The sequence below is a fragment of the Erythrolamprus reginae genome, chromosome 3 (genome assembly GCF_031021105.1).
Source record: "Erythrolamprus reginae isolate rEryReg1 chromosome 3, rEryReg1.hap1, whole genome shotgun sequence".
Lineage (NCBI taxonomy): Eukaryota > Metazoa > Chordata > Lepidosauria > Squamata > Dipsadidae > Erythrolamprus > Erythrolamprus reginae.
The window spans coordinates 87,432,860-87,504,948 of record NC_091952.1 but is presented as its reverse complement, the minus strand read 5'-3'; the positions used below and the strand labels follow the sequence as shown (position 1 = coordinate 87,504,948).

Below are 72,089 nucleotides of genomic sequence, written 5' to 3'. Positions count from 1 at the left end.
TGGTGCATATGCTCTCAACGTACAAAAAAGAAAAAAAGATACATTTGTCAAGAAATATGTGGTACAACACTTAATGATTGTCATAGGGGTCAAATAAGGAATGAAGAAACAATCAATATTAATAAAAATCTTAGGATACAAGCAACAAATTACAGTCATACAGTCCTAAGACAGTCATACAGACCTAAGAGTCATAAGTCATAAGTCCTACTACTATGCTACTTTGGTTTTCATTGATTCCTCTGATTCACCTACTGATGGGATCCAGAGAGATAATGTAGCCATGTTCTAAATAATGAATAAGTGTACTGTATATATAGTTTTTTGTTCTACTATGCACCAAAATCTATTTTCCATCAATTTATGACCACCCAAGAAGATAGATTTGCATTTTTTTTTAAAAAAACTCCATTACTGTTTTATTACTAAGTTGTGCCCAAGCAACATTTACTGTTTATATTTCATCACCACAAAAATTATCCCAGAGGTACATACATATGTTCCAGATAAGTCAATTAAGAGAATGTCATGCAAAGAATTAAGGCCATTTGAACTTTCTCTTGAAAAGCAAAGTAATGTGTTTCAGCTGCAGTGAAGGGCTACCAAAATTTTTACTACCACACTGTGGGTGTGGCTAATGCAGGACGCCCTGCATTTTCTTTCATCATCTTCAGTACAAATTGGATGCTCTGGGGTGCAGCTCCATTTTCACTACCCCACTGTGTTCCCTTCTGGGCAATATCTCAACCCTGTTCAGCTGAAATATGAACCATTATCATAGCAAAGGCTTTATCTGCAGTTGGGTTTCAGCTTTACAGCCAAAATGCATAATAAGCATATTACCATATTTTAGAAACATAGAAGACTGACGGCAGAAAAAGACCTCATGGTCCATCTAGTCTGCCCTTATACTATTTCCTGTATTTTATCTTACAATGGATATATGTTTATCCCAGGCATGTTTAAATTCAGTTACTGTGGATTTACCAACCACGTCTGCTGGAAGTTTGTTCCAAGGATCTACTACTCTTTCAGTAAAATAATATTTTCTCATGTTGCCTTTGATCATTTCCCCAACTAACTTCAGATTGTGTCCCCTTGTTCTTGTGTTCACTTTCCTATTAAAAACACTTCCCTCCTGAACCTTATTTAACCCTTTAACATATTTAAATGTTTCGATCATGTCCCCCCCTTTTCCTTCTGTCCTCCAGACTATACAGATTGAGTTCGTTAAGTCTTTCCTGATACGTTTTATGCTTAAGACCTTCCACCATTCTTGTAGCCTGTCTTTGGACCCGTTCAATTTTGTCAATATCTTTTTGTAGGTGAGGTCTCCAGAACTGAACACAGTATTCCAAATGTGGTCTCACCAGCACTCTATATAAGGGGATCACAATCTCCCTCTTCCTGCTTGTTATACCTCTAGCTATGCAGCCAAGCATCCTACTTGCTTTTCCTACCGCCCGACCACACTGCTCACCCATTTTGAGACTATTTTCGGAGTATAAAACACACTCCTTTCTTCCCTAAAAGAGACTGAACATTTGGATGTGTCTTATACTCTGCATGTATCTTTTTTGAAGGTTTTTTTTTCCTCCCACCTAACTGGGTGCTAACAATCTTTCCAGCTTCCTACTTTCAAATAAGGTTTCTTCTGGCCCTAAGTCTTTGCAGGCTTGTTTTCATTCCTACTCCCTCTGGAAAAGGATTTTTCAGCCCTAACTATAATTATAAAATAACGTGCTGAAGCTGGGTAGATAGATTTCCCCCCCTAGTTTCTTCCTCCAAAACTACTCTGAAAAATACAGTACATCTAGACTTTGTCCCTGGAATTAATGATTCTTTCTTCTCTTCCTATGGTTCAGGAGATCACTTTGGGTTTTTTTTTCAAAGCAAACAAAATTATATTTCAAACACTTCCCTCTTCCTTTATCCCTTCATATGCAACCACAGAGCTACTGTGAAATGAGATGAAAACCACAACAATTTGTGATTATCTGCCTTCTTTTTCAGACATGGAGAACCTTGTAAATTTCTTTCTAAAAGCCATAGATAATCATCACGTTTCTGGAATGATTTCCCTAGTCTAGACCCAGGTTCATTTGATGTTTCATTCAAACTAAAAAAAATCTAATTAACATCTGGAGGTCACAAACATCTGCTTTCCTTATAACTTTTCTAATGCATTTTGATTGTTAAGATAACATGTTTTCCAGTAAACAGAGTGGAGGAATTTAACTCACATAAATCAAACTTTTATATAAATGGAAGACAGTTTAAAGTAATCTAACTGTCTTAGATAATGAATTATCATGACATCTTTATTTCCAAAAATGTTAATGATACAGCAAAATAATATAACTGAAATAATTTGCTTAGATTTTTAGTAATCATAATTCTAAATTTGTATCATTTAGGTATTTTAATCTAAAATAGTATGTCTAAGCCAGTGATGGCAAACCTTTTTTTCTTTGGGTGCTGAAAGACTGTATGCCTGCACTATCGCGTGTGCGCGAGTGCCCACACCAACACTTTATGAATGAAAACAGCCTCCCCACCCCACCCCCAGAGGCCCTCTGGAGGCTGAAAACAGCCTGTTTCCCAATTTCTGGTAGGCCCAGTAGACTCGTATTTCACCCTCCCTAGGCTCCAAAGGCTTCTCTGAACCTGGAGGATATAAAATGCCCTCCCCCATCCCCTCTCCCAAGGCTCTCTGGAAGCCAAAAACACCCTCCCAGAGCCTCTATGTGAGTAAAAAATCAGCTGGCCGGCACACACATGCACGCTGGAGCTGAGCTAGGGCAACAGCTTGTGTGCCAGCAGATATGACTCCACGTGCCACCTGTGGCATCTGTGCCATAGGTTTGCCTTTACTGGTCTAGGCTGAATTCTATGTGCTATCATATGTACAGGCATAAGATCCAAAGTTAATGAACAATGAAAAAACCTAGAAATAAGTAGAAATCTGGCAGTCAAAAAACTCAAACATCTCTCAATTAAGAAGAAAAATATTTTTCTTGCAGTTTCTGTATAATAACTAGAATATTCCCATAACAATTGCTTCCTATAAAATGGTACTGTAATCAATCAATATGTAATTCAGCTTTGCATGGTATGATTTACACAAAATTCTTCTACATTCAGATGGGTTGTTACACAATCTGAAGTTAGTTGGGGGAAAGATCAAAAGCAACATGAGAAAATATTATTTTACTGAAAGAGTAGTAGATCCTTGGAACAAACTTCCAGCAGACGTGGTTGGTAAATCCACAGTAACTGAATTTAAACATGCCTGGGATAAACATAGATCCATCCTAAGATAAAATACAGAAAATAGTATAAGGGCAGACTAGATGGATTATGAGGTCTTTTTCTGTCGTCAGTCTTCTATGTTTCTATGTTTCTATTTCAGTAGAGGACATGTCTGAATATTTCTGTCCATTATTTATTTATTTAATTTATTTAATTGGATTTGTATGCCGCCTTTCTCCGAGGACTTGCCATCCAAATGTTCTACTAACCAAATGTTGATTAGAATATTCTAATCAGTATGGCCAACATACTGAGAGACAAGTGGGTGCTAAATTCTGCAATGAAGAGTTAATAAGAGACTTTCATGCAGTGATCTATGCAATTCCTTGGCAAAGCAACAAAAGTGATTTACTTATGTCTTCTTCCAGAATGTTTTTATTCCTGTCAACAACCTGGAATTCCCAGAACATTCAAGTTGAGAGCCAAGCCTGGTTAACTTCCAAGATTAGGCAGTTAGCTAGACAGGCATCAAGGAAGTAATAGCCATATCTACCTTTGGACACGATTTCCAACATTTCCTCACAATGAATAAAAAAACTTTAGAAATCCATGAAGGGTGCAGAATTGATTCTTTTTTTGGCTTTAATTCTGTATATATACAGAGAATACATGAAAATTACAAGGCTATAATTGGGTTTGTTTGTTTGTTTAGTGCCTTTAAACTAGAATTGGCAGCTGGCAGCTGCCTGGCAAGTTGCTGCAATTTTCTGGACAAAGTTTTGGGAGTGATTTGCCATTGCCAGGGATGAGAGATAGTGGTTGGCCCAATGTCAACCAGTTGGCTTTGTATCTAAGGTGGGACTAGAATTGATAATCTCCTTTATTTTTAGCCTTAACAGGTCCAAAGACGGGCTACAAGAATGGTGGAAGGTCTTAAGCACAAAACGTATCAGGAAAGACTTAATGAACTCAATCTGTATAATCTGGAGGACAGAAGGAAAAGGGGGGACATGATCGAAGCATTTAAATATGTTAAAGGGTTAATTAAGGTCCAGGGAGGAAGTGTTTTTAATAGTAAAGTGAACACAAGAACAAGGGGACACAATCTGAAGTTAGTTGGGGGAAAGATCAAAAGCAACATGAGAAAATATTATTTTACTGAAAGAGTACTGGATCCTTGGAACAAACTTCCGGCAGACGTGGTGGATAAATCCACAGTAACTGAATTTAAACATGCCTGGGATAAACATATATCCATCCTAAGATAGAATCAGAAAATAGTATAAGGGCAGACTAGATGGACCATGAGGTCTTTTTCTGCCGTCAGATTTCTATGTTTCTATGTTAATTACTACATTAAACTATAGACAAAATATTACATTACATGTAGTTAATTACTACATTAAACTATTAGACCATACTCTAATAACTAGACAACTATCATTTGCAAAGACCAAAAGGGCACAGAAATAAACTAAAAACTTATAGAAGAAAGATGAAGATTAGCATATATTTCAGACACAGTGGGACATTGTGTGCAGGCCAGAATGCTTATGTGATACAAGTTTGACTAAGGTCAAATAGGCAAATTAAAGATACAATTTGCTATCGAACTTGTAGCAAATATATTTTCTTTCAGCACTTTTTACCACATTTTATTATACATCTATGAATACTGACTCTGGTTCTTAGGTAGAGGTACCACTATATATTGGTCGGTTCCACTGAACAATGGAAATCTGAGCAAAAACATGTCATTGCCTTAGATGTAGGTTACTCCTATCATATCTTAATCCATTTTATCAATACCAAAGGATATCCAAAACAGTTTAGTTTAGCAAATTTGTATGGTTTGTGTATTTTGTTTCTGTATTTTTCAGCTTCCAATAAGATTACAAATCCATTTTTATTTTTCTTCAAGCTATTAGTTCTACAATTAATGTGATATTATTTGCTATTTGTCTCGTTTGCCCTGCTTGGTTATCTTTAATAAAAAAAACAATATTACTTGCTGTAATCTATTAAGGAACACATGTTAAAAATCTTTGCATTGATATAAATCAAGGAGTTTGGCTGATAATTAGAGGTCCTTTATTGTATGGAGAATGGATGATGTTTTAATGTCTACACAGAGAGTGTGAATTGATCTCAAATTATGGCATATAGATAAAAAAAATATTAAATTACAATTTATTGAACTCTGTCAAATATTTAAAGAAAAGGATTGTCAAAAATAGCATTTTATTGGAGATAAAATAAGGAAACCTCTTCTATTATTTTTGATATCCTATATTTACCAAGTTTTGGGACAAAGTAGTGATAAAGTAGGGATAAAGTAGGGATAAAGACACTACTAACCAGAGCATAAAAACATTTGCTAGACCAATTCTTGAATACAGCTCACCTGGCTGAAACTAGCACTGCATATCAGATATCAATACAATTGAGAGAATAAAAAAATATTTCACAAGAAGAGTCCTCCATTCCTCTGCTTGCAACAGAATACCTTATTCCACCATCATTCCAAATTTTGGGCTTAGATAGCCAAGAATTTCATCGCCTTCGATCTGCCCTAAATGTAGTTCATAAATCATCTACCACAATGTCCTACTTGCCAAGGATTTCTTTAGCGTCAACTGCAACAATATACAAGCACACATCGATTCAAACATAATGTAAACCGTTCCAAACTCGACTGCAGAAAATACGACTTCAGCAACAGAGTGATCATTGCCTGGAATGCACTATCTGACTCTGTGGTTTCCTCCCCAAACCCAAAAAAGTTAGCCTTAGACTATCTACAGTTGACATCACCCCATTCCTAAGAGATCTGTAAGGGGCATACAAAAGAACACACCATTGTGCCTACTGTCCCTGTTCTATTGTCCAATTGCCTAATTTACCTGTACCCATTTTGCTAATATTTATATTTATACCAATACCTACTATCTTGTACATGTCTGACAAATAAATAAAATAAATAAATAAATAAAATAAAAGAAATTAGATAAATGAGTGCAATGTCGCCTGGCAGGACCCAGGGAAGAGCCTTATCTGTGGCGGCCCCGGCCCTCTGGAACCAACTCCCCCCAGAGATTAGAACTGCCCCCACCCTCCTTGCCTTTCATAAACAACTTAAAACCCACCTCTGCCGCCAGGTGTGGGGGAATTGAGATCCTCTTTCCCCCTAGGCCTTTACAATTCTATGCATGGTATGTATGTATGTATGTTTGGTTTTTATATTAATGGATTTTTAATCATTTCTAATACCAAATTACTATTGTACACTGTTTTATTGTCGCTGTTAGCCGCCCCGAGTCTCCGGAGAGGGGCGGCATACAAATCCAATAAATAAATAAATAAATAAATAAATAAATATAATCGTGCAAAAAAGCAAAAAAAATTCAGAGAATGATTCATTTTAATTGATCATTGAAAACGTTTTCAATCATGTCCCTTTAAGTGAAAAAATACATATGAAGGCAACTTTGCATTTCCAGCATTCTCAAAAAGTTGGCTTGCCCCCCTCCCCCCCAAAAAAACCCAGAAAAAAATGGTTGGACAGATATAATCTGGTTAAAATATATCCATGTAGGCTATTCATGTGCCATTCACTTATTTGGAATGATTCCACATTCATTGTTTTACGAATTGCCCTGATAACTTCCTACAAAGGAAACATAGTGTCAAGATTGATTCGCACTTTCATTTACATTTCTTCTTCCCTTGACAATGACAGGGAGGGAGTGGTTGGAATGTAGGGGAGGAATATTGGTATTCAAGCATCTGTCATTGTTGGCATCCCAAGGACAAGGACATCGCTGGCATCCTAAGAACACACTGAACAGATGCCTTAGTGTTGTAGACTGTTTGCCCATAGGGAAAAGCAGAATTATCTATGTTTGGTTTTGCATGGGAAACCCCAGAGTTGGTTTTGCTTCTTCTCTGCCAATGTGCTTCATTCAGTATAGTTTATGCTCTTGGTAAAAATAATGTCTCAGGAGTTTCTTTTTCTAGATTTGCCAACTGGACAGTTGACATATAGAACTTCATTCACTAGCATTCTAATACATCGCTCTAATATGAATCTCTTTCATATAATCACAGGACCACCCACATTAGTATGTAAAGATTTTTTAAAAATTTGGCAGTGGGGAAAAGGAAAAACCGAGAAGATATATTTTCAGTCTAGGTAGAAATGACTTAACCTTGAATTGGTTTCACTTACAAGACATGCCAGCACCTCCTACTGTTTGAAATTCATTACAACATCATTTTCTCACAGGAACCGAACTGCATTTGATATCTCATTCACCAATCACTGGGTCAAATAAATTTTCCATTATGCAGATAAAGAGTGACGTTCTCAAATATCAAATCAGTCAGGTACACTTGTCCCAAAATTAATATTCTAACTTACTTTATTCTTAAATGTGGCTTGCTTTTTGCCTAGTTTATAGTCAGAAGGAAGGGTGTTCTTCTTACACTTTCCACCAAAAATGTAATTACAGTATTTGTACATCAGTCACAAGCCAGAAAGTTTATGATATTTTTCTAGATACTTCTGTATTCAACTAAATCCAAACTTATTTGATTTTTCAAAGATTTTTTAAAATTAATCCTATTTCTGCTGTTTATGTGTACTTTTGTGATTCTATACTTTATTGTTTGGAAAACTCGATGTTAAAGTTTTGAAGAGGGTTTAAATACATAAATTAAAGCAAAATGTTTCTTATTAAGAAACTAGCTAAGCCAAACCTGTGCGGTAAATCCAAGACACTCTCACTAATGCAAACTTCAGCTTTAATCATACTACAGGTAAGAGCTCAGTCCGTGCTGAACCAATTTATGTTACAGTCAGCAGGGAGAGCATCCACCTCTCAGCGCTATTTATGAAATTTCCCACCATCACCCCCACCAAACTACTATCTGGCACTGTAATCCCTTCCCTTCTTAGCTGTTCAAGCAGCTCCGCATGGCTTCAAGCGGTCTTTTTTCCTCCTTCATCTTTAATCCGCTTAGTTTTCACTGCCGCTCCAAGTTCTCGGAGGGGGTGGCATATAAATCAAATAGATAGATAGATAGATAGATAGATAGATAGATAGATAGATAGATAGATAGATAGATAGTGTTCTGTTGGGCTCTCTGGTAGACTTCTCCCAAAAATTCACAGGTACAAATTTCAGACACACACAAGTTTGAAAATTCAAAACAATGTTCTTTATAATGAAAATTCACTTAAACCAAGCCCTCTTTTGGTATAGCAAAGAGCACTTGTCTCCAAACAAACTGGTAATTTGTACAAGTCCCTTATCAGTTCTGTGATACTTAGCTTGCAGCTGTGAGGCAATTCACAGTTCTTCTTTTTTCACAAAGTGAAACACACTTTGCTCTGGTTTAGTTTCAAAGCGGGGAAAAATCAGCACACAAAAGGTCAAACGCAGCAAAGCAGGCACAAAACACCAGGATCAGATAATCCTCCACAATGGCCAAACCCACAGGCTGCTATTTATAGCAGCCTCACTAATTACCACAGCCCCACCCAACCACAGGTGGCCTCATTTTCTTTGATAATAATCTCTCAGTTGTTGTTGCCTATGCATCGCTCTCCGCATGCGTGGCTGTATCATTAACTCTTGTTCTGAATCCAAGGAGGAGCTAGATAATTGATCTCCTTCTGAGCTGTCTGCCACACTCTCCTCCTCCCTGTCACTCATGTCTTCTTGGTCAGAGTAGCCTTCATCAGCAAATTCCATCGGGGGGGGGGGGCAAAACAGGCCTGTAGCATGTGGATATCTCCCCCACATCCACAGTCCTTGGGGCAGGAGCTGGGCCAGAGCTAACCACAACAGATAGATAGATAGATAGATAGATAGATAGATAGATAGATAGATAGATAGATAGATAGATGATAGATAGATAGATAGATAGATAGATAGATAGATAGATAGATAGATAAGTGAGTGAATGAATAAACAAACAAACATACTTGATGTCGTTCACTGGTACCAGGCATCTGAACTGCTGAGAATACATGTCATTACCGCCCGCCTGTTCTCCACAGTCCATTGTGTTGTCCAACGTTGTGCCTCTTTCAGTGCCTCTCCCCCAAGGTGTATGAACCCTGGCACAATTGCTTCTAATAATTGTATTCAGAATTAGTTGGCTGATTATGCACCAGCAAGTTGATGTCAACTCTTAGTGACCACCAACATAGATGATCTCCTTGACAATCTGTCCCTAATCAGTTCCTTCAAATCTTCCAGCAGTGTACCCAATGGGTCCATCAAATATTGTAAGATTCCTTTGGGAGTTGGGAAGCATATAAGTATAAATAAATAAATAAGGAAGGTAAGTAAGTAAGTAAGTAAGTAAGTAAGTAAGTAAGTAAGTAAGTAGGTAAGTAAGTAAGTAAGTAAATAAATAAGTAAATATTTGAAACATTCAAAAGTTAGGGGTTACAGAGCGAAAAAAATACTGTTTTTGTAAAAGATCTTAAATCAGGGCTTGTAATGTAAGATTCATAGTCATTATAGATTAGAATTGTAATACAATAATTGTTAGAGTCCTTTTAAAAAAAATTCTTTTTCTAACCAAATTCATATCTATAGGAAAAGAGGTTTGCCCAAATTGTAGTTTGAAATACTTAGATATTTAGCTGTGGGTATAATTCTAAAATACCATGCAGTTACATTTGCTTCCCAACCTGGTATCTTCATATGTTATGGACTATCGTTTCAATCATTCTCTGACAACATGCACATTGGCTGGAGATTATGAGAGTCGTAGAGGGCTGTAATTTCAAGGAGGCTTTTCCTCTCCCATCTTCTGTTTTCTCAAACTTCTTTGGGCTTCACTCATCCCTGACTCCCACAGAGAGATGGGAATTGACTTGATCAACTCCTTGAGAGTGTATTCCGTGTCTTTCATTGTGTTTTCATGTCAACCATCCCTCTCCATAAAGATGACTTTTGGAGCTCATCAGCAATCCTTCTCCATCTACTTTTGGTGACATTTATTTTCTTTCTTTCTTTCTTTCTTTCTTTCTTTCTTTCTTTCTCTTCTTTCTTTCTTTCTTTCTTTCTTTCTCTTTCTTTCTTTCTTTCTTTCTAGCTTCAACCACAACAACAAAAGAGCACACAACAGATGTAAACTTAATATTAACCGCTCCAAGCTTGACTGTAAAAAATACGATTTCAGTAACCGAGTTGTCGAAGCGTGGAACTCATTACCGGACTCCATAGTGTCATCCCCAAACCCCCAACACTTTACCCTTAGATTATCTATGGTTGACCTATCCAGATTCCTAAGAGGTCAGTAAGGGGCAAGTACAAGTGCACTAGAGTGGTCTCCGTCCCCTGTCCTATTGCTCTCCTATATCTCCTATTCCTTTCTTCTATTCCTATATCTCTTCTTCTATTCTTTCATTGATATGTTCTATTACTATACCTTCTTTTCTATTATTTCTTAAATATATTTTACTATGAGTATCTCCTCTATAACCTTGATCATGTATTTTACTATGTGTATATAGATATATACCCACTAAAACCCTCATTGTGTATTGGACAAAATAAATAAACAAATAAATAAAAATAAATAAATAAATAGTATCATGTATACCAAATCTTGAAGGCTGCTAGAATAAACCAATTTCCTCTTCTGTACAGACAAAACAGCTGCATACAAAAGAATTCACTGAACCGCATATAAATGTAGTTTATGATGTGAACCAACTACTCAAATTTCGTCCTTTAATTATTCAAGTCAGACTTCTGGATGTTTTTGAAAACATCATGAACGTAGGTTAGTATAGTACCAGCAACTGCTTACTATCGAAGTGGGATAAAGATCAGAGTGCCCTCTTCAGTCCTGTTGGAGGCAGTGACAGGATCACTGCATCATATACTTCGAGAAACATCACTTTTTCCCTATATGCATTTTAGTGACCTATCATAAAATTCATGTGGAAACATAACAAAGCTTTACTTAGTATATCTCACCTCAAACGAATTAAGTTCGTAAGCAGAGGTGCCACTGTAGTGTAATTATCCCTTTAAGAGAAGTGAGTTATTTGGTAAGTGAGTAGAGGAAGTTTATCTGCAAAAAGTGCTTTCAGCCGAGATTATCTTTTTCTTGCGGGCTTTCATCTCCTCTCCTTCTCTCCCTAATGATTCTTTTATAGGCCTCCAAAACAGTTATTAAAATGTTGCAGAACAAATAAGGTAATGCTGGAGCTTATTAAAAATTGGTTCATTTGTTCCTCTCTGGCAGCTGACAAATTGCCTTGTGCTGCATCTTACCTGCATTATTGTGCGAGGTTAGCCCAGAAAATGGCTGCAAAGAAATTGTTATTGAATGCTGTTGAAAATTCACCCTAACGCTTTTCTCCCATTCAAGCCTTTCTTTGCCTGCCTCTCTCAGTGTGTTGTTTAACACGTGTCTCTTGCATTATGTTGGGCACACAAGGAAATATTAACAAGTAAAGAAAAGAACCTGGGCCCAGAGCCTAATTCTGGGCTGCAATACTATCTCTTGCCAAATGGCTGTTTACGAACAGTAAATGCAGCGTATAAGGTACTTTAACAGTAAATGCAGCATATAAGGTACTTTAACAGTAAATGCAGCATATAAGGTATGTTAACAGTAAATGCAGCATATAAGGTACTTTAACAGTAAATGCAGCATATAAAGTACACTTATATCTGCTGTGCTGTATGTTTTCCCACAATAGCTCTGCTGTATCATATTTCTGCCAGCATTTGAACCCACCAGATACTTCATTAGAAAGCAATATCAAGAAGGGTCTCCCATCCCTGCTGGAAATCCCATTTGACACTCTTACCAGATTCCCCCCTTCCACGTGACTTAAGCAGCTGGGTGTCTCATTTATTGCATCATTCCTATAAATGCACGGCTGACAATATGTGGTCTTTTGCCTACAAATTGCAGCAATCCTTACAATACTCTGGAGCTTTCCACCATTCCTTGTTGGTACCAGATGATTTTCTCCATGTCTTTTGTGCACAATTATGTGCATCCCGTTTGGAAGAGAAGGGAGAATTTATTATGCAGCTTATTTTGGATTTCACCCCTCTATCACACACCACATACATTTGGGTCAGTCATGATCAGTTCCTCCAGCTCTTTCATTAAGTCAGTGGTTCTCAACCTGGGGGTCGAATGACCATTTCACTGGGGGTCGCCTGAGACCCTGGGAAAAGACACATTTCTCCTGGTATTAGGAACTAAAGCTTCTATTCTGGCAACTTGGAACATATTTTTACAATCCGACCAATCAGGCATTTACAGTGGGGACATCTCTCTGACCTTCCTGCCAATCAGCTCAAAGTTCTGTTAGGAGAATTGGCGCTAGACCTATGGTTGGGGGTCACCACAACAGGAGGAACTGTATTAAGGGGTCGTGGCCTTAGAAAGGTTGAAAACCACTGCATTAAGTGATGCCATGTTTGTGACTTAACATGAGGAGACACTTCAACTAGCAGGAGACTATAATAACTAATCATAATTAATATTGTTAAGACATAGCTCTCCAAGAAATATGTCAAAATATCAAAATGAATAATAAAATACATAAGCATTTCTCATAAAAACAGATACCAATCGGGGTGGGTTCTTCCCAGTTCAGATCAGATCGCGAGAAACCGCTAGCAACCCAATGGTGACATCAGGAAGGTGTGCTGGACCCAATTCAGTTGGTGTCAGTCCGGGGGCGCCACCATCTTTTAAAAATAATTTTTGACTATTTTCTTTCCTGTTTGGATGTTGTTTTCTCTGTTGCTGCTTCAAAAAGGGCCCTCCTGCCTTCCCTCCTGGTTTGAAACTGACCTTTATTTCTTTGCCAGAAGTACAGCTGATCAGCTCCTCAGCTGTGTTTCAAGCCAATTCCAGATATCGAGCATTCTTAGAAGCCAAATTGGATAAGCCGCCCCGAGTCTTCGGAGAGGGGCGGCATACAAATCTAAGTAATAAATAAATAAATAAATAAATAAATAAGGGAACATGTGTGCGCATGCAAATGGAATGGGTGCGCATGTGCAAAACATCATAATGCAAACCAGCAGCAAGGTAAGTAGGAACCTATCAGGTACGGTGTGTTGCATGCACAGTTTCGGTTATGTTGCGTGAATGCGGGCATTATGCACATGCATCCCTAGCATGTTTTTGCTTCTGTGCATGTGCAGGAAACAAAATCATGCTGAAATCTGGGATGTGTGTGCGAGATTTCAGCAATTTTTTGCTTTAGCGCATGCGCGGAGGCAAAAACCCACCAAAATCTCACACAGCGTCTCCTTGAGAGATTTTGCTTCTGCAAAAAAATACAAAGCAAGATGGTACCACCCATAGGACTGCCACCTGAGCAATCGCACGCAAATTGCGCAATCTGGCGGCCACTACCAGTGTGCAGTCTGCTACCTGTTATTATGTACTGTTTTTACCCTGTTGTGAGCCGCCCCGAGTTTGCGGAGAGGGGCGGCATATAAATCCAATAAATCTAATCTAATCTACCTCACTGGTAGCAATCCACTACCGGAACCCCCCCCTGACATCAATGGTTGAGCTCTAGTTCATCCGTATAAACAGTCCCAGGATTACCTGATATTTTCAAATTTCATTTTGATTCACTTCTTACAGCTATAACACATTTGAACACATGATCATGATCCCTATCTTGACTTTTCTGATCTCCAGCAGATGGCCCCATTAACACAATTTGTTTTTCCTTCCATACTTGTAAGCCGTGAAAGCCTGTCTTTGGATTACTGGGAGGGAGAAGTATCAATTTCCTTGTCTTCTGTTGTAGCTAAAAATCCGAGGAAGCAAAACTGCTTCTTAAAGATGCATGTCTGGTGAATATGTAAGAAGGTTGGGAAATGTTGGAATCAGATATTTATTTATTTATTATTTATTTGTTGGATTTGTATACCGCCGCTCTTCGAGGGCTAGGGGCGACTCACAACATATCAGGACAACATACATCTAAAAATCCAATTAATATGGCTAAAAAGACTTAAAAATTATGTATTTTAATGATATCAGAATTTTTAAAAAATTATTCTACAATTGAAACCAGAGGTTTTCCTTTTAGGTTTGATGGATAAATAGCCCAAAAGAAACATGTGTCTTTTTTCTTTCTAAGACAACCTCAGCAAGCCTTTTGAATACATAGAGATGGAAGGACTTGCAAATTCCTACAAAGGAACAATGGATGGTGAAGCTACTGGAGTTAGCTGAGATGACTAAACTGACTACCCTTATTCTTTTAAAAAAATACTGTGTCTAATTTTATTTCTAATTGGAAACTACCAGTAGAACCTTTTGCTAAAAATGGAAAGAAAATTAGCATTTAATTTTGGGATTTGATGATTAGAATTGTTTGTGATTGTAGAAATAATGCGTATCATGTTAATTTTACAGTTACTTGGAAGTTATTCCTTTTTAACCTATTCTCATTTTTTCCTTTCTCTTTGCACTCCCGATTTTGCTTTTTCTTTAACCTCTTTTCCTAACCTCCCTTTTTGCATATCTTTTGCTGAAAATTAATTTTTTAAAAATTAAAAAATAAACTTAAAAAGGATTCTCCTCTGTCTGTCTCCAGGTCCAAGTTCTGATGAAGCTACTAAACAGGGGAATGAAGATTTAAACTACCTACCCTATTTTGCAAAATTTGAGCAAAAACTCCACTTCAAATAAGAGATATAAAGAGAGTATTTTTACGCGAATGAAGGCAGATATACATTCCCATATATTCCCAATATAAAATTATAGGATCTACAGTAGTCTGACTTCAAATGTTTTGGAGAGAAAAAAGTTTCCCAAGGATGAGAAGAAGGAATCTCTGGCCCTGGTAACTGGATCCTGCAGAGAATTTATAATCCTAGATTTCTTCAATTGTTTCCATTCAGGATGTGACCAAAATAGAATATGCTTGATTATGATGTTCGTCCATCATATTTGAAGAGGATCTTGTCATCTAGCAGGTTGTGGGCTTTTTATGATGTGTCTGCAGGTGGCTGGTAAGTCCTATACGGGCACAAAATATTTTGCCACATGTTGGGCAGACATATGTGGGCACCATTGTCACAGCATTTGCAGCTCTGGCTTTGTGGAGTGCTCGCTTTTCTTCTGGTATGATCATTCTTTTGTCTTCAGATATCTGGCAGCCTTGGTGCCAGATGCGCCAAGCATGCACAATGTACATTGATCTTGTACCAGGAGATGGTGTCGATATCGAGGAACTTGAAGGAAGCTTTCAATGTGTCTTTGTATTGCTTCTTTTGTTCCCCATGCGATTGCTTTCCTTTAGAGAGCTCACCATATGCTTACCCAGAAAATGGATCACATACAGGAAAAAAAGTTAAAAGAGCAAGAAGCTAAGTATGAAACAAGTGAACCATTGATTGAGACCCAAGTCCAAACAAGATATAAGGAACTGGTAGCCTGCCAAAAAGCTCTGGATTGAATTCAAGGTCAATCATGAGGAAGAAGACTGCCCTTTCTTTTCCTTATCTGGGACATAAACGATATTTGGCAGATGCCACCATTTTCATCCTCTCTTTCAAACAGATTAAACTGTTGCAATTGAAGTAGCTTACTGGATACCTTCCAGGAACAAACCATTCACACTCAGTGAATCCTCTTGTAGTTGAATTTGTTCAGATGTCCAATCATGGCCAAATGCTACAACCAGGAATGTAAAAGCTTTGCAATAGGAGGAGGTGTTAAACCAGGCTATATCCAGATTTGACCTCTAGGTTGGTATAGAAAAATAACAGGTTTTCAACACCACCGATAACACAGCTACTCTTCAAAAAGACCTTGACTTTGTGTCTGAATGCTCAAACATCTGGCAACTCCAAATCTCAAACAAGAAATATTCTGTCCTAGCAAAAAGAATCTGAACACCAAATACAAGCTGAATAAAAAAGACGTTGCAGACAATCTTCACTCCGTAAAATAATAATAATAGTAATAATAATTTATTAGATTTGTATGCCACCATTCTCCGAAGACTCGGGGTGGCTCACAATAATGATAAACAATGTACAAATCCAATATTTCTCTACAGAGAGGGGCGGCATACAAAAAAACAAATAAATAAATAAATATTTAAAAACACAATTTAAAAACCCTTGTAATAAAATAATCACACAACCCAATCAAACTATACATAAACCAAGATAGTTAGGGGAAATGTCTTCGGAGAGGGGCGGCATACAAATCCAAATAATAAATAAATAAATTTCCCCATGCCTGGCGACAAAGGTGAGTTTTCAACAACTTGTGAAAGGCAAGAAGGGTGGGGGCAGTTCTGATCTCCGGGGGGAGTTGGTTCCAGAGACCCGTGGCTGCCACAGAGAAGGCTCTTCCCCTGGGACCTGCCAGACAACATTGCTTAGTCGACAGGACCCAGAGAAGGCCGCTGGGATTCGTGCGGCAGAAGACGGTCCCAGAGGTATTCTGGTCCAATGCCAAGTAGGGCTTTATATGTCATAACCAACACCTGGAAGACCTTGGAATGCTCATATCAAATGGTCTAAGTGATAAATCCCAGTGCAGCAACATCGCCAAAAAGGCTTTGAGAGTTGTTAACCTAAACCTATGTAGCTTCTGCTCCGGTAATCTCACACTACTAACCAGAGCATACAAAACTTTACCAGACCAATCCTTGAATACAGCTCATCTCATGCAGCTTTAGTTTCACTTTCATTTTAGCATATGGGGTTGCCTGCAGCTTCAATCAATCAGCTGAGGGTCAGGAGGTTTATAATCAGGGCTTGTGCTAATTAGGCTCTCGGCTGCTTGCTGCCAGGAGCTAAATTGCTGGGAGGCAGAGGCCAAAGGGTGGGAGTGGCTGGGTGGAGCTACATTAGGTCTATAAGACGCATCCACCTTTTCACCCTCTTTCGGGGGGTACAAAGGTGTGTGTTATACTCTGAAAAATACGGTATATTCATTGGAAACTGGATTGATCAAGAGGAAATACAAAATTTGTCAAGTTGATTTTAATCAAAGCAACTCATTAGCTAATAAGTAGTTTCTGGAGATGGCTGTAACTTTGGTACTTAAAAAATGAAAAATATCAGATGGTATAGATACATTTTATGGCCTAACTAATTATGCCTTGTACTGAATTTTACACAATGGTTTGTGGGAAATAGAACAGAACAGAACAGAATAGAACTGAACTTCATTGGCCAAGTGTGATTGAACACCCAAGAAATTTGTCTTGGTTCATATGCCCTCAGTGTTCATTTAAAAAAAAGATAAATTTGTCAAGAATCATAAGGTACAACACTTAATAATAGTCCAGGTGTAAATAAGCAATCAAATCATATTAGGAACCAGTCAATATAAATTATAAGGATACGAGTAACAAAGTTACAGTCATATAGTCATTTGTGGGAGGAGATGGGTGATGGGAATGATGAGAAGATTAATTGTAGTGCATTCTTAGTAAATAGCTTGACAGTATGGAGATATTTGTTTGTTTAGCATAGTGATGGCGTTCAGGGAAAAAACTTTTCATGTGTCTAGTTGTTGTTGGCTTAGACTAGATAATTATTGCAGAATTTTTCAATTTAATTTGACAATTAATATTGGATCAGTATTAGATCAATGACAAAATAAGATTTCAAATGAAAAGGGTGTTCACTTTGTTTTTATTATAATCTACAGTATCTATCAACTAATACAGTATTTTGTTCAGAAACAAAAGATATGTTTTATGTATATTCATACCCTTCATTAAGCTTTGCATTGTTAAATTACAGATAACAAAGTCTGGATCTATAATTAGAAAAAAGTGATCTGCATAAAAATTTAGATCAGTTATTACAATCAGTGCTAATGTAATTTGCAGTATGATTAATAGGAAACAATTAAAAGATTTCAGAATTTAGGCTTGTAATATTATATGCACATTCCTTTAATTAGTATCAATATTATCTTTTTAACTGAAAAAGTGTATAGCATCAATTAAATTATTGACTTTTTAAAATAATTGAGCCATAAAATAGTGTTCATCACAAGGATTATAGTGAATGAATGTTTAATTTCAAGGGAATTTGACCTTTGTGACCCAGCAACAGCTAATATATCACATCACAATGGTGTCAGTACAAAAATTCCTAAACTCTAAAACTGTGGAAAATATGTTGCAATTCTCTATCATGAAAGAGCAATATATTTATGGCATTAACCAGACACACATTATATCATGAAAGTACTTTAGGAGATTTTAAACAAAAATTTACACCTAAATGAAAGTGCTAAAATTGCTAAAAGCCATTAAAATGCTCTTGCATTCAAATATTCTAACTTTAAATTACTTTTTCAACATAAAAAAGGCAAGAAAGAATACTTTCTAGAAATGTAACATAAAGACAATCAGGATATACATGAAACTAATTCTGAGTTTTTCTTTATATTTATGCTAATATAGTAAAACTATAGGATGAAAATGGTTGTTCGGGAGAGGCAAGGCAGAATTTTATTTTCTTGTGCTAATCAGACTGTTTTGAAACTGGCCACGCCCACATAGTCACATGAGAATCAAACCACTCACTAAATAAGCCTTGCCCACAGAATCGGTAGTAAATTTTTTTAGAACCCACCTGTGCTGGGCAACCTTTTTTTGAACTATTACCATCTATCAGACGGTACAGGATAATAAAAACAAGGACAAATAGACTGACTAACTATATTGAATTCTACTATATAGTACAATATTAATGCAATATCAGGGGTTTTCAATTCAATTGTATAGAATGTGAAGGATGTTTGTGTTTTATTTTTATAGTTATTGTGTATATTACTGAAGATGGCATTTAATTTTGTTGTACGAGGTGCAATGACAATATAGTAAACTAAACTAAACACTAAAGAAGTGATGGAAAACCTATTTTTGTTGTGAGCCGCTCCGAGTCCTCGGAGATGGGCGGCATACAAATCTAATAATAAATTATTATTATTATTGTTGTTGTTGTTGTTGTGGTTAGCTCTGGCCCAGCTCCTGCCCCAAGGATTGTGGATGTGGGGGAGACATCCACATGCTGCAGGCCTGTTTTGCCCCCCCCCATGGAATCTGCTGATGAAGGCTACTCTGACCAAGAAGACGTGAGTGACAGGGAGGAGGAGAGTGAGGCAGACAGCTCAGAAGGAGATCAATTATCTAGCTCCTCCTTGGATTCAGAACAAGAGTTAATGATACAGCCACGCATGCGGAGAGCGATGCATAGGCAACAACAACTGAGAGATTATTATGAAAGAAAATGAGGCCACCTGTGGTTGGGTGCGGCTGTGGTAATTAGTGAGGCTGCTATAAATAGCAGCCTGTGGGTTTGGCCATTGTGGAGGATTATCTGATTCTTGTGTTTCGTGACTGCTTTACTGACTTTAACCTTTTGTGTGCTGATTTTTCCCCGCTTTGAAAATAAACCAGGGCAAAGTATGTTTCACTTTGTGAAAGAAGAAGGACTGTGAATTGCCTCACAGCTGCAAGCTAAGTATCACAGAACTGATAAGGGACTTGTACAAATTACCAATTTTTTTGGAGCCAAGTGCTCTTTACTATACCAAAAGAGGGCTTGGTTTAAGTGAATTTTCATTATAAAGAACATTGTTTTGAATTTTCAAACATGTGTGTGTCTGAAATTTGTACCTGTGAATTTTGGGGAGGATTCTACCAGAGAGCCTGACAGAACATATTATTATTTTCCTTGGGTGCCAAAAGAGTGTGTGTGCACACTATTGCGCATGTATGAGTGCCCACACTCATAATTCAATGCTTGGGGAGGGCGAAAACAACTTTCCCCAACCCCAGGAGGTCCTCTGGAGGCCAGAAATGGCCTGTTTCCCAACTTCTGGTGAGCCCAGTAGGCACATTTTGCCCTCCACAGGCTCCAAAGGCTTCCCTGGAGCCGGGAGAGGGTAACAACGCCCCCATTCCCCCAGAGGCTCTTTGGAATCCAAAAACGCCCTCCCAGAGCCTCTGTGCAAGCCAAAAATCAGCTGGCCGGTACACAAATGCATGTTGGAGCTGAGCTAGGTTGACTACTTGTGTGCCAGCAGATATGGCTCCACGTGCCACCTGTGGCACCCATGCCATACGTTCGCCATCACTGCACTAAAGCATGGAAATTATTATGAACATGTCTTGGATTGGAATATTGTAGTGGTGCACCAGTATTTTAATATAATGCAACCTAGAGTGACTTTTGTATGCAGAGATTGTGAATAGAGTGCAAGAAAGAGGCCCACTGCACATTCTCTAGACAGAACATTTTGAAGCCCAGCAGATATAAATAGGATCATGTCTAGACTAGACCTCACCATCTGGATGTCCTTTGGTATATAAAAGCTGAAAGTCCTGGAAGTCCTAGCTAGCATGGCATTTGGTGATCAAGGGAAAAAAGAAACCTCTTAAGATCTTCTAGTATCAATGATTATGGCATTACACATAACTTTTTAAAATTTTGTTCTCTATGTGATAGAAACAAACAATTTCAGAAGTGAGGGGTGAGAACTTCAACTAAGTAAGAATGTGTCTTGCATAAACAGATCATAGTAAGCAACATTTGATCCAGCTAATAGCTCAGTGGAGGGGGGGGGGGTGGAGACAGTGATGAAAAATAACACATGAGAAGTTTAAATACCACTTGTAGAAGGTGTTGAAATGATCTCATAGCGTACTTTGATCTATTGAATGCCCTAACACTGTTGACAATAAACTTTAGGGATTACAGTTATATTTACTTTTGTTTTTAACTGGAATATTGGTGATGTAAGCCAGAGCAGTTTAGAAATGATTTTTAAAAATGATGACTAGGTAGTTCTAAACTTATACCAAAAATTCTGTTGCTAAGCAAGGCAGTTGTTAAGTCAGTTTTGCTCCATTTTATGACCTTTTTTGTCACAGTTGTTAAGTTGTTAAGTGAATCACCATAAAGTGAATCTGGCTTCCCCCATTAACTTTGCTTGTCGAAAACCAGCTGGGAAGGTTGCAGATGATGATCACATGACTCTATGACAGTGCATCTGCCAAGCACCCAAATTTTGATCCCATGACATGGGGATGTTTCAATAGTCGTAAGTGTGAAAACTGGTCAGAAGTCACTTTTTCAGTGATCATTGCAACTTCAAATGGTCACTGAATGAATCCTTGTAAGTCAAGGACTATATTTAGTCTCTAATAAAATATGCTAAACTATAACAGATATGACTCAATAGTATCTGATGTCATGAGTAAAAATGTACAGTAATACTACTAGCGAAGTAACATTTATAGTATAGTATAGTATAGTATAGTATAGTATAGTATAGTATAGTATAGTATAGTATAGTATAGTATAGTATATAGTATAATAACTCATGCCCTCATCATCTCGAGTTTCGATTACTGCAACGCTCTCTACATGGGGCTACCTTTGAAAAGTGTTCGGAAACTTCAGATCGTGCAGAACGCAGCCGCGAGAGCCATCGTGGGGCTTCCAAGATTCGCCCATGTTTCTTCAACACTCCATGGCTTGCATTGGCTGCCGATCAGTTTCCAGTCACAATTCAAAGTGTTGGTCATGACCTTTAAAGCCCTACATGGCATTGGACCAGATTACCTCCAGAACCGCCTGCTACCGCACGAATCCCAGTGACCGATAAGGTCCCACAGAGTTGGCCTTCTCCAGGTCCCATCGACTAAACAATGTCATTTGGCGGGGCCCCAGGGGAAGAGCCTTCTCTGTGGCGGCCCTGGCCATCTGGAACCAATTCCCCCCGGAGATTAGAACTGCCCCCACCCTCCCTGTCTTTCGTAAACTACTCAAGACTCACTTATGCCGCCAGGCATGGGGGAGATAAGATATTCCTTTCCCCCTAGGCCATTACAAGTTATGCATGTTATGTTTGTGTGTATGTTTGGTTTTATAATAAGGGTTTTTAGTTGTTTTATTAATTGGATTGTTACATGCTGTTTTTTATCATTGTTGTTAGCCACCCCGAGTCTACGGAGAGGGGCAGCATACAAATCCAATAAATAAATAAATAAATAAATAAATAAATAAATAAATAGATAAATAGATAAATAGATAAATAGATAAATAGATAAATAGATAAATAGATAAATAGATAAATAGATAAATAGATAAATAGATAAATAGATAAATAGATAAATAGATAAATAGATAAATAGATAAATAGATAAATAGATAAATAGATAAATAGATAAATAGATAAATAGATAAATAGATAAATAGATAAATAGATAAATAGATAATAAATAATAAATAATAAATAAATAATAAATAAATAATAAATAAACAAACAAACAAACAATAAAATAAAATAAAATAACAGTGTTGGAAGGAAACTTGGAGATCTTCTAGTCCAACCTGGAAACCCTAAACCCTTCAAATGGTTATTCAACATCTTCTTAAAAACTTCCAGTATTGGAGCATTCAGAACTTTTGGAGACAAGTTGTTCCATGATTAATTGTTCTCCTTAGAATTAAGGAGTTCTCCTTAGAACTAAGTTGCTTCCCTCTGTGATTAGTTTCCACCCATTGCTTTTTGTTCTACCTTCAGGTGCTTTGGAGAATAGTTTGACTCTCTCTTCTTTGTGGCAACCCCTGAGATATTGGAACACTGCTATCACGCCTCCCCTAGTCCTTCTTTTCATTAAACTAGACATACCTACTTTTATTCCTGCAACTGTTCTTCATATGGTTTAACCTCCAGTCCCTTAATCATCTTTGTTGCTCTTCTCTACATCCTTTCTAGAGTCTCATCATCCTTGGGTTGTAGCGACCAAAACTGAATGCAGTATTCCAAGTGTGGTCTTACCAAGGTATTATAAGGTGGTATTAACACTTCACGTGATCTTGATTCTAAACCTCTGTTTATGCAGCCTAGTACTGTATTGGCTTTTTTGACAGCTGCTGCACACTGCTGGCTCATATTTAAATGGTTGTCCACTAGAACCCCAAGACCCCTCTCACTTAATAAAGGAATGATGTTGAATGTATGTATCTAATACATACCCATTCCAAATTTGAAATGTACTTGGTGTCGTCATGAAAATACTGAAGTAGCAATTAAAGTGCTACCCATTGATACATAAATTTAAAAATAATATGCTAGGAAATCAGATTTATCTAATTAGTATTCACTAATTTATTTGGTAACATCGTTCTATGCTACTCAGCCATGCAATACCCCTTCAAATATGATATTAACCGAAAAGGAAATAAATTAAGGTGAATGAGCCAAGGGGAAAGCTTTTCTATGCTTCACTAAGCAATTCAATTGCGATTATAATTTCATTGTTCAAAACAACATGGTATGACAAATGGCTATAACTTGTAATAGCTATGACTAATGACTCATCTCACCCCATTCTGGATGATTCTGAATATTTTCGGAAGTCAATTCACATTAATGACATTGTCTTTCTTCACAATGAGAAGAGATTAAGGAAAACAAGTCTACAGAGAAATGGGTGGGAGATTTTAAAGCATCAAAGAATGAGTCAGTCCCAGATAGGGTTTTTTCCAGTCAAACGTTCATATTAATAAGCACCTTTTATTCTTTTGCAGAGACCTATGTGCCAATGTATCCTTCTGTCCTGGTAAATAGAAATTAAAAGATTGACACCATCAGATGCTCCCTTAGTCCATCTGCAGTTGCTTGGGATGTTTTTCAACCAACACTTGTGACCTTGGAGAGTGAAGGATCAACCCTTCTGCTCTGTTTCTCTCACTCTCTTCTCGTGAAAGATTGACAGGCAATGTATCAATTTCCTTCTCCTTATCAACCTGGGAGAACAGGCAAGGAGGGTCAAGGTCATCAGGGTCTCTGTGGAAATGTCATTCCCTAAAGGCAGGCAATGCAACAGACTGACTCAATAGGACAGCCGATCAATTAAAAACTTAAAGGGAGTGATGGTATTGTCAAGTGAAGATGTTGCAATGCGGAATAACATTGAGCTGTCATTGGTCCTAGAAAAACAGAGGTAAAACCCCCCCTAAAAACCCACCTCTGCCATCAGGCGTGGGGAAATTGATTCCCCTGGGCTGTTTCATTTTATGTATGGCTTGTTTGGGATGTGTGACTGTTTTTTACAATAAGGATTTTAAACTGTTCTTTTAACCATTAGATTTGTACTATATATTGTTGTTGTAAGCCACTCTGAGTCTCCGGAGAGGGGTGGCATACAAATTTAATAAATAAATATTTTTTTTTTAAAAGGAAAGGAGAATGAGATTCTGCAACTAGAAAATCCATAGGCCAGGTCTCTCTAATTATGTTTATGTGTTCATATAGAACATAAAATATATAGAATGTAAGATGATAATCTAGAAGGCAGCAAACTTCAAAAGAAATATGGACTAGACTACAATTTAAAAGAGCAATATAATTTCACAAATGTATCCGATGTTGCCATTATATTATAAGAGACTTAAAACGTGTTATATGTTGAATTTAGAAGCTGGAACAGTAAAGTGTACAATAAGCCAGAACATAAAGTTGTAGTTGATTACTTAGAGCACTGATGAACTTTTTTCCCCTTGGGTGCCGAAAGAGTGCACGCACATGCACCATCACGCATACATGAGTGCCCACATCCATAATTCAATGCCTGAGGAGAGCGAAAACAGCTTCCCCCGCCCCCTCTGGAGGCCAGAAATGGCCTTTTTCCCAGCTTCTGGTGGGCCCAGTAGGCTTGTGTTTCACCCTCCCCAGGCTCCAAAGGCTTCCCTGGAGCTGGGGCAGGGTAAAAAATGCCCCCATCCCCCCCAAAGGCTCTCTGAAAGCCAAAAATGCCCTCCCAGAGCATCTGTGGAAGCCAAAAACCACCTGGCTGGCACACACATGTATGTTGGAGCTGAGCTAGGGCAACGGCTCACGTGCCGGCAGATATGGCTCCGTGCGCCACCTGTAGTACCTGTGCCATAGGTTCGCCATCACTGACTTAAGAGTGCTGACTCATGCATGAAACAATCTACGCTATTATCCGTTATTGTAAATATAACGGGGGAATTTGCCTTTGTGTTCTGTATTGTATAGTGCTTAATTTACCTTGTTTGTTCCTGTCTTCCTGATTATCTTATGTTGTTTTCCTTTTGGGTGATGACAAATCCTGATATCAAAATTTAAAAACATACATACATACATACATACATACATACATACATACATACATACATACATACTGTCAAGCTGCCAGTCAGAATGTAAGATAAATAAAACTCAAGAGTCCTTTTTGTAAAAGTTCAAAAGTGAATTTATCAAAATCAGAACTACAAGCATCGAAGGGTGGCGCAGCAGGTAGAGTGCTGTACTGCAGGCCACTGAAGCTAACTGTAGATCTGTAGGTCAGCGGTTCAAATCTCATCACCGGCTCAAGGTTGATTCAGCCTTCCATCCTTCCGAGGTGGGTAAAATGAGGACCCGGATTGTGGGGGCAATAGGCTGGCTCTGTTAAAAAGTGCTATTGCTAACATGTTGTAAGCCGCCCTGAATCTAAGGAGAAGGGCGGCATAAAAATTGAATAAATAAATAAATAATAAATAAATAAATAAATAAAAGCAAACTCTGAAGAAAATGGCGCGATACAAGCATATATCAAATCCCCTTTTCCAACCCCCTTGGGTAAATGCCCAATCCCTATTGTCCATGACCATCAGGTGGATTCATCTTCACCCGCATGCCACTCTTCTGGAGTGTTCCTCTAACGGTCTCCTCCTGGCACCAAGGGAAACGAAACCTATCTCACTTCATGGCCTCCTGTGTGCTTCCCTCCCACAACCCTTATCACTAACCCACCCCGTAACTATTGACAACCAAGCGAAAGAGATGCAGCAGCATAAGCGAAGGTTGACACATACATACATATGAATACACACATATATATTTATACAATTTATATAACTCCCTATCTCATAAGAGTGATTCTGGCTATGAAGCAGAAACTTTAAATTAACAAGGGCAAAACAATTAAAATAAAAATCCTAAATGACTTCTAAAACAATTCTACTTAGAATCCAAAACTGTAACTAAACAGATCAACTAATGGGTCTCATTTAAACTCCCATCTCGAAACTCTGAAAGAATACCCAGGTCTTTAATACTTTGTAAAAGGCCACCCCTATTAGGGCTTTTTGGAGCTTTGGGGACATGCTGTTCCATAGGGCAGGCATTGCAACAGAAAAGGTATCTGCCCTATAGAACATTATTGCCCGATATCCCAGCCCTGCAACAGAGAAACTGAATACTGTAAAGATAGCTTTCATAAAGACCACCTAAATTGGAGAGATTCGGCTATATAGTGCTTTTGAAAACTAGTGGAAGATTTACAAAAAGGATTTTAAAAAAAATCTTGTCTCTTAATTTAAATATTTCAACTATATTAAAGCCAATGAAACTAGAGTTACATAACAGGCCATGAAAAGAAGAGGGGGCTGCTAGAATTATTTCATTCAGATTTGGGAAAGTTTAAATCTTTGGAAGAAATGTCCATTTCCGTTTTTTCAAAATATGTTTTCATTTACCTACACAAAAAGTAAACTTTTGACAAAAGCTTAATGTCTTCGTGCTCCTAAAACAGGGATGAAGGAACCTAGAAGTGATGCCAAACACAGAAAAAGGGCTACAAGCTATGAGAGAAAAAGTGGATTTTTTTAAACAAGAAGTCTTACAGAGTTACAAAAAGAGATAATGTCCATTGGATACAAGTGGGTCTTCACAATTAAGGGTATTGCAGAAGGGCATATTCAGCACTACAAAGGTAGATCGGCAACTAGCTTATATTCTCAAAAATGTGATGAAGACCACAATGCAGGGGTCCTGCATTTACCTTCACCACTGGTTCGCATCATTCGTTTCTACTTCTGTGCATGCTCACTAGCCTGATAAGAGCCCGAAACACAGCGGAGGAGTTGGTCAGCTGTGCTTTGGGCGAAGAAATAAAGCTCAGGGCGGGCAGGTGGGCTTTTTTTCAAGTAGAAGTAGAGGAAAAGCCATCTGAAGATGGAAAAGTTTGCAAAATATTCTAAAAAAAAAAAGATGGTGGTGCCCACGGACCAACACCAACAGTACCGTATCCATGATGCCACTATCACATCACCAGAGGGTTGCTAATGGTTCGGGCAATCTGCTCCGAACTGGGAGGAATCCACCCCTGCTACAACTAGACCTTTGTATTACTGATGAAAATTATTTATTTATTTATTTATTTATTCATTCATTCATTGGATTTGTATGCCGCCCCTCTCCATAGACTCGGGGCGGCTAACAACAATAATAAAAACAGCATGTAAACCCAATACTACAACAACTAAAAAACCCTTATTTTAAAACCAATCATACCTACAAGCAAACATACCATGCATAAATTGTAAAGGCCTAGGGGGAAAGAGTATCTCAGTTCCCCCATGCCTGATGGCAGAGGTGGGTTTTAAGGAGCTTACGAAAGGCAAGGAGGGTGGGGGCAATTCTAATCTCCGGGGGGAGTTGGTTCCAAAGGGCCGGGGCCGCCACAGAGAGGGCTCTTCCCCTGGGCCCCACCAAACGACATGAAATACATGTAAATAAGGACACTTCTTAGCATTTGAACTTTTCCCTATCTCTCAGCTTGAAAAAGAGTCAATAGCAAACCACTCTGAAATTCTTACTAAGAAACCTGCCGAACATGTCTAAGCATGGCTACCAGAAGTCAATAATTATTTGAAGGCAATAATTATTTGTTTAGAAATCTGCTATCTTCCTCCTTTGTCCCTCTACCCCAGGGCAGCTTGTTCTAGAAAAATGTAAAGAGAAATATTGGGAAGAAGAAAGAGGTAATTCTGTTTCCTTGTTTCTCTTTCCTTGTTGGAGATGAAAACCCTAGTTTCTTCAGAAATTGGAATGAATCAATATCAAGAGTAATATACATGTTTTTTGTCTTTGTTAACACTCAAAAGTCAATCAACATCCTTCAAGTACGTTATTTCATATAGAATACAACATACAAATACACATAAAATATATCATATATAAAATATAAGCAATACTGATTATATTTAACCAGCTTAGTAAAAGAGCTTGCAGCTACTTGCTTAATTAAAACTTTTATTTTGTTTTGCTAGTTTAGTGTGTAGTACCTTATAAGAACTTAACCCGGCTACATTATTTAATGAAATGAATTGCTAAATAAGCTAATTCATTAGCCGGATAAAAGAACTCTGCGCAAACACAGCATTTCATCAGTCCACTGGTAGCTTGGATATGGAGATACCCTTTGTTCATTGTTCTTGCAGTCCCATGGCTAAAAGGAAAAACTGGCAAACACTCTTGTTAATTCCAGCTCAATATGTCTGTTGCAAGAGAATGCTTTCAGTTAACAGATTCAGTCCACCGGGGAACCGCTTTAAAATATGCTGAGCATTACAATTGGGAGAAACAATTTAACCATAGGAAGGGCCTTTCTGAAGAGGGGCAGCCTGGGATGAAATGGATGTGGGGAGATGATATCATAGCACATGCTAGCCATGCAGAGGCGATGCATTGCCTAAAAAAATGAAATGCAGCACACAGCTCAATCTGTACAGCTTCTATCAGTAGAAGTAGGAAAATTCTCCACGTTGTCATACAGCAAGAAAAGATGGGCAGTCAGAGGACTATACGTGTCTTGAATCTCAGGAAATGGCTACTAGTTTGCTAGAGCAAAATATCCTTTAGCTCTCTTTACTAAGATTTTTCTCACTGTCAGACTGCTCACTTGGGTTTGTTTTTTTTAAGATTAAGTTTGTTTCCCCTTTCCTTCATTCCCAAAGTTACTACAACCTGATGAAAAGGAAGACTAAGGATTTTTTGTTCAGATAAGGATAAAGATATCTTTTTCCTATTATAAGAACATAAGAACCATGCTGAATCAGGTCAAAGCCCATCGAATCCAGCATTCTGTGTCACACAGTGGCCCACCAATAGTACATGGGAATCTTGAGCAGAAAGAGAAGGCAAAACCCTCTCTTTCCCTTGACCCCCAACAAATGGTACCCAAAGGAAACCTACCTGCCTCAACCAACATAGAGGTGGTACTTGGACATCCCTTTCAATAACCACCAATACACTTGGCATCCATGAATCAGTCTAATCCTGCCTTGAAGCTATCCAGGTTGACAGCTGTCACGACCTCTTCTGGAAGTGAATTCCATAAACCAACGACCCTCTGGGTGAAAAAATATTTCCCTTTATTTGTCCTCACTTTCTTACCTATGAGCTTTAGGGAGTGCCCCCTCGTCCTAGTATTGTATGATAGAGAAAAGTATTTTTCTCTATCCACCTTTATATTATATATGCATATAATTATATACAGTATAATTATATACAGTAGATCCACTGCGAAGAGCCTGCAAATGCTAACAGAGACAACGGCTTAAATGAAAACTCAACAAGCACAGACTATGTTAATATTGAGTTGTAGGGATGATACCTGCATGCTTTTTTTTTTTTACAATCCCCAGTGTCATACGAAGCATGTAATCACAGAGTCCCATTTCTATCCTCCTCAAATGTACTGGTGTGTGTCCAGGAAATGATTGATTGATTCATTCATTCATTCATTCAATCAATTTTTAAGCCACCCAGCTCCTTAGAGACTCTAGGTGGCTCATAACCAAAAAAATGAAATATCCAAATGTTTAGGATCCAGATATATAAACAGTCTCTCTGATTTTAAAGCACAACATCTTAGGCACCACCTTCATTCATGTTTTCTTACCTGTTTTATAAGCCTTTATAGTTTTAACGTTTATCACAACCTTCCCAATTTTGTCTGGAAGCAAAATGGCAATCTGGACAGCTGTTGCAGATCTTGTTCAAAGAAGCAAGCATTCATTGGCATTTTTGTATGTTATGGTAACACACCTTGATTTTAACTTGGAATTATAAACAAATTTTCCTAAATTTTCCTAAAGAAAAGTCAAGATAAAAGTTCAACCAAGAAACAGACCTCAGGAACAGGTGACTTGGTGCATCAATCTCATCTGTTTACATTAAAAGTTACTGTGACATTATTCTATTTTCTGAGAAAAAAAAGAGGCTTAGAAAATCATGTGTGGTTCTACGTTTTCTGAAGAAGACAAGTTAATTGAACAACAAAAACTTCCTCATTCAGAAGCCCATCTGAATAAACAATATTCAAATAAAACAAGCAATTAGTTGTCAAGGTTCATTCTAAAAAAGGCAAGTTCTGAATAAGTACACTCATGACGATTGCAGGAAAATAACACTCAGGAAAACACGTGGGTCAATCCCAAAATTACTTTTTTCAAGAGGCAACTGGACTTCCTGGTTTTTCTTTGAAGACATTTTGCTTCTCATCTCATTCCCATCCTAGAAGCTTCTACAGCTCTGACTAGATGGTGGGGAATGGAAGGTTTTATACTCCTTGCAGCAGCTGGTCATTTGCATTCTTTTAGCAGGTTGTTAAGGTCACCTGGAGATTTATCTGTGTCATTAGGGTCATCACAGTCACCTGGGTAGTACAAATGGGTGTGGAGCCTTCTTAGAACTGTTAAAAGGACTACAGTGGTACCTCTACTTACAAACTTAATTTGTTCCGTGACTAAGTTCTTAAGTAGAAAAGTTTGTAAAAAGAAGCATTTTTTCCCATAGGAATCAATGTAAAAGCAAATAATGTGTGCGATTGGGGAAACCATAGGGAGGGTGGAGGTTTCCTCTCAGGAGATTCCTAGAGAGGCCCCACAGAGGCTTCTCCCGGCCTTTTCCAGCCCTGTTTCCTCCCAGGAGATTCCTAGAAAGGCCCCACAGAGGCTTTCCCCTGCCTTTTCCGGTTACAGTTTCGGAGGTTTGGGTTTGTAAGTGGAAAATGGTTCTTGAGAAGAGGCAAAAAAATCTTGAACACCCAGTTCTTATCTAGAAAAGTTTGTAAGTAGAGGTGTTTGTAGGTAGAGGTAGTACCATTGTATGTTGAATCCTTACCCTCTGATGAGAGAGGGCTCTTCAATTTTGACATAAATAGCCCGTTTAACCCCTCTTTCAAATGACCAGCTGCAAGTATGAATCCTTCCATTCCCCACCATCCAGTCAGATCTGAAGAAGCTTGTAGGATGTGAAGCGAAATGGCTTCAAAGAAAAAACAGAAAGTCCAGTTGCCTCTTGAAAAAAGCACTTTTGGGATTACATCCCCATAACCCCAGGAAATATTATTTATGAATTTATTTAATATCATCCAGATTACTGTTTCCTTTCAGAAAATGTCAGAATAGATTAAGACATTTGGTCATAGATACAGACAGGAGAAACTATCTTGGTTTTAATAATGAAATTCTAAGTTCTAGTTGCATTATATTTCTTTGGCCGAAACTTGAATCTAAAATCAATTTTTACCATGTTGTGACATGCTAAAATTTCCTCCTTGTTATGCATATGCGTATATATTCACAAAATAGAAATAATCAAGGGATTTATTCTGGATATCATAAAGATTTTCTTTCAGAATTCCATTGTAATTGAACTGATTCTCAAGTTTGTTAGAAATGTAGCAGAAAAAATAGGCCATAATCATACCAAGAACAACTTATGCATACTTTTTTTTTTGTCATGTAAAATTATTCCAATGAATTGGTACATCTTCCTTATATGGATTCCATGATAGACCTGGAGCATTTTTCCTTAGTTGAGATGTGCAGAATTTTCAAAATCACTGATCCCCCCCAATCACAGTATTTGTAAAATTATTCCTTTAACTGAATTATATTTGAAAATATCCCAACATCTGTGTGAATGTGCATGAATGAATAACCAGAATCTTGAAGAGATTGTTGACAAGAGAGAGTGCAATCAATAAACACAAGAAGATTAAAAATTATCCTGGATAAATACCAATTGTTGGTTTAATTCCATATTTTAATATATAATTTATCTATTACAAGATTTCTTGGAGGACTAAATATAAGGAAACTAACACAACAAGGTCAAGCACATAGAAAAATATTCTGCAACTATAATCTTTAGATTTCCACACCTTCTTTCTAAACAACTCTTCAAGTAAATTGGATCTAAAATCAATATATTAGTAGTATTGCTTATGGAAACAGTACTTAATCTCAAATAATTAACTTACCAAGATTTTCAGTCATCAAGACAAAAAATATAATCAAACATATCATTAAATACGTTAAATCAAAAGAGACATCAAATCAAATTCAATACTTTTTTAAAAAAAGTAACACATGGTTGTGTAATTAACTTGGCTTCATTTTTCAGTATTGCACTAAAGACAAATAACAGATCTGGTCATTTTATCAGACTCACATTTTCAGAACTTACGCTTTTTTCCATTCATTTCTTCACTAGCCTATAACCATCACAAATAAATAGTGAACAGGGAATCTGATGTGCTGACATAGCACTAATTTGAAAGCTGTTGCATAGTATTTATGCACTTTCAAATCTTTAAAGGTCTTCATGTGCATTATTAAGCTGTTGCCCTGATTTGCAGCTTAGCTCAGCCCCAAATTACATCAGCATACACTGAATAAATATAGATATTATCAAGTAATTGCAAGCACATAATCCTGAATGTAAATCTTAACAACCTGAAAGCTACTACTGCAGTAAAAGTGGATATTTTGATTCTTAAAATTGAAAGAAGTACGGTAAATGATTAAGAAACAGTCCATTTAAAAGTCTTTGCAGATTAAGTGAGCTGAAGATATCAACATGTACCCATAGTGTTTTCTCCATTTTTCATAAATCAAACCCAGTGGAAATTCATGAAGGACTCAGCAGCCAGTTAATCTTCATTCATTCCTGTTACTTTGCAAATTAATCAACTGCAACTTTAAGTTTAAGTTTAGAATCCTAGTTACGGATTCTATAATCAGGAATCTGTAGAAAGAGAAAACAAGTGAAATTATGCCAGTACAGTTTGTTCAATTATCAAAAGGGACATCTGGAACACAGAAAAGACTATAGAATGTTTAGTCTTTCAGAGGCAAGTTGCTTTGTTTCACCACATTGAAAGAACAATAATTAATAGAATAATGAAGCCGAACAATCTTTGCAAGCAATTATCATAACCATCAAAGTAATTCTGGCTGGTTTGCAAGTTGTTCTTAATATTTGTTCTGCTTGGTCAGGTCTACATGTTTTGTAGTGTGTATGTCGCAGTTCATGCAGCAAAGCTATCTATGGATTATGAACTAATGGGAAGAGGGTTTGTTTATTTTTCAGCTTGCTTGCTGAAGACCCTGACATAGATTAGGGCCGAGAGGGCCTTATTGGTCAAAGGTCACCTAGCTAGTTCCATGAGAACTGTAACCTGGGCCTCCCCATTTGTATTCAACAACTTAATCGCTACGTGCATTAGGCGGACTATCATTGTTTTTCAAGCAAAAATAATATTTTTTTAAAGTTTATTCCAACTTTAGGTTTTTAGCATGATGCCCCTAGAAATCTATATGATGCATATTTGGCCTTCTTGGTTTTTTAAATAACAAAAATGTTCTTTATTTTATTTTATTTATTTATTTTATTTATTAGATTTGTATGCCGTCCCTCTCTGTAGACTCGGGACGGCTCACAGCAATAATAAAAACAATATACAATAACAAATCTAATATTTAAAAATAACTAAAAACCCATTATTTAAAAAGGCATACACACAAACATACCATACATAAACTATATAGGCCTGGGGGAGATGTCTCAATTCCCCCATGCCTGACGGCAGAGGTGGGTTTTAAGGAGTTTACGAAAGGCAAGGAGTCTGGGGGCGATCCTAATCTCCGGGGGGAGCTGGTTCTAGAGGGTCAGGGCCACCACAGAGAAGGCTCTTCCCCTGGGTCCCGCCAGATGACATGGTTTAGTTGACGGGACCCGGAGAAGGCCAACTCCGTGGGACCTAACTGGTCGCTGGGATTCATGTGGCAGAAGGCGATAAGAACTGGGTGTTCAAGATATTCTGGTCCGATGCCATGAAGGGCTTTATAGGTCATAACCAACACTTTGAATTGTGACTGGAAACTGATCGGCAACCAATGCAGGCTGCGGAGTGTTGCTGTGACATGGGCATACCTAAAGAAGCTCATTATTGCTCTTGCAGCCGCATTCTTCAAAGGTAGCCCCACACCACAGTGATTAAGAAGAAAACGAAATTAAGTATTTACATACAAATTAAACCAAGTGTAAAACCTGATGGAATAAATGTGCTATTAAGTTATTTGGCCAAAGAAATCAGAATTAATATTTTTTAAAATACTATTTTTTCTGAAAATGTAGAAGAATTATAAGGAGTTAATAACTCCTTTGTGCATTACGTGACAAATACAAGATGAAGTGACTTACTGCTGCTTTCAGAGCTTGGTCCAAATCTTCTAGTAAATCTTCTGAGTCTTCCAATCCAATAGATATGCGAATTAAAGTATCTGATATTCCGAGGACTTCTCGGTCTTCCTTTGGAACTGAGGCATGAGTCATGATTGCTCTGGAAAATAATAAATAGTTTGTGAGTGCAGAATTATGAATAAGTGAAACATATTAGCTAACACCAGAAAGTATAGTAAATGTAATAAAATGGAATAGATTAAATTTTTTATTGGTCAAACGTGATTGGACACACGCACAATTTGTCCTGGTGCATATGCCCTCATTGTACATAAAAGAGAAGATACATTTGTCACAAATCGTAAGGTACAACACTTAATGACAGTCCAGGTACAAATAATCAATCAAATCATATTAGGAACCAGTCAATAAAAATCATAAGGATACAAGCAACAAAGTTACAATCACACAGTTGTTAGTGGGAGGAGATGGGTGATAGGAACCAGTAGCGGTTGCTACTGGTACGGAGAAGGACGCCAGACCGGTAGCAAAAATTGAGCTGCATGCACACTGCACACCAAGACAACTAGACACAAGAACTTTTTTTCCCGAATGCCATCACTTTGCTAAACAAATAATCCCCCCACTACTGTCAAACTATTCAGTAAGGCTGCATTACTATTACTATTAATCTTCTCATCATTCCTATTACCCATCTCCTCCTATTTTTGACTGTATGACTGTAACTTGTTGCTTGTATCCTTATGATTAATATTGTTTCCTGATTGCTTATCTGTACCCTATTATAATCATTAAGTGTTGTACCTCATGATTCTTGACAAATGTATCTTTTCTTTTATGTGCACTGAAAGCATATGCACCAAAGACAAATTTCCTTGTGTGGAATTTGAAATAAAGAATTCTATTCTATTCTGTTCTGTTCTATTCTATTTTATCATATAGCTGACTGTGAGCCTAAGAAGGGATTAGAACTTGGTTTCTAGCCTGGTATCAAACCAAACTGTCTCTCACTATTTTATTAAAATTGTATACAGTAAAACTAAATATGATAAGTATTATAGACTGACAAAGGTCCTCCCTAATAGTCTGCAAACTGCACCAACCTGCCTCCCCCACTAACATGCGTGCTATGTTCATGCGATCACAATTTGTGAACTTCCCAGATTTCCAACAAGCAACATCGATTGGGGAAGCCAGATTTATTTAACAACATGCCTTGCTTAACAACTGTGATGATTTGCTTAACAACCATGATAAATATGAACATAAAATTGGGTCTGGTCACATGATGACACACTTTACGACATCACTAACTTAAATAGAAGTTGAGTCCCAATAGTCATAAGGCAGGACTATCTTTAATGAACACCTGACACATTTGGAAGGCACCGAGATAGGCAAGTCTGACAAGTGGAGAGAACAAGATACCCTGAAGTAGATATTAATCAACATCATTGATTCATTGGCAACCTTCAGTCTTAAAAGACTACGGTCTCATGCTCTGCATAAAGAGTACCTAAGCATCTAGTATGGCTAAAAAAGCCAATCCAAGAGTGGCAAACCCTTCCACATTTACATTCTGTCCCCTGCCTGGCCTCTGGATTTTGCTGGTTCCAGGATTGCCACTTAACCTCATTCTGCCGAATAAGTGTCTCATCGAAATTGAAAAGGTCATGATTTTTAGTAGCAATTTTAATTGATTAGATTTGTTGTCGTGCTCTTTTTTGTATTCTGTGAGCCGCCCCGTGTCTTTGGAGAAGGGTGTCATACAAATCTAAATAATAATAATAATAATAATAATAATAATAATAATAATAATAATAATAATAATAATAATAATAAGTAATAATATTATAATATATAATAATATTATTAATAATAATATTATATAAAGTCTGCGGAGAGGGGGGGCATATAAATCCAATAAATCTAATAAATCTAATATTATAATAATAATAATAATAATAATAATAATAATAATGCTACATCTTTAGTCTCCAAGCTAAACAATCAGAGGTCAAGGTTTCCCCAGCTGCTAATGTCTGTACCCAAGGCCTTTAGATCCCTCTTAAAGATGTTCTTGTATTGCAGCTGGGGTCTCCCTCTGGGGCACTTTCCCTGCACTAATTCAGGAGATCCTAGAATCTGACCATCATCCATTCTCCCGAAATGCTCAACCCAGCATAGATATTGCTGTTTCAATACATGCTAGAAATTCCAGCACATTCCAAGATTGCACTATTTGCAACTTTGTTATGCCAAAGAAATTTTGGAGACAACGTATATGGAAGGTATTCAACTTTCTCTCCTGCCATCATAAAGGGTCCAAGACTTGCTGACGCAAGACCTGGATCTTTGTGTGGTCTGTCAGCTTCTTATTAAGCCATACTATCTTTGTGAGTCTAGAAAACATTGTGGCCACTTTACCAATATGTTTATTCAGTCTCTAAAGAGAGAGTGTTGGCAATAGTTAAGCCAAGATACACAGTCACAGTCACGGATAACCTCCAGTTCTTGTGCAGATACTGTAATATGGGGAGGTGAATCCACATCCTGACCCATGACTTGTGTTTTCTTCAGGCTGATTGTTAATCCAAAATCTTGGCAGGCCTTGCTAACAGTCCATAAGTCATTGAAGGTCTTTGGCAGAGTAAGCAGTAACGGCAGCATCATCAACGAAGAGGAAATCCCGTAAGCATTTCAGCTGGAATTTAGACTTTGCTCTCAATCTAGAGAAGCTAGAGTTTTCTGTCTGAACTGATCCTGAGATAAACTCCCTCTGTTGCAGTTCCAAAAGCATTTTTCAGCATGACAGCAAAAAAGATCCTGAATAGAGTTGGTGAAGGACGCAGCCCTGTTTCACTCCACTTCAAATGTCAAAGGAATCTGATGTTAAGCCATCAAAAACTACCATACCCTTCATTTAATCATAAAAGGACCTGATGATATTGAGGAGCTGGGGTGGACATTCGATCTTGGGGAGAATTTTGTAAAGGACGTCCCTACTAACCAAGTTATCAGCATAGCTTATTGGTTACTGGAATTAATATAATCAAAAAATTAGCTTATACCTCCCTGAAAATCAATATAAAATATTGTGACATTTTTTTTCAGAAAGTTAGGGTAAAAGAAAGAGCACTGAATATGAATAAAGCTCTTATAAAAAAAATAAAATTCAACATTTTAGCCTAATGTTATTACGAAGGGCTTACCTCATTTTAATATAGTTTCTGTTAGGATTTTTAAAATGTATTTCTTAAATAACAAAACGTATTACGTTAATTTTACCAGTAAAACTAGATCCTGTACTGAACTGTGTTTAAAAATAAGCACATGTCACTTAAAAATTCTAAACTGCAAATGTACTCATTTAGATTTGAAACACAGATAGCAATAAAAACATGGATGAATTAACATCTAGGTAGTTCTGAACTTATGATGGAACTGGACTGAAATTTCCACTGCTAAAAGACACAATCCTTGCAGCCCTTGTTCCCATTTTTAATCAAGTCCCACAGTCATTAGGTGAAGCAACTTCCTACCAACTTCCCAGCAATCAGTGAGAAAGCCAGGAGGAAGTAGCAACTTCCAGTACAGTAGGAAGATAAGTGACTACTGCCATGTGGGGAAGTGTGACTAAAATTGTGCAAGAAGAGATTCTACAAAGCTTGCTGTGGCTGGCATTGTATTGCCAGAGGCTCCTAAGCAAAGTTTCAGGCATGAATTCTTGTACCATCATTATTCTGAATCCTCTGTATTAACTGAGTACGTCTGTAAAGCAGGGATGGGCAATTAATTTTCCCAAGGAGCCATATGACAAACTGGAACTGTTGTGAACAGCTGAACCAAGTGGTCGAACTTAATTCTGCTTAATATTAACTTTACTGCTTTATTTTTAAAAGTAGTAAATTGTATGGTTTTGATTAGCTGCTTCTGGTAAGAATACATGCTACGCCTTATTTACATTTGATTTCTAATTTCTAATTTGACCTCACATTGGCCAGAGACGGCCAAAGGCCCAGAGAGGGCACAGGAATCATAAAATGCCCAGGTCTGCTGTAAAATATATAGAAACATAGGACCTATTTATCTCCATTAATATTCTGGGGGGTCAAGTTATACAATTTTGCTTCCTTCTTCTGTCCAATCATCTCTGTAACCTAACTTTCACAAGTCTTTGCCACATGTACTTCTATGATCTTCTTCAGATCAGTGTTTTTCGGAATTGGCAATGCTGGGTATGGAATTGCAGGAGTTGAGTTCCATACATCTTAATATGTTTATAAACACTGATTGAGATATCTGAATAATGGTAGTGTTTTATCACAGAAAAGATTATACTTATGGAACATCCATAAAAGTGAACAAGAAAGAAGATTCAGTTTCCAAGGAAACTTTGCAAAAATGATAGAAGCAAACACCTATTGTTTAGTGGATCACACCCAGTGAATATTAAAGTATCAAATATTTGGTAAATATCAGTGGAATACTATTATTAAGAGATGCCAGAAAAAATTACTTACGGATGCTCAGCTAGACTTTCATATCCTCCCAGACTTTCAGCCAGGGTAAAAAGCTAGAACAAGAAATATAAAAATGATACTGTATTTCAAATAATATTAATTCAAAATTTTAAGACATGTAGTTTACTCTTATTCAAACTTGTGTGTTAGCCTACTAAAAGCAAATGGACACAGAGTGGAGAAAAAACACAATTTTCGCAAAACAAATAACAGAGATGCAAGAAATGCAACACATTTAATTAAAATAAGAGGCATAATTTTGCTTTTATTCAAGTCAATCTTCTCTTCAAAATACAAATTTGATAGCAGTAACAGATACTAAATTGCCTTTTAATTTCAGAGGATAAATTATGGGAATCTGAAACCAAATAAAGTGAAACTTATGAAATTTAAATGATAATATACTTTTACCCCAGTCAACCATAAAATGCTTTTTTTTTAAAAAAAAAATCAGTTTTAGAAAACCGCTCATCTCCCAGAGGGATTCTGGGACGAGTACAAATAAAATATTTTTAAAAACTTTACATAACTTTTTAAAAGAGCAAACCATGTTCAGAATTAATTAAAACCCCATAAGAATCTAACACAATTCAGGACAAGTCCATCAATTGCAAAGATGTTCTTTCATTACATGTAGGTTGGATGGCCACATCTGATCAAAGGCTGTTTCCAAACTATTTGCAAATATTGCCTGTTCTGCTTTTTTCTGCTATGGCAATATTGGCCTCTCAGGCAAAAGTGTAGAAACAATGATAGCACAAAAACATTCTCTGTTATTCTGGCCATTTCTTCCCCTTCTTTTTTTTTAAGGGTCAGAAGTGTCTCACATATTATGATTCCAGCTAGTATGTTTATTTTCAAGAGTATAGGGTGATCTCAGGTATTTTCAGAGATCCTCCACTATGAAATTTCTTTTCAATGTAAGCTTGTAAAAGCCTGCACAGGAGAACAATAAGATGCTGCTACTTAACAATGTTTCAGTGGTCAGCAAGGCTGGCCTGGCCTTTAGACAGAAGGTTGGGTTGTTTAAGGTTATTACCTCAGGCATGAAAGCAAAGAGAAGCCTGCTCTTTGCTTTCTGAGTTAGATTACAATCTCAGATTGGCGTGAGAACTAAAATTCAATGGTTAGTTGACTTTTATTGGCAATAAAAACACTTTGATCCGGGAATCTACGAATTGAGCAGAAAAAGGACCACTGTATTTTGGCTCCAAGAGAGTTGGACAACTGTTTCAGGAATTCTAATTGGTCGTAAAGGGTCCATAGTTGCCCACTGCTGAGTTAAACTAACAGTACAGTTCAAGGTGGGTAAGGTTCAATCTTTGAAGGAGGGGGTTTTAAAGGTCAAAAACGCTTCCATCAAACCTTGTAATGATTGAACATTGGATTCTCCATTTAGGAAAACATTAGCCTTACAGAAAATCAGTTATTTTGTTGACAGATTTCAGTGGTATCAACCAACAGTGCTCTCTGGGTTACTATTTCATTTTAGTAATTTTAACTGTCCTCGTGTTTATAATTTTTGTTATACAGTGTTCCCTCGATTTTCGCGGGTTCAAACTTCGCGAATAGCCTATACCACGGTTTTTCAAAAAATATTAATTAAAAAATACTTCGCGTTTTTTTTCCTATACCATGGTTTTTCCCACCCAATGACATCATATGTCATCACCAAACTAATAATTTTTGCAAATAAATAACAAAAAAAATAATTATTGTTAATAAATAATTATGTTTATAAATATCAGGATCACTAAGTGTCTTATTCAATGGTGAGTACCAGTAATAATGGTGAGTAAATGGTTGTTAAGGGAATGGGAAATTGTAATTTAGGGGTTTAAAGTGTTAAGGGAAGGCTTGTGATACTGTCCATAGCCAAAAATGGTGTATTTACTTCCGCATCTCTACTTCGCGGAAATTCGACTTTCGCTGGTGGTCTCGAAACGCATCCCCCGCGGAAATCGAGGGAACACTGTATCTCTATTTTTATTGTATTGTATGCCACCCATAATCATTGTGGATAATGAGATCGAGACGTGTGTGTGTGTGTATAAATGAATGAATGAATAAATGAATCGGTCAGTTGTTTTTTGGCTTGCCTGGAGGCTCTGGGAGGGCATTTTCAGCTTCTGGAGAGTCTCTGGGGTGATGGGGGAGGGCGAAAAACGGGCCTACTGGGCCCACAAGAATTTGGGAAATGGGCTGTTTCAGGCCTCCAGAGGGCCTCCAGGGGAGGCAGAGAGCCATTTTCGCGGTCCCCAGGCATTGAATTATGTGTGTGGGCACTTGTGCATGCATGATAGCACACGTACACATGCTTTCGGCACCTGAGGAAAAAAAGATTTGCCATCGCTGGACTAGCCCAAAGTCACCTGGCTGGCTTACATGGCTAAGTTGGCACTTGAATTCTTCCACTTTTCAGCTTGGTGCCTTAAGATTTCAAAAGCAGCACAACACTGTTACATCAGCCAAAGCTGCTTTGTTTTCCGGACTCCATTTATAATTGTGGAGGAAGCCAACCCAGAGGTTTCTGGAGTGCTATTACATGGCTCACCTTGCCTGGCTTCCATTCATTTGGATACACTCATTCCATTCCCTTTCATTAGTGCCATTTCCTATAATTACATGGGCTATTTACATTTGGGGAGCTCCTACAAATGCTCAAAATCCATAATGTCTTCAGCAGGGAAGAAAGGACCACAGTACACTACCCGACTCCTGACAAAGTCACAAGACAGTGGCATAGCTCTTTTAAAAGCAGGATAAATTTTACCTTTAAATTTTTAAGGAATCGGGAAGCATTTTCCAGGTTTCCTTTTATGTAAAAGGAAAGCATTCCTGGGCAGCCCGTGCACTGGCGTTGCATCAGATCATATTGTGGGTGTGACCGTAATCCTGCAATGAATCATACATTATACAAACAACCCAGCCTGTATTATTACTTTAACTCAGAAAAACACACTCAGTAGCTGGCATATGCAGATGTTTCCAGATGAGGCTTTTCTTGTTTAATTGTCTGATCTTACCAACAATGCTATATGAGGGCATCTAGAAGATGATGACATTACTTATCTGTAATCCCTCCATCTTTCTCCCATACTCCTTCCTCCTTTTCCCCTTCAGAGGAAATCTATTGAAAAAGGGGCATTGCTTCATAATGACTTTTGCTTAGTAACAATTGTAGCCCTTTGGGAATGTGTATAATTTAAAAATGGAACCAATGTCTTATAGCAGTGTTTCCCAAAGTGTGGTACACGTACCCCGAGAGGAAGAGTTTGGTGTTCAGAAAAAGTTCTGAAATACATCTTGCCTTTTCCAACTTCATATTTATGTGAAGTTGCTTTTTCAGCATTTGTAGACATTAAGTCAAAAAAAAAAGGAACAGACTATTGGATGTGGAACCGCATCTCAGATTAAAATTAACAACCAGGAACCAAATTATGATGATCTGTCATCTCAGCACAAACAATTTCATCCTTCTCATTGATCCAAATAAACGTTATTTATAATATAACTTTTATTTATATTTTATTATGAATAATTTTATTTTTCGTTTATTATTATTTTGCACATGTACCAAAAAAAGAAAAAAGAAAAATATTTTGATTGTTATTAAAATACATCCATTTTTTTTGACGAGGAGTACTAAGTGTTACGAAAATTATAGAAGGGGTATATATATGTCAAAAGTTTGGGAAACACTGTCTTATGGAATCAAGATGATATGCAGCAGAAGGAGATATGACTATGAAGTGGATATGGGAGAAACCAAGTTAAGGAGGCTTACAATGATTGTAAAAGATTGGAGTTTTAGTTGGGTAGCTCATCAGGTCTTGCCCGGTATGGAATACAAAAATCCTTCCAGGAAGACTTCCAGGTTATCTGAGGGCAACATACCAGGGAAGATGACTTTTTCAACTCTTGGATCTGACTCAAGGTATTGCGCCACAGCCAACGCATTGCGAAAATGCTGTTTCATGCGGATTGGCAGAGTCTTTAAACCTCGGTTGCAAAGGTAGCAATCAAAAGGAGATGGAATTGCTCCAATGGCTATAAAAGAACAAACAGATATTACTCTCTTTCTAGCATATTACATTTTTTAAATCATTTTTTGTTTCAAAAAATATGCCGGTGGTCAGAACTGAGATATTATTCCCTGAGTTAAAATAACAACAGAAAATGGTGGATAATAAAGTGAGAAATGAGTTTGATCCACATGATTTCATTGATGTCAGCGCTGAGCTGGATATACATTTAAAAAAATATTCAAGTACATCACAAAGCTCCTCAGACTTTGCAATACAATGTTCACCCACTGCTACCTGATGCAAGCAAAGTGACTAGCAAAATACAGGTTCTGTTTGACATTGCTTCTACATCATTTGCACAAAGGTTAATAAATTATTGTGATCCTCCCATGTTCTTCGTGATTGGCCCTAATCCATGTTCTGAGAACTCCTTGCAGTAAACATTTTATGGAACTGGCCAAGTGCTATTTAATGAATGTGTTTATTTATACATTCAAAACAAACCATATTGAGGTCTTCCAAATAGTTAAACTGATCTACTCAACAATTACCCAAAGCATGAATTCAAAATTTAGCCACCTACAATAGTACCACAGTGAGATAGGTGGCAAATAAATTTTACAAATAAATAATGTCTGCTCAAAGTAGATGCAATCTGTGGACTTGTGTTCTATTGATGAATATAACAGTAAACTCATAGGAGATAGAAAAATTTGACTTAAGAAAATACCGAGATGGAAGATTAAGTCACATACAATTTGCACTACTAGCCCAGATTTTTTTTAAGGGAAACTCTGAAACTGCTTTGAAATACAACACAAAATTGATAGGAAATGTCAGGTACACATCTGCAGAGTCACATCTATTTTGACTGGAAGAACTTTTTTGTCACTACAATACCAGTACTTACTTTTTAGATTACCTATAATTTAGATTTTCTTTATGATTGTTTTACTTTTCAACAAGTTGAACATCAAAGTGTTCAACAAAACACCAAATAAAACATATCCTTTCTGTATTGCGGATGAGTTGATTAAACAGGTAATGAATAAATTTTGTTAAAAGATTTTTAAATGGATGTCAAGCATAGCTATTTTACAAAATCTGCAAGCCACACTTTTGAGTTTGCTCTTCATACTCACAATATTGCAAGAATCTGAGTCTCTCGTGAAGCTCATTATTATTTAGGGAAACCAATCCCATTACAACATCGCTGTGTCCTGAAAATATAAGCAGGCAAGTGATCAGTCCTATTTATTTAAATAAAATACCTGAGCATGTTCAAATATCATACACGTGGGTTGATAATGAAGCAGTGAATATGTTTGCTCGTGACAACTGGTTTCTCCCACAAGTAGACTAATGAGCATCTGTGGCTATCCTAAATTGGAAGAAACAACCAAACACTGGACTGTGGTTTTATTTGTCTGGAAAACAACAGAGAGCAATGTCATCATTTGATTTTAGATTGCTTACGACCTTGTTCTCAGGTTTCTAACAAGTCACTATCTCAGAATTACAGGGTTCTCTCTATATATATACACACACATAAAACCCTGTAATTCTGAGATAGCAAAGTGGGAAAAACAACAGTCCAGTGAGCTGTTCATATTAGCTTAGGTTATGATACCACAGAGAAAAGAAGCAGAGTTCTGTTATTTTTTGTAATGTTTGCTTAATAATAAGCTTGGGTAAATATGACATGGAAACTAGGCCATTTTGCTGGTGCTTTTGCCTTTATTATTCAGTTACTCCTATGAAATTTTAAGCCATGCTAGACTTCTGCTTGTGGTATCATCTTTTAAAAGCTGATTAGAACTAAGACTTACACTTGATTGCAGCGGTTTTGGGAATGGAATGTCATGATTTTCTAAGATGTGGCATTTTTTTTGGGAAAAGTTGGTTATAGGAGGCACAGATAATGTTCAATGACAGCCCAGAATAGCAGAAAATAATTATATCAGTCCTGAATCAATAATATGGCTTTCAAGAATTTCTCTAATTTACAGGGCAAATATTAAAAATCCAAATACACTATATATATACATATCTCTCTCTATCTCTCTCTCTCTCTATCTCTCTCTCTCTCTCTCTCTCTCTCTCTATCTATCTATCTATCTATCTATCTATCTATCTATCTATCTATACCTATCTATACCTATCTATCTATCTATCTATCTATCTATCTATCTATCTATCTATCTATCTATCTATCTATACCTATCTATACCTATCTATACCTATCTATACCTATCTATCTATCTATCTATCTATCTATCTATCTATCTATCTATCTATCTATCTATCTATCGTATCTATGCAAATACAATACATATTCAGATATAACCTTACCTTGAGCTATTTTAGATATATTTAAATATATATTAAAGAAAATTAATGTAAGATACAAGCACTGACTATAAACAGTATATTAGGAAATGCATTATGTGTTTATGAATTACATTATGATGTATATAATTTCACTTTAATTTTTAAAATGAATACAGTGATCTCTCGGTTAGCGTGGGGGTTACGTTCCAAGACCTCCCGCGCTAACCGATTTCCGCGTTATACTGGATGCGGAAGTAAAAACCACCATCTGCGCATGTGCGCCATTTTTTTCATGGCCGCACATGCGCAGATGGTGGAGTTTGCGTGTGGGCGGCGGGGAAGACCAAGGGAAGATTCCTTCAGCCGCCCAACAGCTGATCTGCTCCGCAGCGCGGAGCCGAAGATGGGGTAAAGGCAAAGGGGAAACCCCATCTTCGGCTCCTCGCTGCTGCCGCGCTGCGGAGCGGATCAGGTGTTGGGCGGCTGAAGGAACCTTCCCTTGGTCTTCCCGCCGCCCAGGCAAAGGGGAAACTCCAAGATCGCTTGCCGCTTTGCAGCTTGGAGCCTTGCTTCGCCTCCTTCGCTGCAATAGGCAAGCGATCTTGAGAAAGAGAGAGAAAGGAGGGCGACTTGCCAGTCCACGCCCCCCTGGATGAACAGCCTCGCATGGCCCCAGCGCCGGGCTCCGCTGTTGCCTCCGCCCCCATTCGGCTCTGCAGCTGAGAGGCCTTCCCGGCAGAGCCCTCCCCAACAGCTCCCGCCGCCAGCGCAAAAAAGAAAAGAAAAAAAAATCCCCAAAAGAGGCAGGCACAAAGCGGGGGCACAAGGGGAGCTGCCCGGCAGAGGTTGCTTTTTTTCTTCTCGTGGGCAATTGGAGGGGGGGAGAGAGAAGGGAGGAAGAGAGTGTGAGAGAGGAAGAAAGAGAGAGAGAAATGATAGAAAAAAGGGGAGAAAAAAGAGAAATGAGAAAATGATTGAAGCATAGTGACAGGAAAGAAAGAGAAAGAGACAGAGAAGTGACTCTTGGTGATGACGTATGACGTCATCGGGTGGGAAAAACCGTGGTATAGCAAAAAAAACGCGGACTTATTTTTTAATTAATATTTTTTGAAAAACCATGTTGCAGCGTTTCGCGCTAATCGAGAACGCGCAAATCGAGGGATCACTGTATAATAAAGATCTAATGGGCATTAAAAACATTTGAACATATAAAATAAAATCAACATAAGAGGCTGCTACTTACCATTCATGTATTTGGTTGCTGAATACATACAAATGTCTGCTCCTAAAGACAAAGGACGCTACAACAGAACAAAATAAGAGATTCATTTCATTTTCTGTTCAGAAAATCAATAGCATTTGGCAATGAATACTTGAGGCATACTGCAAACAAGTTTCAAGCAATTCCTGCTATGCAGAGATTAGACTATTGAGAAAAAGGCCAATTTCACTGATACGTCATTGATGTGAATCTGAAAAGGTTTAAAGGGAAAGGAAATTTGAGCATCACTTATGAAAGAACAAGAGAAAGAAAGTGAAAACAGTTTGAATTCAGTTCGTCTCTTTTCCTATTTGGTGTATCAATGGTGTTCCACTATAGCTAGTGACTCTCTCAACCCAATTCAGCTCAGAGGGTGGTTGTTGTGGGGAAAATAGAAGAAGGAAAGAGTACTAGATATGTTCACTACCTTGAGTTATTTATGTAATAACAAAATAACGGGATTTTTAAAATCTAAACATTGTCTATATTCTCTGCTATCTCTTTGAATACTTGAATTGAAAATTGAATGAAAAATTGGAAAACAACAACAACCAGGCATGAGGTCTAGAGGTTAGATAAGCCTGTCAGTATGAGTTTGCCTTTCTTGTGTGTAGTTGGACTGGTCCTTAGCTGTCATTTATTTATTCTATTTATTCACTGTGTTCTGTTTTCATCATCATTTTTACTAATGTCCGGTGTAAAACAATTCAAGTATGATCCAAAAATAGCATTGTAACTATTTAATACACAGTGTACCTATATTAACAAGCCTGGATATGTCAAAGCCTTATGGCTAAGGCACAAAACGTAATAACTACAAAGATGATTTCAGGACATCTGTTATTTAACAACATTTCCAGGTAACATTGATCCGGGTGGCCAGGCAATCTTCCCATTAAAAGGCGGATTAGTTGAGAACACAACCGCACCCAGAATGTGTTCCAGGATTTCAACACCAAAAGTGCAAGGGTGTTGCCTAAATGCTGCATGAATTCCTTTATATTTGTCATTCATGGCTGTAAAAGGGGATGGCACTAAACCATGGTTTGGAAAATGCCCTCCAGTAATGGATAAAGGATAACTTAAATAAATTTCACGCAGGCTGTGGTTCCTTTGCATTGCTGAGGTGATGATCTAACCATGGGTTTCTGCTAAGTTATGCTGACATTCAATATCTTCTAACCTTTGCTTATGGCTTTAATCATGGCTTTACTGTATTCCATATTTAGACAGAAGTCAGGGAACCTACCAAGGTGATTCAATTTCTTGTGTATTGTTAGGTATTATCTAGATTTAAAGATATTGCATAGGAGAGAGAGGGGAGGAAGGGAGAGAGACAGAGAGAGACAGAGATGATAGACAGACATACAGACAGAGTCATTCTAAAATAGTAAGACATGATTAATTCAGTACAATGGAAATTCTTCTACCCAGAGAATATGGCTTTTGGAAAGCATGATTGCATTGATCACATTATTGGAATGTTATGTCAGAGTATCTATATTCTATTTTTCTGGTTTAATCCTATGCGTACAGCCTAGAACTGCAAATAATGAGATGGGAGTCTATATAAATTGATATAACAAATAAATATATTTCATCCTCTTCTCCACTCTGCAGCAGTTTGTCTTAGTGGAATTATTTCCCTCTATTACGTTAGCTAATATGTTAGGAATGTTTAACTGTGGAATGGTTAGATTATAGACTCACCGCATTGCTGTGATTCTATAGAATTAAAATTATCCCACTTGATCCCTTATTTTGTAAAAGCTGTCTCAATGTAGACCTGTTATTACCAGTCATAACAACACTTCCTGTTTCCCAGTAAAACATTAAATTAAAACAACTGCACTTTCATATTTCAATCCTTTATTTGTTGATCCTCATCCCAGTCACTGTATCTTAATTCAGAAATAAAAACCAGCAATGTATGTCTATTGGAATTGACTGAGTAAAGTGTATTTAAAGTTATAGCTTCAATCTGTAAAAGAGAATCAAGTATTAATGGGATTCCTAATGTTTCTATTGAAAGAAACTCCAATATCTGCCCCCCACAAATGCTTTTCATAAGAGCCCTTTGTGCTATCTTCTACCATGTGAGGTGAAACATGTGACCATAGTTGGTAGTGAAGTGTCATGCCTTCCCCAAAAATATTGGTTGAGGCCTACAGCACAATCCTTTTAATGCCAATCAAGAGTCATTTTCACATCCAAATATGTTTAAAATGATTCTTGGGGCTACTAGAACATCATCCTCGCTTATTATGGGTTTACATTCCTTAATTGTTTGCACCAATTAGAATGGTGATAGCATTCTAATTGTGTAATTATTATGATGGTTTTATTGTATATGATGTAGAACGGTTAAGGTTTAGAAGCCTACCAGTCAATACATTTTGAGTATCCAATTTCAGATCCTATTTCTGCCATTTTGCATTGTGTACCAAGTGGTTGTATCGTTATTATTTTTCCCTTGCTAAAAAAAAGAATCGTAGAGTCATAAAGACAAAAGAATGCAAAGCATTTAATAGATGCGATGTGCTACACTAATAAAAGCAGCTAAAGCAAACTAATAAAATTGACTTACCTGGAAATATGCAGACATAAAAGTATTGTCTACTACTAAAATAACTCCTTTGTGTTTATGAACAATGTTTGCACATCCTTGAATGTCAACAACTTTCAGCATTGGATTGGTTGGAGTTTCAATCCATACAAGCTGTTAATTTGAGAAGAGAATAATATTAAATATATATTATTGGAATGTATCCACTTTAAAAAATACTGTTGTTTTTCATTAATACTTCTGTAGGAGATTAAACACTACAAGATTATGTTGATAACATTTTTTCCACACATAAGACCCCTTATTTTGTTACTACTTTCCTAAGCTGTATAGGAAAGTGAAGGAAATTCATTATTAAATATTGGTCGGCCCAAGTCATTCCATGGAAATATATTTAGAAACTTTTAAATATTTCAAATCTGTCTATAATTATCATGAAACAGAATTGAATTGTATAGGACTCACTTTAAAAAAGCAATTTGGGAAGAAATGGCTCAGTTCGTTTCGAATCAAAGTAGTCTGCAATCTTTGCCAACTGATTAGATAAGGACTTTCTGTCTTTCTCTTCATTCCTTCTTTTTTTTATAGGTGCACTGTAGGCATAAGTAAGTGCAGGCATGCAGACTATGTTCTAATAAAGGTAGGAAAAAATGGTTCTTGCTGCTGGCTTGTTATATGTGGTTTCCACAAGTGTGTACTGTACTCTGATATTGCATAAAAGATCCTATGTATTTTGTAACACCACACAATTTTATTTTTAAATCTTTCAAATAGTTACCTCCAATTATCTGTACATCCCATGATAATATCTATATGTCGGTTCTACTGCATGCGGCATGGAAGGAAGCAAACTGGCAGCAAGGTAAGTTAGAACCCACCCGATATAGATGTCTTTCAAGTTTAGCAAAAAAGGCAACACAACCCAATGTCGTATATATTGTAGGAAATTCTAGTCTGCCATACAGTCATGCTGGGAATGTTATTTTATTACCTTGGTCTCTGGTGTAATTGCAGCCTCAAGGCATTCCAGTTTGCTGCAGTCAACAAAAACAGCCTTTAGACCCATATCTGTTGCAATTCTTCGAAAATATCTATTTGTACCTAAGATGGAAAGAAAAGACTTGTCTTCATTATTGCCATTAGGCAAATGTGCTACTAAATTTTCTATATTTTTATTTTATTTATTTTCATTTATTAGATTTGTATGCCGCCCCTCTACGTAGACTCGTAGACTATATATTTCACTCTTTCGGGAAGGATGACTTCTTCAGTACTATCAGCACTTCATCTACTACTCATATTAAACAAATGTTGATGATCTTATTTAAAATGGCTGGCCATTTGAAGAAGAATAATTATATTAATATCTTATTAACATATTTCTACCCTGCCTTTTAAAAAAAAGTTTCACGAGCTATCCTGTTGCTCCATGCAGGAACTCTGCAGATTGCAACACAGAAGAAAAGGTCTTCTTGCGGCAGAGATAAAAATACAGAGTTAGTAAAATATCCCCTGTAAAAGATCGTGGATTCAACCTCTGGCATCTCTATTTAACAAAGAATTCAGGAAAATATGCAAGGAAAGCTTTCCTGAGATCCTGGAAGGTGGATGATACTTGGTGAAGCCAATACCAGACTACAATAGATTTTGAATTATCTCCTGTAGAAGGATTATGTTTTTCTTCTGTAATGGGCATGTCTCTAACATCCAAAATATTGGCAATACAGTGGTACCTCATGATACGAACCCCTCATCATACGAAATTTTCGAGATACGAACCCAGGGTTCGGAATTTTTTTGCCTCTTCTTACGAACTTTTTTCACCTTACGAACCTGCTGCCGGCCGCTGGGATGCCCCACTTCCAGACTTGAGTCCCTCCCGTTTTTTCCCACCCTGTCCTGCACCTTTCTCCCCTCTTGAGGGAATCGAAATGTTTGGCCACAGCCCTAACAGAAAGCTTTGGGGGTCATAAAGTTAGGATCATAATCTGCATATGTGTGTGTGTGCATAGAAAAAAACCTCTTGGACTACTGAAACTTCTGTAAACAACTTTACAGTTGCTGGGATCCTTTCATCAACTTGACTGTGCTCCAAAACAGAGTATCAAATGCTCTAGTCTGCATGCCATGATGTCACCAAGCATTCCCAGAAAAAATATTTTCACAGCTACAAGTCTATTTATGCTTTCTGGGAAAAAGATCCCAATGCACTCTAGAGAGCATACAGTATATTAGTTGACCTATATATGTTTACCTCCCAATAAGGTTAACTGAAAAAACCTAGGAAAAGTGGAGGGAAGCAACAAATAACACAATAAAACTTCAATCATTTTACATAGTATATTAAGGAGGCAAGCTCTTCCGGATGGATTCTGCCTTTTAAAAAATCCTAATCCCCTTCATTACACACAACATGTGTTGAAAATACCTTATTACGTTGAGTTCCACAAGGAATTAAAGGGGAGAAAAACCACAATTCTGATGTGGATTCATAGTTTGCTATTTCACTGTATATCAGTTTTGGGTTGTTAATTGTTTTTCCACCAGTTCGTGCGCGACGCTTTGGCACATGCGCAGAAGCATCACAGGTGAGTGGGCGGAGCCTCCCACTACTGGTTATAAGAACCTGTCCTAACGGGGAGCAACCCACCGCTGCTGTATATAAAGGGGTGGGCAGAAGGCAGGACGGGGTGGAACGCAGTTCCACCGGCGGAAATGAAGCTGCATGCGCAGCTCTAGCTGACCAGCGGCGGTCACTTTCTAGATTACTGGTCTCTGCTTAGCTCTCCTTTTTTTCCCCTGCTGCTACTGCTGCTGCATCTGTGTTCTTCGCTTTTCCCCCCTTTCCTCCTTCCTGGCCTCGGATGAGCTTACCTCTCTCCTGCTGGGCTCCCCTCCAGCCTCACGCGACCATCTCCTGAGACCAGGATGGAGGAAAGAGGAAAAAAGCAAGGAGTGTGCAGCAGCAACAGCAGGGGAAAAAAGGAGAGCTGAGCTGAGCTGAACCGAGCCGTGCCAAAGCGGTCTAGGCTACAGTTTTTTCCCCCTTGCGAAGCCCTCACTCCACCCGCAGTTGAGATGAAAAGGAATTGTGCGGCAATAACAGCCTTGTAACTCTCCCTCGGCTTTCCGATATTTTTAAATCCCCCCCTCCCATCCTCCTCTTCTCCTCGGAAAGCGGCAGAGAGACCAGCACCAGCAGGAGTTGCAGTGGTCCTTTTCCTCCCCCATCTTTTCTCAACAGCTGATCGGCACCTATTCACCTAGCTACCCAGCCTGAGGCGGGGGGGGGGGGGACCCAGGAAGGAGAGCATGGAAAACGCAAAGCAAATTGTCACCCCAGCGAGCAACACTGGTGTGGTTGTTAGTCAAGGAGTTAACAATTCACTTGAACAATGATCATTCAAGCCACTCCCACTTGGTCACAGTGCCGGCAAGCCACTCCTATCCAGTCACATGACCATCAAGCCACACCCACAAAATAAGCCACACCCACAGTGTGGCAGTAAAAATTTTGGCTGCCCATGACTGTGTATATATTTTTGAGCACTTTAAAAAACAGATTATTAGTATCTTTATCTGATTATTAAAAAAAAGGAAGCAAAGTTTAACTGGGAGCATTGCTCCAACATATCACTTGCTTTTGAGGAAACATGTTTTCCTTCTCTTATTGCTATGTGAGACGCTCTGTCGCGGGCATACATTACATGGCTAACCCTGTGAAGTAAGTGGATACCCTATTTTGTTTATGACTAAAGTCAGATTGGCTGCTGTCCTAGAAATTCTACGCCTAAGTAGCAGAAAGGTCAGCAGTTCAGAGATCCCCATTAAAAAGAAGTGACCTACATCTTCTGCCAATACAAAAGTAGGTCTGCAATACCTGCCTATGACGTACCAGATATTTATCTTCCAAGAGCAAATATAAAGCTTCAGAATAAAATTGCATTTCCTAATTCACCCCTTGCCTGCAGTTAAAAATTGCTTAGAAATTCTTCTAATTTTCAGAGAAAAAAATTGCAGAAAAATTGAGTTTGATCATTTATAAAACCCAGTGTAAATAATGGTGTTGGTTGTCAGCAATACTTGTCTTTAAACACCTAGTGGGACACAGAAGAGCAACCTTTAGAAACAGCACTGAGCAGCCAAAGTGCTCCCCATTTGTAACAGTCAGAAACCAATGACGAATAGTAAGACTCTCTCATTTTCCAGGCTGCTGGATCTTCCCCCATCCTTCCCCCAGCTCTGGAGTACAGCACTGCTCCATATTTCTTCCCTTCTTTTGTCATCTGACCCTAAACCGTTTCCAAGCTCAGCCTTCTCAAAGCCTCATATGCTCCTGAAGAGTATGTGTGACTCAGCGGTGGGCTACTAGCTGGAACACTAACTTGGGTTCGCCGCGGCGGCTTGTAAGTGTTTGCGGGGCCAGCGTGATTTTGCTTCTGCACCTGTGGAGTTAGCAAAGTCACACACGGTGCTGCAGGTGCCTATGTTTTGGCAGGGTTTTTTGCTTCTGCACATGCCGAAACAGAGGCGCACCTACGGCTCCGTGCGCGATTTTGCTACCTCCACAGGTGTAGAAGCAAAATTGCGCTGGTCGCCCAAGCACTCATGAGCCACGGTAGCGAGCCCAATTTAGCGTTCCAGCTAGTAGCCCACCACTGGTGTGACTCTAATTGTAGTCTTAAAAGTAGATTTCTCACACCTAGATTAGTCGGAAGAAAAGTTGCAGATCATCACTATTGGATTCAACAGCATGTAAATATATTGCCATAAATGCTTTCAGTAATTCCCCCTCCCTAAAAAACTGTACACTTAACAACAGCAACATTTTCAAAATGTTATGAAGCAGCAATGCCAAAAATGATTATACTCTTGATTCATGGGCTTTTCCCTTCATTACACACTGTGGAGATTTTTTCGGTAATTTAACCAAACCAACAAAGAATGGTTTCTACCTGTCATCCAAACCAGCTTCCCTCTTAATTTGGAGACAAGCACAAACCATATTTTTCCAGTCTAGAGAAGGATTAGAAGAGAAAGTAAATCAAATACAGGACTTCTTACTGTAAATTCCCAGTAAAATTTAAGTCAGGTTAGGTTATACTGCAGCTTATAAGACATATGAGCAACATAGAAAGAGATAAATAGTGCATATATTAATTTGGTGAAACTGCAGGACCATCTAGTGATATCTATAACTGACTGGGAAAAGCCTTCTGTCTAAAACAGCTTTCCCCAACCTTTCCAGGTTGATAGCTTGGAAAGGTGGAGAAGAAGGGATGATGGTTTTGTGAGAGGGTTAGGATTGCGCACAGCTTCATTTTTGTGAGTGGCGGGTGCATGCCGCTCACGTGAGTGGGGCTGCATGTGTCAGCTGCTTGTGCAAGTAAGGTTGCATGCACCAGGGCCCGCCACTCATACACATGAAGCTGTGCATGCATATGCGGTCACCCGCCACTGGTGTGGCCCAGTTCTGAAATGGCCGCGGCCAAGTAGTGGGCTGTGGCCTAGGGCAGTGATGGCGAACCTATGGCACAGGTGCCATAGGTGGCATGCAGAGCCATATCTGCTGGCACGTGAGCCGTTGCCCTAGTTCAGCTCCAATGTGCATGTGTGTGCTGGCCAGCTGATGGGGGAGGGCATTTTTACTGTTCCCTGGCTCCAGGGAAGCCTTTGGAGCCTGGGGAGGGTGAAACACAAACCTACTGGGCCCACCAGAAGTTGGGAAACAGTCCGTTTCCAGGCTCCAGACGGCCTCCGTTGGGTGGGTGAAGCTGTTTTCGCCCTCCCCAGGCATTAAATTATGGGTGTGGGCACTCACGTATGCATGATAGCGTGCATGCACACTCTTGGCACACGAGGGAAAAAAGGTTCACCATCACTGACCTCAGGATTGGAGACCCCTGGTCTAAAATATATTGCATCTGAAGTGGTAAAAACATATCCATTGCTGATATTTGAACTATTGAGGCTGTTCTTCATGACACTGTTCTTCATAATGCAGTCACCATTATGTCAGACTTAAGTAAATTTGTTTAAATCACTTTGGTGCACCAAGCGAAGAGTTACCATCCAAAAACATTTTAAACACATGCTGCCATACTTCTTACCCCCATAGACATCATCTGTACAAATAACAGTATCTCCTGCCTTCAGTAGGTGTGCAATGTTCACAGTTGCTGCTAATCCAGAAGCATATGCTAAACCTAAAATAAAAAGAGAAGCAAATGAAATGTGTATTAATTATTTTTTTTAAATTTCAATATATTTAAACATTACAGCAAATAGATACTATCACCTGTGATTTTGAATGCCTATTTGTTGGATAAGAATGTAGAAGCTTTGTCCCATAAATTGACTCAAAATATTTAAGTACAACCAAATATTTTATCCATTGTATTATGTCTGGAGACATGGATTTAATACAGATTGTCAATATCTCAGAACAAGGTATCATTTAGCAAAACAGATAAAATGAAATGATGCTCCGACATAATGTCAGAGACAATTATATCTAGATTTCAAATTCCAATAGGTCAATATTTGTATTAGAAATATCAATAACTCACAGTATTTGCCACCATCTAGTGCTGCCACAGCCTTTTCCAAGCAGTCACGGGTAGGATTGCCACAGCGGCTATATTCAAAGCCCTAAGAAAAAGAGGACATAGAATGCCAAATTTCTTTTACCAGACATTAGTGCAATTTGCATGACGTTTATAAAAGTTTACTGAATTTTCCATGCACCGGTTTATTTAAGACTCCAATCACGTTTTTTTAAAATTATTATTATTATTTAGATTTGTATGCCGCCCCTCTCCAAAGACTCGGGGCGGCTCACAACAAGATAGAACAAATCATAAATAATCCAAATAACATTAAAATATTTAAAGATTTAAAAGAACCCCATATTGTTTTGAGAACTAAACATATTTTACTACAAATGAATCCACAATTGATCTGAGTTAGAGATTGATGGGTGAATAGCCTTCTTTAAAGATTCAATATTAGGTTATCAAATGTAAAGAATATGTTACCCTTACTTTGGCGTCTGCATCATACTAAGCCAGGGGTGTTACTTTATTTCATTGAGGGTGCATCGAGGTTATGTTAGACCTCTGGGGAGGTGGGGGGTTGTCGGATGGACGTGGCCAGTTCAACATCACTCATGTCAGAGGTGCCTGTAGTGGCCTGAGCGTTCTGCCAGCATAAATGGAGTTGTGGCCCATTTTCACTGGCAGAGGCACCGTGGTCCAGTCCTTCGCTGTTTCCAATGCAGCCTCCTGGGCCAGATCTAAGGCACCCAGTGGACTGGATCCGGGCCATGGGCCTTGAGTTTGATACCCCTGTACTAAGCCATTGCTTGTTTTTAACAGAGCTTACTGACTAAGCCACAGTGGTCCACACATCATACAAGAAGGGTATAATTAGTTTGGAACTTGTTTTATGGATTGTTATGAACCATCCAGAGTCATTGTATGAGATAGACAGTCATGTAAGTCTTGTAAGTAAATAAATAAGTTGAAGGGATGTCTTAAATACACAAATGCTTTTCCTCATGTCTTCTATCTAAAAAAACAATAACAATAAAATTCTCATGAACTTCATGAATGTTAGTCTACTGTACTTTGCAAGATAATGTTAAGTAAGTGGGCTAGAACTGCACTTTCAGCCAAAATGAACAAAGACACTTCTTGTACTTTTCTAACAAAAACAAAAACTGCATAGTTGCTCTTTGTATCTACTTTTTGTTGTTTCCTACATTACAGCTTATATAAATATGATTTATTATATAAATTATCTCTGCAATCATTCTTGCATCAGAATTGTTTATTTGCAAGCCTCAAAACATTTTCTGTAAAACTGTAATAATGTAATTTGTTGCAAATTAGCCGGGAGGTAATAAGGTATTACTGCACATAAATATGCAGATATGTCATGGAAAGTTTCTTTATTAGCTTTAACAGCATCTTTCTAGATAAACATTCATAGATTAACTAGTTATGTATTAAATGTCTTCTTGGATATTAAGCATATCTTAAATTGCTGAAAAACCAAGAAAAAGTGGTTTGGGCATGTAAAAGCTTTACAATAATTGCCATGCTACATTTATCCAACATGATATTTTGGGCTTGTGATTAACTAAAACAGTATTTTGGATGATTGCCACTTACTTACGTAATGTTCATGTTGTAGTGAATAATATAGAGAGAATAGCAAGGCAAGTTTGTTTTGCCTTGCCCTTAAGCATTTTATGAGTTAAAATGAGTGAGCATTTCTTTCAAATTACTCAGAACTATACTAAGATTCCAAAAATTCAACACAGCTTAAATTTTTTAACTGGACAAATGCAAGTACAGTGGTATCTCTACTTCAGAACTTCATTCGTTCCATGACCAGGTTCTTGAGTAGAAAGGTTTGTAAGTAGAAGCAATTTTTCCTCATAGGAATCAATGTAAAAGCAAATAATGCGTGCAAACCCATTAGGAAAGAAATAAAAGTTCAGAATTTGGGTGGGAGGAGGAGGAGGAAGAAAAGGAGGAGGAGCATGCGCCTTCCATACACCCGGTGCGAGGCTTCCCCCTACCCCCACTGTGCCAGAGAGAGAAACCCAAGGAGAATGGCAGGAAACTGGCTGGGCCTTCATACCGCTCTCAAATTTCCTGGGAAATTTTTCCAGGCTCAGGTTCTTAAGTAGAGGCAAAAAAATCTTGAACACCAGGTTCTTATCTAGAAAAGTTCTTAAGTAGAGGTGTCGTTAAGTAGAGGTACCACTGTATCATTATATAGTGAGTTGGAATTTTCACAATGGTTTTTATAACATGGAACTGGGAATGAACTTTAAAAAAACCACATTATTTAAAATGTTTAAAACAAGCCATCTTGGACACCAAGGACAATCCGAAGAAAAATTTATTTTTACCAAGCAAACAAACAGGGAATAAGTCTAGATACCACCAGCAAGATCTGAGGTTCCCCCCGCTCCCATGGTTTCATTAAATATATTGCTGATCCATATGAGACAGAGAAGAATTTCACAAGAGAAACCTAAACCCCAGCAGATACAAATGTAAAATATATGGCTTCTTGAAGAGCTGGTTCCCAATCAGATCTTAAAGGTCATAGTAACTCCTTTAAACTCTCCACAGAAATGAATAGTAGCTGTTACATAAGAGTTACATGCTCCTATAATTGGACTTGGTCAGACGCCAGTAGTCTGCAGTAGTCAGGTTCAGCTGAATGCATCTGAAAAGCAGAGCAGGATTTGAAATGGGATATAATTCAAGCATGTGTTACAGTGGGCAGTTCTAAGATCTCCAAGAATGAGTGCACTTAGCATGCCAGACTTAGCTGCGCAAATATATCAGCTGCAAATCCAAGTAGGCATTGGGATTTTAGCCCCAATAAAATACCTGCTTTGAGTCTAACTTATTTCTCTAGTAGGTTTTTTTTTTTGGAAAGCATGCAGGAGTTGGGAGAATAATAGGATACGTCTTAGTTAGCAAAGATCTGAAAAAATTGCCATATGGATAAGCAGTGTCAATTCCAAAAAAGGAAAATAATCCACAAACTACACCAAGTGGTTTTATTTTGAAACAAATCCCACTTGTGCAATTGAGACACATCCTCTCTCTTTGTGGCTTGGCAAAATTAACCTCTTACTCTCTGGTTTCCATACTGGATCTCAATTTAGTCTTTTCTTCAAACATGTACATCAGTCAAATGCCAGGAGGCATTTCATTCCTAGAGAGTTCTAGAACTGGAAGAGGCCATATGAAACAAAAATTCAGAGATGGCTACTGAATCCTATCCAGTTTTCTGTGTAAGAAGTCCCATTAAAAACTATTCCTGTTTTCAGGATGCTCTTTCCAACACAGAATCAGAATCTGGTGGCCTGTACCTTTGAATTGATTCATGGTATCTATGTCCTCGACTCTAGAAATATTGTTTTTCAAAGTGAGGCTCCAGTATCGGAGAAGAAAACAGACTGCTCATTTTTATCAGGAAGAGTAACTGATAAAAGTCAGGAAGAATAACTGATAGTCAGTTGACGGGTCCAACTCGACTAAGCAGTGTCAGTTGGCGGGGCTGTGGGGGCAGGGCCTTCTCTGTGGCGGCCCTGGCTCTTTGGAACCAACTACCCCCCCCCCCCTGAGGTTTGTGCTGTCCGTACCCTACTGGCTTTCGGAAAAGCCTTGAAAACCTGGGGACCGTGAGTAACAGAAACCTCAGGCCTGGGGGCTGTGAGTAATAGAAACCTCAGGCCTGGGGGCCGTAAGTAACTGATACTTCTCGTTATTCCAGCCTCAATTAAGATATGAATTGGGCTGTATGATATTGTGTGACTGCAAGAATGAGATTTTTTATGGGTCTATATTATTGTTGCTATTAATTGTTTATATTGTTTTATTATTCTTGTTATAAGCTGCCCAGAGTCCCTCCGGAATGGGCGGCACAGAAGTTAAATCAGTGTTTCCCAACCTTGGCAACTTGAAGATATTGGGGAGTTGAAGTCCAAATATCTTCAAGTTGCCATGGTTGGGAAACACTGAGATAGATAGATAGATAGGTAGGTAGGAAGGATATACAATGAAACTAAAAACTAAAAGGACCAGCTGAAAGCAAACACCTAAAAAGGCTATTGCACTCTCTCCTTCATTCTCTCTCTCTCTCTCTCACACACACACACTTTACACTACACCATCATCTTTCTTTCCCCTCCAATTCTTAGTCGTTGCGTAATTTTTTAAAAAATGGGCATTTGAAATGAGCCAGAATATAAGAGGCTCAAGCATATGTTCCTCCTTCCCTCGTTTTTTTTTTTTTAAACCACTGCCCCCTTCTGAGGAAGGTCGCAGGAACCAAAAATACAGCTTTAGGAAACCAATATCAAGAGATCCGGACGGCGGCTACTCTGGGAGCACATACTGTACAAGGGCGCAATTCCCCTCAGAAGAACAGATGCAGGCGCTTGAGGCAGGAGTTGGTGGGGAGGGGGGAGGGAGGAAACACCTCATGATTTGTAATCCATAGAAGGAGTCTTGGCTGGCTTCCAAGATGTCGCAAGTTGCCACAGGCGGCCAAAAGGGAGAGAAACCCGGCCCTCGCCCCACCCCACACAAAACCACCCCACATACACACACACATATCCGAGCATAGCCGGTTCAGCTTCTCTCCCCCCCCCCAAACCGTCAGCCCTCCATCCTCACTCACGCTGTGCTGCCCGGGCGCCCGCTGCTTGAAGGTGGTGGCGAGGGAAATCGGGGGCACCACGGCCAGCGAGCTCCATTGTTCGGGTTCCTGCCCCACGTGGATCGCCTGCGTGGCGAAGTGCTTGAAAGGCGGCAGGAAACCGGTGCGGCTCTCCTTCGCGCCTTCCATGCTTGCCCGTGACAGGTGCTCCCCCGGCCAAGAGATCGCGAAAACGGCAGCGGCAGGAAAGGATCGCGGATGAGGGAAGCGAGCGATCCGGGACTTGGCTGGCGCAATATCGCGGCGAGTTGCTCCTTTTGCCGGCTCCCTCCGGCTGGCAGAATCCACTGGCCCTTAAAGGCGGGGACGCTCGGCTCGGGTTGGCTGGCCGGAGCGTCGCATCACACCGCGGTGGGTGGAGACGCGGCGGCCCTTAATCCCCGCCGTATGTTGCGGCTCCATCCCCGGTGTCTGATTGGCGCAGGAGCGAGGCGCGTCGCCCGGTGCCCGGGTTAGTCCTCTGGCGAACTTTATGAGGGTTGGCGGCGCTACGCCGGATCGATCGTAGAAACATAGAAGATTGACGGCAGAAAAAGGCCTCGTGGTCCATCTAGTCTGCCCTTATTCTATTTCCTGTATTTTATTTTAGGATGGATATGTTTATCCCAGGCATGTTTAAATTCAGTCACTGTGGATTAGCCAACCACGTCTGCTGGAAGTTTGTTCCAAGCATCTGCTACTCTTTCAGTAAAATAATATTTTCTCACGTTGCTTCTGATCTTTCCCCCAACTAACCTCAGATTATGCCCCCTTGTTCTTGGGTTCACTTTCCTATTAAAAAGACTTCCCTTCTGAACCTTATTTAACCCTTGAACATGTTTAAATGTTTTGATCATGTCCCCCCTTTCCCTTCTGTCCTCCAGACTATACAGATTGAGTTCATTAATTCTTTCCTGATAAGTTTTATGCTTAAGACCTTCCACCATTTTTGTAACCCGTTCTTTGGACCCCTTCAATTTTATCAATATCTTTTTGTAGGTGAGGTCTTGGGTGAGATCGTGTTGGGATGCTGCCTTCCCAGCCTCTGGGATCGACAGGAATAGTTAAAAGTTCAAAATGAAAAGGGCTGGAGAAGGGGCTTCAGGGGGTAGCTGAAAGCTGAGTAAGTCAACAGAATTATCGGTAAGTCTTTAAGCATTTAGTGGGGGTGGGTGGGGGGTGTCACTGCCTCATTTCTGGGAAAAGAATGGTCCAAAGGGTGGGACAATAATCTTGGACATTCCCCCCACTTAGAATTCTTGTTAATTATTCTGTTAATCATTCTTGTTAAAAATTATTCTGCAATTTATGATACGTGGGACTTGAAAGTCCATAGACATTTCAGTATACAGTACTGTATTCCATAATTTTAGAACTAAAACTAATGGGACATTATTTGTGCAAATAATTTTTTAAAAGAAACAAACAGCTGTACAGTTTGATCTGTAATGTGATGTGATAGGAAAAATGCAGATTAAGGTTTATATTTGTTTTGTTGCTTAAGAGGATCGGGGAATGTTACCCTTATTTTATATCAGAAATAAATTGCAATTGACAACAATGTTTTTTAAATATTGCCCCATCTTTATAAAATAACGTGACACTCCTACTTCATTCTAAGACACAGATAATTGCTGATTTTTTTTATTCGTCTCAATATAATGGAAAGTATGGACATCTCCAGTTTTCAAGAAGCATCTTAAAATGATATCCTGTGAAGACAGTATCTAAATAGTCCAATCAAAGGATGAGAATTAAAAGTGCTACCATGTTTTCTTCTCTAGCTCACAGTTGCAAAATATGGTGATTTTCTGACAATTTGGAACAGTAACAATGTCCTTCATCTGTAGTTGGCAGTTTCTTCAAGTTGCACAACAGGATGGGATTTGCCTTATGTAATTTGACTTAAGGTCACCAAATATTTTACTAGACCCTGAACTGCAGTTTGCACTTAACAGAATAGGGTAGAACATTGACCCATGAAACCTGCATGTGTAGGTTAGATATTCATTTCCAGATCTAATAATCTAAAAGAAATAGTGTGTCACATTCTACCTACTTAGTAAATGTATTGTTGGCTATCTAGAAATAAATTTACCGACTTCAAACCACACCTTGCTCTTTTGTCATGCTTTTAAAGGCAGACTGATCTGTAGAAATCAACCTGTTACTTTTCTTCAGTAATAGTATCTGCTGCCAAAGGGACAGGAAAAAAAGCATTAAAAAAAACTTTTATTTTATTTCTTTTAAATCACCATTTAGGCAGTACTGTATTACTAAATGAAAGCTCTATTAATTTCAATGAAACATCTGTTCAGATTAGTTTGCATATGCCTGTACGAAGCCACAATAAAGAATTAATTTTAGTAAAATCCCTCCGGAGCCCCTTTAAGATCACAAGTAATGCAGCCATTATTATACTACATATGCTTATTGCTCAAAAGATAATGACCAACACCTCCTCTCTATCACATATGATTAAACTCGGGAGTGTATAAAACAACTGGCAAGATAGGCTTAAATATTATTCCTACCTAGGAGTACATTTCACTGAAATGAGTGGGGCTCCTGAGCTGACCATCTTCTTAAAAACCTCCAGCATTGGAGCATTCACAACTTCTGGAAGCAAGCGGTTCCACTGATCAATTGCTCTGTCAAGCAATTTCTCCTTAGTTCTAGTTTGCTTCTCTCCTTGATTAGTTTCCACCCATTGCTTTTGTCCTGCCCTTAGGTGCTTTGGAGAATAGCTTGACTCTCTTTTTCTTGTGGCAGCCCCTGGGATATTGGAACACTGCTATCCCTTAGTTCTTATTTTCATCAGAGTAGACATACCCAGTTCCAGCAACTGTTCTTTTGTTTTAGCCTCCAGTCCCCTAATCGTTTTCATTGCTCTTTTCTGCACTCTAATGTATATTCTGATATACTGTATACAGTATCTTATATTCACTGCTCAAAAAAATAAAGGGAACACTCAAAGAACATATCCTAGATCTGAATGAATGAAATATTCTCATTGAATACTTTGTTCTGAACAAAGTTGAATGTGCACAACAGCATGTGAAATTGATTGTCAATCAGTGTTGTTTCCTGAGTGGACAGTTTGATTTCACAGAAGTTTGATTTACTTGGAGTTATATTGTGTTGTTTAAGTGTTCCCTTTATTTTTTTTTAGCAGTATACAGTATATTCTAGGATTCTACTATTAATTTTGAAGACCTGGACGGAGAGGATGATGAGTCAAATTTGTAATTAGGTTAACCACTGATCTTACCGTGAGTTACAATTAATGGTATCGACTTCTTTGGAAGTAAACGTCATTAGAACAACGAGAGTGACATCTACAGATAGTCCTTGACTTATGACCACAATTGAGCCCAACATTTCTATTGCTAAGTGAGACATTTGTTAAGGGAGTTTTGTCCCATTTTACAACCTTTCTTGACAGTGAAGTGAATAACTGCAGTTATTAAATTGGTAACATTGTTAAGTGAATCTGGTTTTCCCTTGACTCTGCTTGTCAGAAGGTCGTACAAGGTTATTGCATGACTCCAGGACACTGCATCCATCATAAACGTGAATCAGCACCTGAATTTTGATCACATGATCATGGGAATGATGCAATGGTTGTAAGTGTGAAAAACAGTCACTTTTTTCAATGTTGTTGTAACTTTGAATGATCACTAAATGAACTGTTGTAAGTCAAAATTGCTTTCTCACATAATAAAGCCACAGTGATAAAATTGTAACGGGGCAAATTAAAATTGGAATTATTGAAAAAAAAATTGCTTGGGGACAGTTGCAATAGCATTTTCCAAAAAAGTTTAATTATTGTTTCCAGGCTGTGACAACAGCCACTGAAAAATTCTGTACGGCCCCAGCTTGGTTTTCATCTTTAGATTTAAGATGCAGGAAGCAACAGAAGAGAAATACCAATACCTCAAAAAATCAGATCCAGTTCACAAAGAATGTGAAAGGCTACATTTTAATTGTGTATTAAATAACCTCGGAGGGAGCAGAATTGTTCTTTTAAACCAGATAGGTTAGCTGCCTACTTGAAGTAGGCCTAAAAAAGCTGTGGTTGCCTGGTTATAGTTGGCATGGAAAGGAAGCTTCAAACAGGCCTTTGAAAAGAAAAGTCTTGGCATTTTAAAAGAAATCTCAAATAACAGAATTCTATAAGGAGCATGAATGGTCAAAGGCTCTAGCTAGGTTCATATTGCAAAAAAAAATATATCAGTTTGTCAGTGGAAAAATGATAGGGGTTTGATTTGCAGCAAATTGTTGAGGTGAAGGGAGTTTCTTAAGAGATTTAGAACTACTTTCTAACACAGATTGCCTTATATCAGGAATTTTAATGCAATGTCTGGACATGATCATATTTGGTGGATCTTAGACAAAAAGAATCATATTCTGGCAATGGGGATTTGGTATCAAGAAGAGGTCATTTACAAGTTACTCTTCAGCCTCTACCCCAAGCTGAGTCCCTATCTGAGTGAATGGTTTTTTAAATTCTATACTTGACATCTTAAGATGCAGAATCCAGGAATTAGCAGATGAATATAATTACTTTATGTTTAAAAATGACCAGCACTTCAGTGATTTGAGACATCTTCCCCCAGGCTCATTATTATTTATGTTTGGTATGTATGTGCTGTTTGGTTTTTAATTATGATAGGGTTTTTAGTTATTTTTAATATTAGATTTGTGCCATTGTAATATTGTTTTTATCGTTGTTGTGAGCCGTCCCATGTCTTCGGAGAGGGGCGGCATACAAATCTAAGAAATTGAATTGAATTGAAAACCAATTAACCATTTTCCTTAATTTGCTTAGTTGTCATGGAAGAAAGACGTTTTAGGTTATACATGAAGGTTTCCTTCACATCCATATTATTGCAGTTTTATCAGATAACTATAATTTGTTTTTGTTAAGTTATTTATCAAATTTGTGAAGCTGCCTCCTGCCTGTCTCACAGAATACACCCAGTGGATAAAAAACACAAACATAAAAGCAAGACATAACTGGGCATAACTAGTTTAATGAAAAGGACCAGGGAGACATGATATGAGTCTTCCGGTATCTCAGGGGTTGCCACAAAGGAGTCAACCTGTTCTCCAAACCACCTGAAGGTAGAACAAGAAGCAATGAGTGAAAGCTGAACAAGGAGAGAAGTAACTTAGAACTAAGGAGAAACTTCCTGACAGTCAGAACGGTTGACCAATGGAACAGCTTGCCTCCAGAAGTGAATGCCCAAACACTTATTAAAGTTTTTAAGCAGATGTTGGATAACCATCTGTCTGAAGTAGTGTAGGGTTTCCTGCCTAAGTAGGGGGTTGGACACTAGAGGACCTCTAAGGTTCCTTCCAATGTATTATTATTATTTATTATTATTATTAAAAATACAGATGTCTATATTAAAATAAATAGTATAAAACTGTGTATTACCCCATTTCCCCCAAAATAAAACATCCCCCAATAATAAGCCCAATTGGGCTTTTGAGTGCATGGCAATAAGGACAAGCACTTATTTCAGGGTTAAAAAATTATAAGAGTGTCTTATTTTTGAAGAAACACTGTATGTATGCATGCAAGTCAAGTTGAAAGGAGGCATTTAGCAATGAGCGTTTTTTATCAACAGGGTGTTGAAATGAGGTTTCACAACTATAAATGTTTTCTGCATTTATTATCATTAGGACTGTGGGTTTTTTTTTAAAAAATCTGATGCTGTGGATGGCAATGAGAATTTTGTAGGGCTACCAATCAAATAGGAAACCAGCGAAGGTTTTCATACTGTTGTGTGTAAATAAGATTTCATTTAAAGTTTTTGGGAATAATCATAAAATTTTAATTCTTAATTTCAATACCATCCCTCTGAATATGCTCTGGTGGCTGTTACTTAGCAAAAAAATATATAAAGGAGACCCAGTTATTATATTTATTTGTTGTCATACACTAGTTTAACAGGAAAAGAAAATTATGTGGGAAATTATATGTTGAATTAAATCTCCTCAGGAGTTTTGGGCCCATGGGTGCTCAGAAATATTGTATGTCTCATAAAATAAATTATAAGAGAGGCAAGGAAGATTGAGTTTAAGTCTGACTATTGTGATGGGAATCCCTTTACATCAATCATCTGACTCATATTCTAGTGTATGCATCAACCAGCAACAATCCCAGTTATTCTGCTGTTTGTATAATTCAGGAAACTGAAGATTTTATCTTATTTTATCTCTCCCGGTGGGGTGAAGTGGGGTGGTGGTGGTGGAAGGACTCAGGTGCTTGGTTGGGAAAATTGCCTGGGAATTGAACAGCAGGCGAAGGTCACGCCAGGGCAATATCCACAGGAAAAGCTCCACGAAGGAATTTTGTCCCGCTGCCTTTCCTGGGGCAACGTTGATCTGGCAATGGGGGCAGGAAGAACGGGAAGGGGATTTTAAACTTTCTAGTGGGATGCTGAGCAGACCCTGGCTGACCCCGCCTTCTTAAACAGTCCACTTCACTTTAAGAGGGGGGCAGCCCAGCTCCGTTCAGCATCTCACTACAAAGTTTCAGATCCCCTACTCATTCTTCCTGCCCCCATTGCTGGATTGGCATTTCCCTGGGAAAGTGGGCAGGGCAATATTCCTTCACTTGTGTCATAGTAAAAAAATTGAAAACAAGTCAGTCCTCTTTAATAATTTGAACAACACAAGTTTCTAATTTTGAAGCTGACGAGTCAAAACGAAATGCTTGCATTTACCGCTGTTGGTTTTTAAAAAATTTAAATGATCAAAGTAAAAAGGAAAGATTTGATTTTTTTTTAATGCCTTATGTTGCTGGAATTCAACGTCTTTCTTTTCGTTTACCCTTTTTCTTTCCTTCGCTTTTTCTTTCCCTCTTTTTTCCTATTTATTTTTGTATTGTCCTTCTTTGCTCTATGTTAAAATAATTTTAAAAGGATTTTTTTTTAAAGAAAAAGAGTTGGGGGATGGAAGAGGATAAATTGGCAATATGACTATCCACTGCTCCCCACAGCTCACATTCAAACAAGGGAAGGAATGGGGTCCTCCTTCCTCATTGCGCGCAAAAAGCCCTTGGAGGGACCCCAAGCCCCGCGTTCGCCAATTTGGTCTTAGCACAAAGTGGAGGGGCGGAGTGGATGGGGGGGAGGAGAAAAAACCAACCTCACTTTCCTTTCTGCCTGCATTCCACAATCCAGCCCACCCGACCCACACTCAAATCATATGCAAAGCCAGCCATCGCCCCGGACTTCGTGGCCAACTGCGCCTCTCCAATGCCAAGCCAAGCTGGGCAGTCAAGCGGGCGTCCCGAGGGGGGTGGGGGAACTGAGACCCACTGCTCTCTTGCAACAGCACCTCACCTAAGCTTGCGGGAGGGCAGAGAGCCACAGATCGGGTCCTCGTCCTCCTCTTTGCTAGGGATCCTATCTAAGCTTGCGTCCCCCCCTCCGTTTTTACAGGGCTTGGCAAACCAAAAGCAGGACGAATCGGCAAAAGTAGCAGAGGGCGAGGGAAGCAAACAGAGCACTCCTTCGCCGAGTGACATTCTGCCTCCAACATTTTTGCACAAGTAAGACCACCGCGACGTCTTACTTGTGCAGAAGTGGGTTGAGTTCATGAAGTCTTTCCTGATACGTTTTATGCAAGACCTTTCACCATTTTTGTAGGCCGTTTTTGGACCCGTTCAATTTTATCAGTATCTTTTTGTAGGTGAGGTCTCCAGAACTGAACACAGCATTCCAAATGTGGTCTCACCAGCGCTCTATACAGCGGGATCACAATCTCCCTCATCCTGCTTGTTATACCTCTAGCTATGCAGCCAAGCATCCTACTTGCTTTTCCTACCGCCTTACTGCACTGTTCACCCATTTTGAGACTGTCATAAATCACTACCCTAAACATTTTTGCTAACACAGAACTGCCAATACAATACTCAGATTGAGGATTCCTTTTGCCCAGTGCATTATTTTACATCTGGAAACATTAAACTGCAGTTTCCATTGCTTTGACCACTTATCTAGTAAAGCTAAATCATTTGCCAGACACCTCCAGGAATATCAACTCTATTGCACACTTTAGAATCATCGGCAAATAGACAAACCTTCCCCTATGTCACTCACAAAGATATTAAAAATAGGACCCAGAACAGATCCTTGTGGCACACTGCTTGTAACCAGGCTCTTCTCAGAATACTCGCCATTTACAACAACTCTCTGATGTCTACGCTTCAGCCAGCTGCAAATCCACTAAACTATCCAGGGATTAAGTCCAATCTTCACTAACTTATCTATCAGCTCTTTATGTGGAACCATATCAAAGGCTTTGCTGAAGTCCAGATAGGCAATATCCACAGCACCACCTTCATCCAACACCTTTGTGACATAGTCAAATAAATCAATGAGATTAGTCTGACATGATTTGCCCTCAGTAAAGCCATCCTGGTTTGGGTCCAATAAGTTATTGGTTTTTAGGTGCTGATTTATCCTCTTTTTGAATAGAGTCTCCATCATTTTAACTATAATTGATGTCAAGCTATCGGCCTGTAGTTATTAGCTTCATCCCCACTGCCCTTCTTGTGGATAGGCACAACATTGGTCATTCTCCAATCATCAGGAACATCTCCTGTTAAAAGGGATTGGTTAAACAAATCAGTCAGGGGGGGGGTAGCAATCACATATTTAAGAACTCTTGGGTGGATGCCATCTGGACCCATTGCCTTATTTGTCTTTAATTGTAGCAGCTGATTCATCCGGGTCGGGACTTGTCAGAGTGGTGCCAAGCCAGGCCTCCAGCGCTGTGCTCCCAAATGATACAACTCTCTTGGGGCAGCCGCCATCACTGCTCCAAGAGATGCCTGTGGCACAGGAGAGCACAGTAGGCACACGCCCAAAGCTTGGGGGATGCTGTTGCTGCTGGCTGGGGCACAAAATTTGGCTGCTGCACATGCGCAGAAGCCGAATCTCATGTGCACGATGCGTGCACGGTTGGTAGTGATGGAGCTGTGCATGCAGCTCCATTTCTGCAGGTGGAATGGTGTTCCACCCCGTGGTGCCTATTGCCCACCCCTGCTTACAACCATAATTCTGAATTCAACCATGAACATTATGGGCTACCTGCAGTGGTGGGATTCAAATAATTTAACAACCAGTTTTCTACCCCAATGTCCGTTTTAAGTATTTTAAAAAGCATATACCAAAAGGTAGTTTATTAAATGCATTTAACACTTAAATAAGAGATACACAAAACTAGAACATATTATATATTTTAAAATATTAATGAAAAAATATTAAATACCTGACAAAAACCATTAAATTATTTATTGTTGATGTAATATATTTCCATATTGTTTCTTGATTGGTGTCTTAAGTTGCAATTTTCTTTCTTCTTATCCGAGCATCAGCTGTATGATGGTTTATCCTTAACCATCTTTTCACTATTTTATAGGAGTAGGATCCCATTCCTTTGGAGGTATGCCAGTTAGACTAATAGTAATTGTGTTTGATATATTAGAAATAGTTAGGCGATTTCTCATCCTAGAACATATTATATTCAACTTTAAACTGTATTAAATACTCTACAAGTAGTATGTAAATATTTTTCATTCCTCTTACCTATTATTTTTGTTACTGAATCCTTTTCACATTGTTTTAAGTTCTCTTTACTAATGTTATGAGCTTTGGATGAAAAAAATTCTTTCTTTCTCTTTAATTCTGGAGTTGTTTTTTACTTCAATAATTCATGTGCTGTTTTCTTCAGATTGTAATAGTTGTGTGTGTGATTGTTTTCTACCATCCAACGCCAATTCTAATACAACTGATTCTGATTTTGGTTTCTTATGAAAAAAAATCTGTCAAACTCGGTTGTCTTTTCATCCTTTTAAGGGCTACTGCAAAAAAATAAAATAAAAGTTTTATTTTAATGCATTATAATAATATCTATCTATGGACATAATACCCTTTATCAAAGATTATAAGATATTGTACAAAAATATATTGAAAAGTGTACGCATCAAAAACGAAGCAAGGACATTTAGTAAAGTGTAGTAAGTTTAGGGAGCTAGAACCAGAAAAAATTCGAACAGTGGAGGAAGTACACGATATTTTTACCTTATAGTACCAAACAAGTTTTCACTCAAAGAAGCGAAACTATAATCTTAGGAAGACCATTTTAATTTAAAAAGACATTCAATTACAAAAGGAAACATAGTACAAGATTAAAAATAACAAAACAGACAGAAAGCTCTGTAAAACTGCCAGAAGCTATCATTACCATGTTTTCCCCTTATATTTTTTTCAATCCTGAAATAAGCACTTGGCCTTATTTCCATGCACTCAAAAGCCTGATTGGTCTTATTATCAAGGGATATCTTACTTTGTGGAAAACAGGCTAGGAACAAAAAAAGCATAGATTCCAGTCAATACAAAAAACAAACATTTACTCACAATTACGAACACAAACTTCTCTTTCTCCTTTTGACAAGATTAACCCCAGAACAGGAAGAACCCAGGATACCAAGCAACTCCCAACAGCGAATGTGCTCCAATGTCCTGTATGCGTGGAAGATGCCCAATTTGCTAGCTGGAAACAGCGCACAGGGCATGTAACTCCAATATTCTATTTTTTTTTCACGCCCAAACACGGCTTTTCCACACCTCGTCTCTTTATAGAATAGAGAATAGGCAATGATTAGAATTGAAAGAAAAAGGAAAAAATTGTAAAAGATAAGCCAACAATTGGGATAAGACAAAAAAAAATCACAAAAATAAGCTGGTATTGCTCAAGTAGAAAAAAAAAATGATTCAAACAATATGTACAATACAAACTACATCAATATCAATATGAAGATTCCTCCCATTCTGCATCAAGTAGGAAGAAATGTCCTTCTGGGTTCAGTTCCAAGTGGGAAAAAAGACACTGGAAACATGGAGACTACTTGAAAAGATGGCTTAATGGTGGACAATAGGACATGTTTTAAGGTCCTGGGGAAAAGGGGATCATATACCTCAACTAGATGTTGAAGTAGGGAAGGCCGTTGCTAAGAACCCCTGAGTTTTTTATACCCTGTTGGGATCCACCCCAAATCTTCCTGTACCTTTGTAAGAAAAGCACCCCACTAGCAGGAATCTTAGCTAACTTTGTAGGCTTTTGCCTGTGTCCTACTAGATGTGGCTGATGAAATCTTCCCAGGTGTTAAGTGGTGAGTTTTTGTTTGCTAGATGGTTTGCCTGAAGGGGTAGATCATTATGTTAAACTGCCCATTGACAAAGCTGGGGGAAATGAGTCTGTTTCCTGCCTAAAAATATATTTCTCCATTTCTCATCCAGGGAAATATATACTGTTCAAAAAAATAAAGGGAACACTTAAAACAATACAATATGACTTCAAGTAAATCAAACTTTTGTGAAATCAAACTGTCCACTTAGGAAGCAACACTGATTGACAATCAATTTAACATGATGTCAGCACATTCAACTTTGTACAGAACAAAATATTCAATGAGAATATTTCATACATTCAGATCTAGGATGTGTTGT

The 72,089-nt window shown here is 38.3% G+C and overlaps 1 protein-coding gene and 1 long non-coding RNA gene across 2 annotated transcripts in view; both read right to left on the bottom strand.

Annotated features, from left to right (window-relative positions):
• Nucleotides 1–32,157: 32,157 nt before the first annotated feature.
• CTH (cystathionine gamma-lyase) lies at nucleotides 32,158–60,855 on the bottom strand. Its single transcript, XM_070746153.1, has 12 exons — nucleotides 60,541–60,855; nucleotides 55,896–55,977; nucleotides 55,437–55,532; nucleotides 50,318–50,427; nucleotides 49,348–49,479; nucleotides 46,743–46,800; nucleotides 44,311–44,388; nucleotides 43,038–43,190; nucleotides 41,914–42,035; nucleotides 39,141–39,193; nucleotides 34,618–34,756; nucleotides 32,158–33,159 (listed from the first exon to the last, which is right to left on the bottom strand). Exons 1-12 carry the CDS (start codon nucleotides 60,706–60,708, stop codon nucleotides 33,133–33,135), a joined length of 1,218 nt encoding a protein of 405 aa, XP_070602254.1. The 5' UTR covers nucleotides 60,709–60,855; the 3' UTR covers nucleotides 32,158–33,132.
• An 8,892-nt stretch (nucleotides 60,856–69,747) lies between these two features.
• The window catches only part of LOC139164242 (uncharacterized), a 6,544-nt gene continuing 4,202 nt past the window's right edge, over nucleotides 69,748–72,089 (bottom strand). The window contains exons 2-3 of the long non-coding RNA XR_011558592.1: nucleotides 70,998–71,214; nucleotides 69,748–70,441 (exon numbers count right to left, since the gene is read on the bottom strand). This is a non-coding gene — a long non-coding RNA (uncharacterized lncRNA). The remainder of the gene's footprint in view (nucleotides 70,442–70,997; nucleotides 71,215–72,089) is intronic.

Excerpts from the sequence above, each read along its gene's own strand:
- CTH (XM_070746153.1), bottom strand. The coding sequence starts at position 60,708 with ATGGAAGGCGCGAAGGAGAGCCGCACCGGTTTCCTGCCGCCTTTCAAG. Across the intron at positions 39,194-41,913 it reads GATTCCTTAAAAATTTAAAG|CTTTTTACCCTGGCTGAAAG; the intron begins GTAAAATTTATC and ends TTCTTGTTCTAG. Across the intron at positions 34,757-39,140 it reads GAAAGTCTAGCTGAGCATCC|AGCAATCATGACTCATGCCT; the intron begins GTAAGTAATTTT and ends ATTATTTTCCAG.